The 68,122-nt window shown below is 39.9% G+C and overlaps 1 protein-coding gene across 1 annotated transcript; it reads right to left on the bottom strand.

The window, feature by feature from the left end:
- Positions 1-7,407: 7,407 nt before the first annotated feature.
- LOC124129479 (glutamate receptor ionotropic, delta-2-like) lies at positions 7,408-34,002 on the bottom strand. Its single transcript, XM_048388597.1, has 13 exons — positions 33,923-34,002; positions 29,739-29,858; positions 28,240-28,488; positions 26,962-27,158; positions 24,918-25,094; positions 24,311-24,391; positions 22,035-22,217; positions 20,916-21,016; positions 18,789-18,885; positions 16,809-17,136; positions 9,805-10,025; positions 9,064-9,329; positions 7,408-8,552 (listed from the first exon to the last, which is right to left on the bottom strand). Exons 1-13 carry the CDS (start codon positions 33,990-33,992, stop codon positions 8,342-8,344), a joined length of 2,301 nt encoding a protein of 766 aa, XP_048244554.1. The 5' UTR covers positions 33,993-34,002; the 3' UTR covers positions 7,408-8,341.
- Between the last annotated feature and the right edge of the window lie 34,120 nt (positions 34,003-68,122).

Below are 68,122 nucleotides of genomic sequence, written 5' to 3'. Positions count from 1 at the left end.
TGTCTAACCAGACACATCATAAATAATATATTTTTTTGTAAATTTAGAATTCCATGAAATACATGTGTGCCAATGTACACGTGTGTCGTAAATCTAAAAATATTGATGTTGTTAATAACGTATGTACCCATAGAGGTGCAATGGGAGTTGAATTCCATGTCTCATTTAAGTGTAACACATTCTCTTTGAAGCTCTGCATATCTTTCGTTCTTGACGAATGACCATAAATCTGAAATGTTAATGATACATCTTATCAACTCACAAAATAAACATGCTATCCTTTCAGTCGCTACTTATATGAAATATGATTTTGATATCGACTCAAGAAGATGTAAATGTATATTCACGTGAATCTTTGAAGATGGAGGTGTAACCATATCAATTGACACAGCGTTCAGTGACCTAAGGCATCGTTTTTCAATCCTCGTCAAACACAAGGTAAGATGTAGTTAAATAGGGTGCATTACAGCAATGTGCTGGGGCATTGTTCGGGAATAGATTGTGGCAGTTGTATAGACAGTGCCTTGAAAAGGGAGCTCGTGTTAGATTGAAACAATTGCGATCTCTGCACCGTGTTTTGTAGAGTTGTATGCCTCTGATTCGTGATTCGCACAACTTCGACGCATCTTTCGATGAATAACTTTCACAGAACAGGTGTTCTGTTTGTCCCTGTGGCCTTCCGATATTGATAATCAATTTATTCATACAAAATCCAAAATGTAAGCCAAACGTATGCATATTTGATGGAACAAAACTACAGGTAGGCAATACACCAATAGCGTAACTATGTTATATGCCACTATATGTGATATACTCGTGACAATGATAAAAGAACCTGATATGATATCAGATCGCAAAAGGTCCTCATTTCATGATATATCTGTGTATCTTTGGCCTTTCACAGACGATATTCCCGAGGGAATGTCATACTTGTCGGAAGCCGGTTAAATAAGGGATCGGGTGGTCAAGCTCTGATTTTGTGCCATCATGCCCAGTCAGCGTATAACATAATACTACCAAACACGGGTCTGTTTGGCCACACTTCTTATATTGACAGGCCGCCATGATATAAGTTAAATAGTGCTGACTGCAGCGTTTTTCACCCAAGTGAAAGATTTACTGTAGATCGATTACATACAGACTCGTCATGATGGATACACAATAGACATCCTCCATGTGAAGACAAGTTGAAATAGAAAATACACACTGTTCATTTAAAAAGTCAAGGCATTCTTCTGAACGTTTAATGCGGCCAGTACAGTGAATGTAGATACATTAAGACCCTAATATCATTCAGAGAGAAATATATTTACTTGTGTAGAAATGAATATATACCTTGCTCTCGCTAATCTCCATATCTTTCCAGGTAACCTCCCGAAGTGAGATATTGATGGGAGGCAAATATGGCAATTAGGGAATGAAAATATTTTCACCAATTAATTCAACTCTCACGTGTCTTAAAAAAGTATTTAAATCTTTTGGCTGTCTACATAACCACACGGTCTCACACACAAGTAATGTCACACGATATATAACTTACCCTGAAATGAATTCCAAAGATGAAAACATAGTTACCTTTTTGCTCTGATGAAGTTATTTTTTTGCAGCAACACAGTAAATATGCAGCAAACGAAATATGACATGGCCCGGTATGGGTCATGACGTCCAGCCAGTTATTCAAAATGACGTCTTATTGAATTAGAAAGAAACGCCTTGACGTCATCCACGGCGGCGAGATACGGGATACGGGATATCTGGAAAACTGAAAGATACGGATCGACCGATTCCTGTCATATCAGAGTGCCAAGTAAAATACGCATCGTTGCAGATGATTATGCTCATATTTTAAAGTAAGTGAGTATTTTTTATCGCCGTAGTTCAGTTATATCACAGTGTGTCTGATTCATGTTGGAGGTGATGTAGGACATTTACTATTTTAGTGAAAGACAAGAGCACGAGTATGGTTATTTCAAACCCAGAAACATAAGCAGGACGAATGTGGGATTCGAACACTACGATCACAGAATTCTAGCACACCTAACTGGCGCAACTATTCACAGCCCTCGTCAAAGGGCAATTTGATACATCGTATACCATATAATGACCTTAGTTGTGCAGGTAAATGACCTATTGGTTCCTATTTATGATAAAAACGATACTATACGCTTTTTTTACCCGTCAAATAATCTATCAATTAGAAAGGAAAAGAAGGAATTGGTTTTGCAAGAAATGCATTGGCCCTTTTTGTGATCTGGTATGGGTAGGGCGGTCGTGTAACCTAGTGGTTAAAGCGTTCTCTCGTCACGCCGAAGACCCGGGTTCGATTCCCGACATGGGTCCAATGTGTGAAGTCCATTTTTGGTGTCCTCCGCCGTGATATTGCTGGAATATTGCTAAAAGCGTCGTTACTCACTCACTCCGGTGTGGGTGAGGAATATTTTAGGGACTAGCTTTGATTCAAAGTCAGTTTAACCATTTTATTAAGATAAATTCTTAAACCCAAAGCAGCAGTTACGGGTAACGTTTTTTTATCTGTCCTGTTTTCGTTGTGTTATGTTTCCATAGCAAATGGTGCAGTGGCAGGAACATTCTGTTCACAATATTACGTTGTTGCCATGTGCATGAGTGCATATCATGTGCATGTCGTGTGTACGAATATTCTTCTTCTGAATCAGTTCTCGCATCATTCTGTATCCCTGCAGTGATAAATCGATAGCTGCTGCAACCTGTCAAATGTGGCAAATATTAGTAAATACTTCCATTGATTCCCAGAGACTAATTGTACGCAGATTCGTGTTTGATGCTTAATTCCTTTGACTTTTAAACGCAGTATTCTTTTAGTCGTCAAAGTTAATAATAATGAGACTGGGAACAAATATAGTTCTAAGGAGACCTCTGACGTGGCATCAAAATACCTAGTGATTAGTCGCCAAGGTGACCTCGAAGTATTGTTTTTGGACTCTTCTTGTTTGCTTTGAGCTTTCGCAAATGTTTGAGATTATTTTTTAGGAGGTTTCATTTCAGCTTTGAAAAACATCTTAATCTAGTCGCGACTGTTGTTACCTTGGTTAAAAAAAACAACGGGATTCGATGCTTCTCTTTTCACCTCTGGGATGTCTACATACAAACCGAGATAATGAGACACCATGTTTATTCTTCCATTGTGTCCACCAGTTGCTGGGAACTCTCACCTGTGGTTGCATAATTGCTCATATATGACGATAAATCAGTAGCAGATTATGTAGTGTCAGTAAATAAAAATTGAAAGTCCGTTTCCATAGTAATGAGAAATATCTGTTAAAAGCTGAGCCCATTGGAAATTCCGACTGTATCGTTGGCATATGTTCTATTGTAAGTGCCATATAAATGCCATAGCACAGAAGCTAAAAGAACAATTTCACAAAATGACATTTATTCAGCATAAGGTAATGTATTTATCCTGATCGTATTGCTTGTGGTGATGGAGAAAGGTTGAAGTTTGACCCTACTATTTTAAAGTAACTTGTCAGATAATCAGGAAATAACGTCCCCGGGACATGGGAATATATGTTATGTGCTGAAGCGGGGTGAGGTGGGGTGAAAGGGGGTTCGGCATCGCGTTAAAGTTTGGTGCACTGACATAGCTATTTGCATGCACATGTGTATGTGTCTGTGTGTGTGCTTGTACCAGTCCGGACTAAAGCTGGTTTTAAAGTGCTATCTCACTCAGATACCATATAGATATTTTGGGCGGTCGGGTAGCCTAGTGGTTAAAGCGTTCGCTCGTCACGCCGATGACCCGGGTTCGATTCCCGACATGGGTACAATGTGTGAAGGTCATTATCCGGTGTCCTCCGCCGTAATATTGCTGGAATGTTTCTAAAAGCGGCGTTAAACCATACTCACTCAGATACCATGTCGCAGTTGGAACACGAATACTCTACTCAGACACTCAATATACTGACTTCAAACTGACCAGTTGTTTTATTCCCCTAATGCCGAGCTACAGACATGGTAATAACTACAATCTTTTAACAGGATCGACCTTACACTCTCCAGACAGATGCCCTATCCACTAGATCAAGGAGGCGCGGGGATCGAACCCCCGACCTTCAGCTCTCCGGACAGACGCTCTATCCACTAGACGAAGGAAACGCAGAGATAGAACCACAGACCTTCCACTCTCCGGACAGACGCTCTATCCATTCGGCCACATGCTTCTATTCTGTTAACATTTCATGCAACAAGCACATATTGACAGATATGTATGAAGGTGAAACAAAACCGATAACACTGTCTAATATTGACAAATAATCTTGGACATGCTGACATTTATCAGGCCATGGATAAAAAGCGTTTTGGAGGACAAACCATAAGCCCTGAGATGAAAACAGAATACAGTAAACTACGTTTATAACGAACACGCTTATAACGAACTGACCTATATTACGAAATTAAATTTAGTCCCGGACATTTGCTGTACTTATGTTGTAAACATGCTTATAACGAATTACGGTTGTAACGAACTAAAATTAGTGGTCCCCTTGAGTTCGTTATAACCGTAGTTTACTGTATGACAAATATGAAGGATCATTTGTTGCTCAGTTATGTTACAGGCCTTCTAAAGTAATTGATTTATGCATGAACAAATTATCATCATGGTAACCTTGCAGAAAATCGCCCTTCTATGAACACGAAATCACAATGAAGACGGTTGGTATCGCTCTTAACAAATTAGACCCGTGAAGATCCGGGCTAGAATAGGTCTTCAGCAACCCATGCTTGCTTTAAAAGGCAACTATGCTTGTTATCGCTTGTTGAGGCGACTGACGGTATCGGGTGGTCAGGATCGCTGACTTGGTTGATGCATTTCATCGTATCCCAATTGCCCGGGTCGATGCTCATGATGTCAATCACTGGATTGTCTGACCCAGACTCGATTATTTACAGACAGCTGTCATATAGCTGGAATATTGCTGAGTGCGGCGTTATACAACAAACAAACAATCAATCAATCTTTACAAATGAAATAAAGTGGTGGTCGTTGTATTATCGATACATGTGAAATTCCTTGTGCCAAACTCCAGTTAATAAACATCGACACATCCCTTTCAATCATCAATGTCCATTGTACGATTCCGAAAATCATCATGTGTTTATGAATCATTATCAAATAGTGATACCAGGTGGAACACGTCACTCAAAGTTAAAATGGGGAATTGTATCGAAACTTATTTTTTCACTGATGCTTCAAATTTGGAAATGAAAGACACGCTTGAAACAGGTGCAGGTTACAATACATCGACATGCAAAACAAACATCACATGGATGCATTATTGCAATTCTCCATCAATTATACTAATGTAAGCGACAAAGCCCTTTCCTTCATCTTAAGAAATCTATGTTAAAAGCATTATTGCAAAAACAGAGTCTATTACACGATTCCGACTGCATCATTAGCGTGTGTTTAAGAATCATAATCAAACAGCGATTATATCAGGTGTTTGCAAAAAGTTGTACATCCGTCACAGACACATGTGAAGGAAAATCAAGTGTTCACCTGAACAAACACAGGACATGGTAAGTTGGTTTGGGAATCAGGAAATGCATATTTTAGTGACTTTAAGCATGTTGTGTGTAAGTGTTTATTCCGTGCAAAATGTGTTGTTTCGCAATAGAAGCTTAAAGAACAGCTACAGGCGATTTTCCGATGTCAGTACAGTTATATCCCGACATGTTCTGCAGACAATTCTTTGTGTTGCAGGTACATTTCATGTGAAGCGAGATATGAAGTAGTACATTCAGTGCGATAGAGAGACTGGTAGATACGTTAATACTCCTCGAGAGCAGAGATTGTGCAATAGTTGCAATCAAAGATATGTCGAGAATGAATATCATTTTTTATTAAGTTGTAACGCTTATGATGAACTTCGTCTTTTGTATTTACCACAGAATTATTGTGTACATCCTACTCTTGCTAAATTCAATATGCTTACAATGGAAATGTTATTAAAAATGTTGCAACTTTTATACACCATGCTATGAGTGAGTGAGTGAGTATAGTTTTACGCCGCTTTTAGCAATATTCCAGCAATATCACGGCGGGGGACACCAGAAATGGGCCTCACACACCACTAGGCTACCCGACCGCCCCCACCATGCTATGAATGTTAGACACCAAACACTAAGCCTATAAATGTTCATGATGGACCAAATATTGTACCATGGGCCGCTGGCCTACACATGTACATGAATAAAGAATTGAATTGCGATAGAGAGCGCTAAAGGTATCGCCGTCCAAACCAACGTCCACCGTCCTCCGTTTCATCTCGCATTGTTTAGGGACAGTAACTTTACATCCCGATAACGATGTGTGTACGGGCACTCGCCCGCCTTCTAGTCTATGGGAAATGTACCGCCTCCGTGGTCCAGAGGTGAGGGACCGCCCGGAGAGCGGAAGGTCCGGGTTCGATCCCCAAAATACCAAAAGACGTTTAAAGATGGTACTTGTTGTTACCCTGTCTGGTGATCGGCATTAAGGGACTAAGACAAGGACTGTCGGCTCGGAGTCAGTATACTGTGTCTGAGTGGGGTATTCATGTTAACTGCTGCATGGTATCTCAGTGGGCTAGCACTATAAATCGGCATCAGTCCGGACTAGTACAAGCAGCCACACACGCGCGCGTTCATTTACGTCGCCATATAACTGCAATAATCTTTGACGCGACGTTAAACCCAATTTCACCTCACCTCACCTATGGGAAATGTCCATGACATAATTAATATGTTTTCTGAATCTGGCAATGTTTTCACGTGATGAATAATAACGATTGTGTTCGAAAACAGCTCTCATGGTATTATTTACGAAGCGTTATAGATGTCCTGAATGCTCAAATATTTTCATTATCAACAATGTATATTTCTGAAAAAATATCTTCAACAACATAATAATGTAAGATGTTACACGCCTTTTCAGTAAAGTTATTGATGTTTGAAACTTAAAGCACTGCTTTTTCATTTTGAGGTCTCGTGGTGTACAGTTATATATAGTACCAGTCTCGCTTATCCGACCCAACAAATTCCATTGGTTGTAAAAGGCAAAATAGCAATGAAAACTGTATGAATGGATAACTGACAATCAGTGCTGACACCAGGTGTTCGCGAAAAGGGTAAGCATGTCATGCCTTACCGTTAACACCCGCCTCTCACATGATTTGCATTGCAAGTATGTATTAACAGTGCATAGCAGTACTCCTGCCATACGACGGCGGTATATAAACAAATCAGAAAATCAAGTGATTGTCCAGACATTCAGCTAATCCGACACAATATTAACATATATATTAAATGTCTCCTATACACTTTTATTCTTTAAAATTCACGAAGTTAGCACACCAAATGGTGCATTAATGTGAACTTTGTTGGGACTAGTACAAGGAGGTGCATACAGACAATAAAACAAGTGCAATAATCTTGAAAGCGGCATTGAACCCCATTTCACCTCACTTCTCCCCATTGCATCGCATGTCCATACAAACACGTGACTTACATGTTGATTGAAATAATCAATGAATACAGATTAATCGATGAATACGGATTAATTATCACGAAAATGAAAAACAAAGTATTACAACATATAATTCGATTGTTCAAATAAAACGCCAGTATGTAGTCAAATAAATGTTCAGATTCAAATGCTGTCCCTTCTGTACTTTAAATGTATACATAACACGTTCCGGGCACATTGCATTCTTTTGTTGTCCACGTGCACGATGTAATCATTAACATACAACTTTTTTAATTAATTCTTTATTAAATTAAGTATTTATATAGCGCTACTTATCCAGATATACTCGCTGCTCAAGAGCGCCCATTCGTATGCTCTTTTGTAGAGGATGGTCTTGAGTTTTGATTAAAGGTGCTGACATCTTCAGATCCCCTGATCCCCAGTGCATTTCATAGAGTTTGCAGATCTCAGTGTTCGTCCATGTTGGTAAAGGGCAGTGAGTTCATGGAGGTATACTGGGGATAACCCATGGATCGATTTGTAGACAAATATGATCAGCTTGAACACGATCCTGAGTCTCACAGGTAGCCAGAGCAGCTCTTTCAGGACGGGTGTAATGTGTTCACGCATTATATCGAACTCGTACTGACGTCGACATTAATCCCACTTAAGCATCACGCGTAACATATCACAGGCTCACAGATCCTTATCACAGGCAATATGATTCACATCAACCATTCATATTGATTACATCTTCTGGTATGGGTCAAAAAGCGATGAAACCGTAGAGAAGAGCTGAGTGCTTCTTGTGAGTAGGCGGTTGTCTGTCATTTCGTAAACTTTGTTTCACAGGAGTTATGTTGATGCTTTGACGACCAGCTCAATGAGAAGGCACATCCCCGAAAACAGTACCCCAACCAGGAGGGCGAGTAGCGCTGCCGCCAACTTCTCTAGGCCTATAGGCTTTGCCCCTTTCTCAGTGGAAGGGCATGCACTATCGTTCAGCTTGGGTTTCCATTTCCTAAGCCAGTACTCCATCAAGCCGATTTCCTGAACCGTGATGATTCTGATATCAGAAAGAATTCAATTATATAACGCCCCTTTTAGCATTATCCCAGCAATATCAAGGCGGAGGACACACACAAAAAAGTCACACATTGTACCTAAATTTCGGCGTGACGAGATAACGCTTTAACCATTTGGCTACCCAAACGCACTTTGATTAAATATAAGGCACACATATTGATTATGATTTGATCAGAATTCAAACAATTTATAGAATTTTATCCTAATCTGTCACGCCCATATGTTGTGTTGTCTTTCAATAAAAAAACGACCATGCAATCGGCAATTACACGGCCACACAGTTTCAGCACGAATTTGACTTTGCAGATACTATATATCCAATCCCTCCTCTTAATCCCTATTTTCGGCATGTTCGCTTGTTCCAACTGAGCTGGACATTGAATTTTTTACAATTGTTACTTTGGAACATGCCATGGTACGTGCAAAAGATATGTGCACAACCTTAGAGCTATATCCAGAGAAGACATTCCACATATAAACACTTTACTCACTCTTTAGAGAACATATCTGTAAGTGGAGAATCTTTTGGCAGTAGAAGACTGTATTGTTGGGGTACAAATTGTTCCTTCAATATATATACATCACATAAGGTTTTCATGAACACTTCTAATTCCAAGATGTCGTTCAGGAAGGCATAATTCTCTGTCATAACCTTCTTCAAATGTACAGAGGGGTTGTGATTAAGGATGTCATTGTCCAAGTCTTTGGAAGCCGCGATCTTTTCCCATAACCCCATCAGTTTACTGTCGTTAGAAGTCTGTAAATACACACATATGTCATTGACAAACGACGATTTGAGAAATGAAAACATTAGCAGTTTACCAGTTTGCGACCTGTGCTTTGTGAACAGGAACACGTGTCACCAGTCTTTACAGTAAACCATGACATCGAAAGTGAGAGTGTGACTGAATGATGTGTCCTTAGACCAGTTTATAATAATGTACATATACATTTGTACACAGCGGTTATTCCCCTATCGAAATATGCTTGTATAAAGAATAATTTATCAGTAATCTTCAGTTACAGTAAACTACGCTTATAACGAACACTCTTATAACGAACTGACGGATATAACGAACTTACTTTTTTTGGTCCCGACAATTTGCTGTAGTTATGCTGTATATGTGCTTATAACGAACTACGGTAATAACGAACTAAAATTAGTTGTCCCTTTGAGTTCGTTATAAACGTAGTTTACTGTACACTATAATACACCGCTGTGCTCGACTTACCTCAAGAGTTTCCTGAAGCACCGCTCCTCCTCCTACCAATCCGATCTTTAGGTTTGCATCTGCGAATATGTCATCCAAACTTGCAAATGGAGGTGTTTTTCTTATGACGGTGAGTGAAGCAATTAGATTCCCACTGTAGGCTGCCGTCATCACTATAATGAACAGCCACCAGAAGCTCAACAGGATTCGTCCTGAACAGGACACGGGTAGATGAACGCCTCCTGGAGTATAGATACATAGGTCAAATCCGTCTGTCACTCACATACATCTGTTAGTTTTACAGTTTTCAAAAAAGGATACAGCTTTTTACGACCCTCTCCAGATGACTCACTGCCGAAAATGCAAAGTATTTTGTTTGTTGTTTATCTTACTAAGCAGTCAGCTATATTCTAGCTATATCACGGCGTATTCTATAAGCCTGGGAAACCAGTGTCTGACATCAAGAGCAGCAACCCACAGCACATTGCCCCTGCCCCCCATAATGCTCTTTAATCTGGTTAAAACTATGTATATTAATATAAAATAATTCGTAAAATCAACTTATACATCACAGTTGGGCAGATATATATATACCTCCAACCACTTGATTGTAGTCATTATTGCTTGATAACAGTGTTTGATACTACGTTGAAACGTCCCTTAATGCAATAGACCAGAAGTTGTTTTCCTTAAAGTTGCATGTTTTCTCATTGCCAATAAGCAATTTTCTCAAATGAGACGCACCTGAATTGACAGGATATAACAACGTGGGAGATACAGCCAAGGATGATAGGCCTCCAGTCATCCGGATAGTTTACACATTGCACAGGACTTGAATGACACCAGATGAAGGATCGGGCTAGGTGCTTGAACCAAGTTGTAACCCATATTTAAAATTGTTTTTCGGTGAAAGGTGGTAAAAGGATAAACCCTCGGCTTCTCATCTCAAATCCTCAAATGTATATACATGGCAAACTGTTTGATCAAATGTTGTCAAAACTGCACAAGACTGAAAAACTGTCATTGTTACGAATCATGAACAATTCAGAGCAGTATGGATACAGTGTGATTGCCCCACATATTCCATTATTTAGTGCTTTGAATTCTGTAACAATAATTCTTGATCGAGGTCAGGCAGGACGACAGTCGTGGTATGGGAGACACATTGAAACCTTCCAGAAAAAAGCTCACATGAAAGCAGGAGTAAAATACCAAGAAGTCATTCACCTGCACCATCTGAATGTTTCATACGTGAGAAACTTGCACATACATCTGCATTGAGGAAAATAATAACTATGCAGCTCAATCATAGAATACATGAATGCACCAGGAATCTCAGTCATGGAAGACCTCTCGTAATACCCAGCGGTGGGGAAGTTGTGGTATCATCCCGTTTGGCTAGTATCACTGTCTAATAGAGAAAGAAATATATTGATCAACGAGATGAAAGCTCAAGCTGGTAATGAAACTTACCCACCTGCACTGTCCGAGCTGCTTGTCATCTACATCACAGAAACAAAGCTGTGTAGTTTCCTTCAACATTGAGACTTCCAGATTTAGTCAATTTGTACAACCAGCAACATGAACAACTGGGAGCAAACTCACTGGAGGACAATTCCGCCCGGCTAAAGAACATGCTTCTTGCACAACTGCACGAACTGCTCACAAAAAAGAACGGGATGTACGTGTTGCCTTCCAAAAAGTAGGCTCAGTCCTTTATGAGGCTTCAAATTACATCCAAACTATAACTCTTGCAAAAGCTGCAAAAATCTTGCACAATAACAAATTTGTTCCCCTGTCAAAATTTAAATTGATAGAATGTGGTGAAGAAACCATTCCACCAGCACTTCCGCAGTTTGTGTGCAGGATAGAACATGGCGCAGACATAAAACCACACTTAGAATTTAGTGATATAAAATCTGAACTAGCCATGGCACAATTGTTACAGAACAGTTGTTATAACAATTGATACAGAGCAATTGTTTTGCAAAGTCCAACCAAAGAAAGGTCAGTAAGTCACAGGCATTCAAAGGTCATGAGACGTCATTCCCAGTGTGCGTGGGTTTTTCTGTCTTCGTAAATACTAGAAAGAGACTGTTGGTAAAAATGGTAAGTGTACAAGCGGTATAAGCAATTCCTATGACAGAGTTCTTGAAAACTCTGCAAAGCTGTGAGATGCTCTGATCATCAAATACGTGGAAGATGACGTTGTATGTCCACCAACTATTAGGAAATGGCTGTTCACATCATCTTCAATGGGCTACTGTGACCATAATCCATCTACAACACCAGCCAGTACATCATTTCAACTATGACAGTGAAGGTGAAATGCAAGTATCTTGCGGAAAAGCAGCTGGTAAAATTAATGCAGTCCCACAACTTCAAGACTCTTTCCCTAGCGTACTTCACAAAGAGAAAATCCAATCCTCCACCTGCTCTACCAGCTCCAAGTCTGTCTTTGTCTTTGTCAGGTCCTGATTTGCTGACACCTAATCTAACATAATAGTGTGAATGTCTGAAATCAGCGACCTTCCTTCGAGACAGTGGACAAGTGGAACTGGCATAAGCTGGAACTGCAGACTCCTTTTTGACTACCTCAAGTGTTACTAGGACATGCCAAGCTCATCAAATGCAGCCTTTACAGTTCAGTGACATCATACATTGATCATTGTACTCAGCAATCTGACCAGTCGGAACCAGTAATGAATTTCAAAGGGTGGTGTACCAGACGTGAACTTCAGAATCCACAATTTTAGTTCTTGATCCTGGTCCTTGTTGTTCAGAGAATCCAATTCTGAGCTTCATTTTGAGGCAATAGATGAACTGTTACAATAATGTGAATAATGCTCGTTGGCTTCCCATTCACCTGAATGTCGTGGAAGATGTGGATGTTATCCACTGCACAGTTCTATACAGCTGAATAAGCCCACACAAACCTAATCCAATTACAAAAGAACACGATACATGCAAGTTCTTGTTGGTTGGATTTCCACATTATGATGTGTTTGATACCTCTGGTGTATTCTGGATAAAACAGTTTCAATGGCATGCCATGTTGTTGTTCATGAAAAATGAAATGGGGTTAAACGTCGTGTCCAAGCTTATTGCAATTATATAGTGACGTGCATGTACGTGTGTGTGTTTGTGTGGCTGCTTGTACTGGTCCGGACTGATGCCGATTTATAGTGCTAGCTCACTGAGATACCATGCCGCAGTTTAACATGAATATCCCACTCAGACACTGTACACTGACTCCGAGCCGACCAGTCCTTATTTTAGCCCCTTAATACCGAGCACCAGACAGGGTAACAACAAGTACCATCTTTTAACGTCTTTTCGTATGTCGATGCCGGGGATCGAACCCCGGACCTTCCGCTCTCCGGGCGGACGCTCTACCACTAGACCACGGAGGCGGTCTTTTCCTCAATAAGTTAACTAAGGAAACTGGTGTGCACAGCAATATCATTGATGCCATCTTGGATTTAAACGTGGGAACGCGTTCTCCTGAATAGATAACCCAAGGAACCTATTCGTACTAAAGTTTTGCTTGTATCACCATTTAATTTTTTTTTAAATCTTCCTAGCAATGCCTGTGTATTTGCCACGTGAATCAGGTGTACGACAAGGAGAAATACCCCACTGTACTTGTCAGTAAAGCTCCCCAAGGTTTACACGTAAATTTATCTTCCACCAAGATCTTAATGTTGGAAATGGATCAGCTAAATCATCCAAAAATATATTTGAAATGGGAGATACCTATTCATACCTAGGAATATACTTCCATGGAAACAGAAGACTTGTTAAGAGAATAAAAGCACTGACTGAATGTGCAACAAAAGTGATGTACTGTTTATTAAGAAGAGTTAAAAACGTAAACCTATCTCTCGATCGTCTTTTGATCGTTTGATACTATGGTTACTACACTCCTTCTATATTGTTCAGATGCATTAGAATTTGAAAGGCGTGAAGTAATAGAAAAATATACACATACAATTCTTGAAACTTGCAGGATTAAGAAATGTAACGCCAAATTATATGGTCCATGGGGAACTTGATAAGGAGTGAGTGAGTGTGTATTGTTTTACACTGCTTTTAGCAATATTCTAGCAATATTACGGCGGGAGACACCAGAAAATGGGCTTCAGACATTGTACCCATGTTGGGAATCGAACCAACGCTTTGACCATTAGGGTACCCCACAGCCCCCACTTGATAGGGAACCAATCTCTATTCACTAATTAGACGAATAATAACTTATTATCACAAACACTTTTTTTTGTACCGCTACATTATCTCGAAACCAACTGAATGCAAAACTAATTTCCTATGGATTGTATGTGTTGAAAAAAAAAAATGATGTCGGAGTAACTGAAATATTTGATGAACCAAATGCACAACACACTGGCTACGGTCCGAACGGTCGAACAGATATTTAAGGATGAGTAAATACTAAATTGTAGGGAAAGCATGGAGTCAAGCCCAAAGGGTTTATACTAATGACAATATATGCCAAAACAAATTTTGAAAATCCTCAGATACTCCCTTAAAGCAAGTGCACGCCATTATTTACATTTCGTATTTCAAAGCATAACTTGCCCAGTATGAGAAGAAAGACTTTGTCAAATCTTTCAGTGGGAAATGAATTTCACAATCATTTCAGAAAAAGGACCTCAGACTTTGTCACCCGTCATGTTGATATTTTTGTATTGCCTTATGTATATATACACTCTGCAAACGCAAAAACGCAAGAGTGATGTAAGATGTATATTTTATATATCATATTAATATTGAACAGATGGCAATCGATTGTCCAAAATTGGCACACACCATTGTCATTGATTGACCCAAGTTCCATATGGCACACAATAGACTTTCAAGATGAAGGTAATCTGTTCTCAATATATTGTATGGCCACAATTAGAGTCCAAAAATGACTGGCTTCGTCGTCCCATGGATGCAATCAGATCCCTAATTGTGTCAAGTGTCGAAGGTTCTGTGGTTGTTGCTGACGTGCAGGCAGTCTTTGATCCTATAAATGTTCGATAGGGTTTAAATCTGGAAAAGTGGAGGGTCAAGGCAGGACCTGGATGTTGTGAAAAAGGCTGTTGTCAGTCTTGCTGTGTGAGGTCGGGTGATGTCTTGTTAGAAAATGATGTTCGCTTGTTGCATATTTGGCAAGAATTTCACCCGTGTAACGTTGTGCCATAAAATTCCTCTGGTCTGTTCTACCAGTGTAGGAGATGGATGTCCACATCATCCCACTACCACCACCAAATGTGTCCACTCTCTGTGTGCAGTTTCGTGCACAACGTTCTCCGCAACGCCTGTAAATACGACCTCTACCATCCGCACGGCGACGCATAAAACGTGACTCGTCACTAAACCAAACGTGTCTACATCGCAGTTTTGGCCATACTGTTACCTTGACATCATAGACGTCCGTCAAAATAACGTCTAGAACTGGTTGTCAAGCGCGAATACCTTAGGCGCACAACGGTTCCTCACTGTCTGGGCTGATATCCTACGTAATCCTGATATTGCCGTCGTTATAGAGATGACCGTGGTGGTTCTTTCACGTAAATGATGTAGCCTGTAATGATATGTGCTCTGTTAGTGATACGTGTCCGACGGGATCTGGGAAGGTCACGTGTTGTCCTGTGTGTCTGATAACGGTTCCACAGTCTTGTAATGGTGCTTGGTGCTACGTGGAAAAGCCTGGCTACAGCTGAAGATGATTCCCCTTTTTGCAGTCGGCTAATGGCATTGTTGCGTTGGGCTTCCATCAGTCGTGGGATGTTTTCGCTCTCCATTGTGATGACATGCAAATGAAAACCCAACGTGCATGTCATGTTTTTGTATTTTGACGCCGGGCTCTCACAATGTTGTGTTTTTACGATTTTTCCATCTTTTCACCATTGTTTCAGCAGTACCTCATATTTTCCACACAAATTCTGTATGGATGTCGGCAACACTCTGTCAGATATTTACGATTTTACTACTCTCGCGTTTCGTATTTTGCAAAGTATATATCTGTAAATGCTTATGTACCACCGGTGGTGAAGGACCATTTCTGTCCAGATGGATCATGTCCAAGAAGAAGCGCTCATTTCGGAAGTTGAGAATTTCCTGAAGGGTACAATGCGTAGGTCAATAAACACGTCTGACTTGATACATAAATAATCTTGAAGTCATGAAAGTGTTAACTTCGTAAATAAATGATTCACTGAATTGAGACGGCAGGTGCAACAACCTCTTGCAAAGAGATATGGAGCAAGTAAATCAGATAGGACGTTTGGTGCAATTATGTTCAAAATATCCTGCTATATTTTGTCAAAAGAATTCAGTTACTACAATAACATTTGCAAAGCTTCTGCAATTGCATATTTAAGTGCGAAATTCTGATGGAGGTTTCCAAAGAAATTGACAGATACTTCTTTTAAAAATGTAGATGTGACTAAATGGCATGACCGTCACCAAAATGCTTAGCACATGCTCTTTTTCCTGGTCAATATTACGTTCACCACCATCGTCGCCAAATATCCCGATACCTTCATGTACTTTTCCTCTTTTGTATCCTTCTTTTGTCAAATTACTGCGGATACAGTACGCTAAATTGTGATGACCGATAATTCAAGGAATTCAATAAATCCGGAATTTCATTTAAGTTCACAGCTCGTTACCGATCCTACATGTGTATATGTATGGAAAATGTATGTGCCGTGAGTGAGTTAGTGAGTTAGATTTAACGCCGCTTTGAACAATACTGGGATTTATTACAGCATGTCAGCTGGGAGGAAAAGCATTAAATGTCGCAGGTAGTGGATGTTTACTACTTGAGTGAAACCCGAGGGTATGTTGCTAACAAAGCAAGAGACAGAATCAGCGTTAACAAAAGCGTTACAAGGGTACGACATGCCACTTTGGACTTTCTTCCAACAATAATGTGAGATGAAATCCCAGATCAAAGCGTTATTCCGTACTCATCCAATACAACCTCTAATACGACAAGGTGAACCCAAACCTACCCTGATTAATTGCGGAGCCAAACAGATACGTCACTGTGTCCAGAACACCTGCAGGCTTCAATCCTTTTGCTACAGATATTGTATCATGGTAGAATGGGTTACTCCATTCTATTGCAAGATACAGCAGAAGGACACCCAGTAGAGTCCCTCCTCCCACAGCATACACCTGCCAACGGAACGGATCGGTCAGGGCACTTGACAACTTGGAACTGCCCTGAGTGTCCCTCAATATCATCCCGTTGTACGACTCATGGACAAATGGTAGGAAGTCAGCGACGTGATCCCGTTCACCTGTGTAGCCCATTGGAGTTGCAATTAAGTCTACTTCCTGCAAAAAGGGAATAACGCATAACTAACATGGTGTACCTATATACACAAACACTGAAATAAGTAATACTTTAATCAAGAGTCAATTGACCTGATTAATAAACTTGGACAGGAAGAATGTTGATGACAATAATGAAAGCGTTCGTTTTTTACGTCAAAAGCCCTGGTTTGATTCCCTACATGGTTGCAATGTGTGCAATCTCATTATAATCAAATCTCAGTTCTCGCTACAGCTAAACAAAGATCTGAGGACATCCCATTCGGGGTCACGTCAGAACGACATTTCATTCCGACCAATCAAAGCGTCGCTTACCAGATCATGAAAGTGACAGTCGGAATGTGATTTCTGATCTTGCAACCTCGAAAACTTTAACACGGGATATTCTGAACGATAGTTACGGACTTGACGACTGAATCCATACAATCTAGACCATCTATTAGCCATTCCAGAATGGTTTTTTTGTTCAGGTTTCAATTTTTTATTGAGAATTTGTCAAAATATGTTTTGAAGCGTAGTCGCTAATTTGAAATTAGTGTCGTAAAGCACGAGAAAGCTGCCTTCTGATTGGCTTATGTGGACTTCTTGTCAGTCATTTCAGTTCGCGCAAGGTCGGTCTGACGTGACCCGTAATGGGATGTCCTCAGATCTCTTTGTTTAGCGGTAGCGAGAACTAAGATCTGATTTTAATGAGATTGCAATGTGTGAAGCTCATTTCTGTCGTGCCCCGCTGGATTTGCTGGAAGCGGCATAAAACCTTAGTCACTCGCTTAACTTTGTCTTACTTATCTTACAAGGCTTCCTAGTGTTCAACAATTTTCCCTTCTATGACAAATGCACGTTTGTGCTCAAATAATAATGTAGGGACACGGTTGACCCACTCATCTGAGGAGTTTAAAATATTTTAGGAGGGAGTTAGTATGGATTTACGCTGCTTTTAGCAATGTTCAAGCAATATCATGGCGGGGCACACTAGAAATGGGTTTCATACATTGAACCCATATGAGGAATGCAACCTTCGGCGTGACGAGCGAACGCTTTAACCACTAGGCTACCCCACTGCCCCTATATTTTAGGAGTGGGATGGAATGGCACATTCGTCCTGATTATGTTTCTGGGCGTGTTGACAGCATAATTGTGGGTGTCACGAAAGCGTGGATCACTTCAGACTCTCGTCCCACATGAAGCTGACATGACAGTACATGACAGTTCATAGCAGCGTTAAACCAAGCCCACTCGCTCAAAAAGGTGACGCCGGTTCCATCTTCGTTACATCTTTAATTCGGTGATAACGCAGTGAAATGTATCGCATGTTTACCAGTAATCAGTATATACGTGCACATTATACATAGGCATCGACTGCTCGTTTGATTTTTTTTATCAGAAATGACGCTACAAGACGCTTACGCCATACCTCCCGAGAAAGTATTTTGCCTGTCATGAAAATGTTTGGATTCGTGCCTTCACTTTGAGAATAATGGCTGCTTGTGTCACCTGGTTGTGTCGATCGTGCAACAACATGTGATGATAATCAACAAACTCGCCATGGTAATATGCAGGTGCCCGTCAACTTCAATAAACAGTCATGATGTCAGAATGCAACATAACATTTGTTGCGGAAACACCCTATTCGTTACAGCATACTAAGTGCATACCTCTCTCTGCAGCATGCCAAGAAGTCCTGTATAATTGCTGAGGTCTCCGGAAACCGGATGTCCCCATTCTCCGTCGGCCGGCTCAGTGAAGGAATACCTGAGAAGGGAACAAATCCTACTGGTACTTAACGCAGTCAGTGTTCGAGTTATAATTGAACATAATTGATCTGGGAAAGGCATACAATTAGTAGCATGCGATTATCGCACTACAAGGCAGGTCACACATATTGTGACATCCGGTCCGATCCGTGAAGATCCGGGGTAGAATAGGTCTTCAGCAACCCATGCTTGCCGTGAGTGGCGGCTATGCTTGTCGTAAAGGCGACTAACGGGATCGGGTGGTCAGTGAGTGAGTGAGTATGGTTTTACGCCGCTTTTAGCAATATTCCAGCAATATCACGGCGGGGGACACCAGAAATGGGCTTCACACATTGTACCCATGTCGGGATTCGAACCCGGGTCTTAGGCGTGACGAGCGAACGCTTTAACCACTAGGCTACCCGACCGCCCCTCGGGTGGTCAGGCTCGCTGACTTGGTTGATGCATGTCATCATATCTCAATGGCGTGGATCGATTCACCTGATGTCTTTGCCCTGGATTGTCTGGTCCAGACTCGATTATTTACAGACCGCCGTCATACAGCTGGAATATTGCTGAGTGCGACGTTAAACAAACAAACAAACAACCCGATCCTCACTTATGTCCATGCCACAGGAATGAGCTGCTTGTGGCCTGTTCTCTGACCAGGAATGTGAATAATATTTCCATTCATTTATTATAATAACCATAAGGATACCATCCTATCTTTGTGTACTGTTTACTTTTCTCCCTAGAGATCGAGTGAATATTCGGAAGAGAATTTGTTTGATATTCTGGAAAGTGACATCATATTTAACTTATTGAATCAAAGTGGCCCGACTGTGACATAGTTATCCATGGTGATTTGAACGCCAGGACTGACTATGGTTCGCACACCGATAACATCGACAACGATGACAACGACAACGATGAACGATGAATCTTCCCGTCGATGACGACATGAACTATGTCCAAGACGAGTGTTTATCGCGGCGATCACACGACAGTGTTATAAACAAGAGGGGACATTCTTGTCGTTTTGCAAGTCCCGTGGACTGCGTATATGTAACGGTAGATTGTGGAGTGACAATTGTGTTGGGGAAAATCACTTGTTTCGACAATGATGGCAAATGTACTAGATTATGTCTTGTGTTATCCTAGTGTAGATTTTTATAGTTCAATCAAGATCAATGCAAGGTTTGAACTTTATTTATCAGTCGTTATTTTTCCAGCGTGCAGATTAAGTATGACACGGTTTGGATGTTCAGGTAATGATCTCATGATATCACAAGGAAGATAGTTACGTATTCCAAGAAGTGACAGATCATGTCCACTTGTATAATCCCTGTTGTGGAATCCGAATCTAAGATTGGCTTTTTTACCATTTTATAATGACTTTAGGCAACATACTTTACCTTTATGGGGACACGGGTGGCCCATTCGTCTAAGACGCCGCGATTCGCTGTGCAGAGTTGCGTCCCTTGGGCACGCCAGAAACCTATGATTGTGGGTTCGAATCCCGGTTTGCCTCGATTATGTTTCTAGGTTTGTCAGCACCATACCCGTGCTCGTGGGTTTCAAGTGGTAAACGTCTGAGACCTTCATCACTTCGGGCTTTCCTCCCACATTAAGCTGACACGCCGTGATATGACTGGAATACTGTTAAAAGCGGCGTTAAACCCAACTCACTCACTTTACCTTTATATTATTGGCAGTATCCATCAGAAGGTAAATTTATACATCTGTTTAGTTATTGTCATGTTACAACTGTAAATACCTTGGCAAAAATATTTGCTTTCTTGTAGAGAAAGGAAACAGATTCCTTGCTACTGATAACTGAAAATCACTGATGTCCTCATCACTGTTCTGTTGTACTGTACGTGCGACGCAATGCCGTTTTGAAACTGTATAAGTCCATGACATGTCATCGTATATATTTTTATATAGTTTAATACGGCCGATCGCAACTGAGCCCTGAACATGGCATTGGAGGGGAAAGTCAGTATTTTCTCTGAAGCCAGAAATGAAGAAAAGTAATATGAAACATACGTAAAATTTAGGACACTTTTCAGGTGGTCGACCAGGTCGATGCTCGCGTGTGTAAAGGTGAGATTTCCATTTCTTTCATGTCTCTTTACAAATGGTTGAAACTGAAACAAGCAAAATAATTAACAAAGACAAGACATTAACTGAAATGAGGAATAATTGGAATATAACTTTATGCGCGAAAGATGCATACAACCATATACAGCAATCAGGGCGACTGAAGAGAAGTAAAATGTCCACTAGTTTGTCGTGACTCACTGTGACGTACTTTCTGCAGCTCAGACTGGTTATGGGGGACACAACATCGTAAGATAAACAATGAACAATGGTGTCTTGTTTTGCAGTTAGAAAATAACAACTTACAATTTGAATAAAATCATTCATCGTTAATTCTACAAGCGTGAAACTAAACAACGTTCCTTCGTATAGCATGGAGACATGCAGTCACTTTGCTCTGTAGTTGCTATTATTTCGCATTATTAGGGGCATTATTCTCGTGCAACATGTGCCCCTGTCTTCTTGTCCTGGTAAGATAGGATACGTTGAGTTGTGACCTGACAATTAACCCCGACAATTAACCCCGTATGACTATGTATGAGGTCCGCCCTGTGGAGCGTACCATTGCAGAGAAAGGGGTAACAGGTGGTCCGCGAAAAGGAGTACGATGGATGTGTGCGTGTTTGACTCGGCTAACAACGAGTTCGAGTTCGAGTTATAAGTTCAGTAGCATATAATAGAACGTGCTAATGTGAGGTACCCGATGACTGTGAAAACGGTGACAGCAAATTTGCATAGATAACAACAATTGAGAAGTATCTTGACAATAAAGGGAATTTATTTGCTGCAAAACTAGAATACTTTTGTTACTTCAGTGAGCAATAATAAATATTGTCATGTCATTCATCGAATTATTGTGAAAAGTTGACTCAATGACTTACTCCTTAATTAATCCCCTGTGATTGTTTATGAGTTTTCAGCATACTGAAAACGTAATATTGCTAGCTGGATTTATATTGAGGTAACTGGATAATCATAGCACCAGTCTTCACAATCCCGTTTAATAAAATTGGTATTATATGGGAGTTCGTTTAGTAGTCTATATATATGTGATGTACATCATACCTCAAGTGCAGCAATTCTCAGCTCTCGTTGGTTTAATCCTAGTTTCAGATTCGGGAACACATCATTGAGGGATGTGTCATACCGCGAGCGCTGGACTTGAGAAAACTTCCGGCCATGAGGTTTCCACAGCAACGTGTGTAGCATAGTGTTTATTGTTCCCTCGGCGTGCTCTTTTCTGACAATCTGGAGACAACGGAGATGTTATGTTAGTCTTTGTAATGTTTTAAGTGCTCATCATTTCATGTCCGCAAGAAATGATTCCGTTGAAACATGAAACATGAGTTTAATGTATCGTTGTTTATGTTTCTTCAAGACACAATAGTCCATTCTCAAATATGTGCTCGAAGCGCATTATTACCCCGGGCAATGGAACAATGTGAACTAGAATTTCATTCTCAGCTCCATGGGGAGTATGCAACTCAAACTGCCTGTGAGGTTAGCTGCAACATCTCATCCTACTAGGGTGCCCATTCACTGTTGAGTAAACAGGGGCTTATTTCGAACAAAGTCACTTGCCCAAGGAGACACCACATGTGTCGCATGAGCTTCAATTATTCTGTTTCTTATAAGTAGGATTTTTTCGATCAAAATCATATCACACATACTAACAGAAAAATAAGTAACTGTGCTTCATATAATTTTCAATAAATATATTCTAAAATTAAGCATTGCATCCTTCACTACATATTCATGAAGACATCTCCTCGATTTTATGGTCGTGATTTACAGTTTGCAGTGCATGTTGATGCAGGGCGTACAATTTGGATGTTCACGTATTTGTCGGAAGCATGGTACTCACACACGTGTATTGTTAACGTGACCAGCACACAGTGATTGTTTAGCGATCAGGTGCTCATAAAAAAACACGTAAGCGTAAATTATGCGCACGGAGTGCCAAGGCTTGCTGTAAATCAACGTCTGCGTACAACGAAGTTGCCAGACATGTTAATGTTCATGGACACACAATGTCATCTACAGCAGTGAAACATTTATGTCTTACGATAGACCGGTCGTCCATGTGCGACGATAAGTCATCAAGACAACCATATTCAAGTGGGTGCATCTATGGAATGGATATCAAACTGCCACATTAACAGATCGGACAATTTCTGATCTGAGACCAATTAGTAGCAGTACCGTACGCAACCCGTTGAGCGATCACAACATCCGGCCTCGACGTTCAACGATACACCAGAATTTGATTCCACGTCACCGTCAGGCACGTTTAGCCTGGTGCAGACAGTGTCTTGGGTTCATAAAACAAGAGGGGGAAGTGTGTTGTTCACAGATGAGTCAAGGTGTCATCTGGATAGCTCTGGCGGTCATACAATGGTCAACAAGTGTCCAGGAGAACGTTTTAGCGACGTTTGCGTTTTTCAACGTCGTCAGTTTGGGGTGGGGGGAGTGTGATGATATAGGGGTTATTACAACTCAGCGGAAAACGCAACTCATCATTATTAGTGGTAATTTTAATGGCGTGCGCTTCAGGGACGACATTGTTCAAGGTCTTGTTTTACACTCTGTGCAAATACAGGGACGTAACGTCACGTTGCAGCAGGATAATGCCGACCCACATGTTGCACGTGCTGTAACAGACTTTGTGACGCAGCTTACTATCATGGTCAGCTGTTTCTCCAGACCATTCCCCCATAGAACATGTCTGGGATGAGACTGACCGAGGCCTACAACCAGCCATTCTTTTGTTGACATTTGGAACAACATCCCCCAGGGTGTCGTCAATGTCTCACCTGTATCAACGCAAATGGTGGTCACCCCCGATATTGACATGATTAATTGAGTTACACCACCACCACCACCGTCACCACCACTCCACCCCCAGGCCCACGCCTACGCCCATTTCTCTCCCCCCCCCCCCCCCCCCCCACACACACACATACACACATACACCGGTTCTGTATTGACAATGAGAACCAATGCATCAGCAAAGATCTGTCAATCGTCGTTGAACATCATAGCGTAGCGAGGGATCATGGGGGACCATGCCGTCGTAACTCGTTCCAGGATCCGCTGATCCTGGGTTCGAATCCCCAGTTGCTCAGCCAGCATCATGCCCGTATTCGTGGTTTTCCTCCACGACATGTAGCATCTACGGCTTTCATCCCTTATTAATTATGTTCAGTACATGGGTGTGGTTATACTCAGGTTACAGCAGTATTCAAGCAATACTGTGAACGGGGCTTAATACAGAAGTGTGGAATTGAACCCGGGTCTTCAGCTTTACCACAAAACAAGCTCCATCGGGCATGACGACTTACTTGCAGAAAGGAGTCCGTGGCATCAGATCTGTTGCAGGTGTGCATTGACGACAGGACTTCCACCATTGTGTTCACCACCCACTAAGATGAAGATAAACATGTGCCATTACAACGTGGCTGCGAAAACGCAATATACGTTTAAGAATGGATAGATTAAATATATAAGTCTCTAATTTATTTTCATTTTTATAATGTGTATAAGGTTGCAACCGCTATATATATTTATCTTGTAAAACAGTGCTTATGTTGATAATGTAAACAGTAGGTATTCTGAAAATATCACATACACCATGAGTAGTTGTCAGTCAAATATTGTTAAAAATATATCCTTGCTATGAGGCATTAACACGGCGAAAAAATCAATCTGTATGTTTTTAAATTGAGAAACATACACAAATGCTGTGTACGTGATTATGCAATCTGGGTAATCTCTCCTGCCTATTTGAAACGTCCTGTGAACATGCACATGAAATGTTTCGCTTTGTATCTGTTGACTTGCTACAGGCTACCTTGACCTTCACACTAATCTTTGACATTTTTATGAGAAAACCTTCAAAATGCATTATGTTAATTATAAACAAACATGTATACACAAGGCGGTGCTAACCTGGGACAGTTGTCCGACGTCAAAGTCCCTGTCTGACCTGCTGATGACGGCGACATGATCAAGCTTCAGGTCCATGCCCTCTATCGCTCCCAGAGAAGATCGGGACAGAAGCAACAGCCACTGAGAGAAGTGTCGGAACAAGGAACCTTTCCCATAATACTTGTCCCAGTCTTCAGCCTAAAGAAGATACCATGGTCAATATGTTCCTTCTGACTTCCATCAGGAGATTTCAATGGTCTCACAGTGTATCGATGTCTGATTTACAGATACAGTTCAACATTTTAATGGTTGGGATCACAAATTCGTCATGTAGAGGTTTCATCCAAAGTGCATCCACGTAGCTGCTCAATTAAACGCAATAAACCCCAAGGTATTGATTTCGAATTACGTTTATGTTTTACGCCATGATATCGATGTTTATTTTATTTTATTTTTTTATTTTGTTGTTGTTTAACACCGCAATCAGCAATATTCCAGCTAAATGACGGCGGTCTGTAAATAATCGAGTCTGGACCAGACAATCCAGTGATTGATATCATGAGCATCGATCCACTCGATTGGGATACGATGACATGCATCAACCAAGTCAGCGAGCCTGGATAGCGATGTTTAATAAAGGTGAATCCCAAAGATAGCAGGAGACCCAAGTGCACACAACCTTTATAAAATACTCTCAGAAAATAGACACGAAAATGACCCCGCAGCTCCCGGGTCACAGAATATCTCCGTCTTTTAATATAAGAGTTGGTTAAGAATTAAGGGTGTAACAAGATCAACCAGTAAAACACATTGACTGCCCTACATTACCAAGAAAATTGTGTGGGTAATGACAAGAGGTTATGATGTACAAGTGTATAAATCGATTCTCTGTTTTATTCAATGTTGTTTATTTTCCATCCACAGATGTTGTCTGTGACATGTTGGAAGGTAATGAAATAATAAGCACATAATAATCATGCCCCGCAATTATTTCTATCGATTAATTTCAGTAGGCAGATGTGCATATGAATAGCTCTGTTGGATTTGGATTTGTGTCATGAAGCTAAACATCAAAATTGCTACTATTTATAGATACCTGAGAAAACCTCATGCAGTACGTTTTATGAAATCGTTTTTAAAAGATAAAATGACTGAAGATTGCTTTAATTGCCTTGAACGAATATGTTGGAATTACACAACCTACTGATTAACTGTAATATGTATTTCCTGAAAGGCAGTTAATATGCTGAACATGCCATTATTCCACTTCACACTAAAACAAATGGATAACGAAAACTGTACAATCCGTCAAGTGTTTACAAACTGCAAAACTTCAGCACCAGAGAATAATCGAAATACGTTAATACCATTGTGACATATTTTGGAAACGTGTTACTTTGGGTCTTCTTTCAAACTCTTTCTTCGACTCAAAGACTGTCAAAGAACAATTGATTGAGGAAATATGCCATACCGGTGTTTTCTTACACAAAGAAAACCGTTGCGAAATGACCTCACAATGGCTACCTTAAAAAAATGTAACCTTAAACACAACCTTAAATAGTTCAGAGGAACATACATGGTTCTTGTTCAGACCAAATAAGAAAGTATAAACTGGACTGACAATATAAATAATCGGTATTTTCTATAATTAACAAAGTCATTTGGTAAATAATTATTCGGTTGAAAGTAAGGATCGTCTTAATATTACATTGCTTTTACAAAACTGTATTCACGAGTATGTATCACAGCAAAATGGTAACATGTAGTGTTATTATAATTTTGTTTGATACTTGGTTCACGAAAGAAGCGAAACTGGAAGCACAGTGATCGACGAAAACAAAGACATCAAAGAAAACCCGGCTGAGTTAAGATTTAAGAAAATTAACTGAAAGGAATTCCAAAGATTTTACTCTTTTATATTTTATAAAACAATTTTGCAATCTCTGGTTAGAGGAACCGTAAAACGCTTTATTAGAAAGTGATGACATAAAGCATCATTTAGAACCGCTATTCTAGTTAAGGAACATTCATTTGAAAACTATAATGTCATTTGTGGTTTACTTACCTCTCTAAGTATTTGCTTGACAAGTGGTAAGGAACACATCAGAACGAACCTGAGCCTGTGTTTCATCTTATCCATCCCAATGGTGTCCATGATTTGTTCCAGAAATATCAGGTTACTTCCGTCTGTCTTCACGAGGACTAGTTGTGGTTTGACTCCATGCCTTGACAGTTCACTTGCCAGTCTCTTCGCATCGACACCTGAATAGTGGAATTTGTTATTAAACCTACCAGCTTCAAGATAAGAAGGCCAATAAACGCTGTTCCAGTGGCCAAAGGCCACTCACTTGCCAGTGTGTCCCGGGCCGTGGTCAGTAATCCGTACTTGTCTTCCGGGGCGATTGACATGTATATATTGGGTGGTCATGCTTTGTTGTATGCATGTCACCGTACCCGATGGCCAGGATTTTTGCTTATGGCCTCAACGCTGGTGTACCTTGTCCGGATTGGATTATCTGCGGGTCGCTGCGATAATGCGTTAAAAATATTCACTCGGTTACTCATTGGGACGTGTTGCGTCAACGACTAGATATTCTGTTCGAGGTGTGTCTGCGTGTGTGTGTTGGGGGGCTGGCTTTTCTTGCAGTCAAGTGTCAACTGACAGACTATGATCTAGTATGTTTTTAATAGTATATGTCAGTTCCTAAAAATTGAAAGGAAAAAGCTGAGCTCAAAACCCTACATCCCACATTTCACTCCCAACACCCTACACCCTACACCCTACACCCACACCCGCAAAAATATCAAATGGTTGCTCCATCGATCCTCGAATTTGATCAATGGTGTTTCAGGATCATAGCCACGAGCTTTAGTTTTAACATTAGCTTTCCTCCGACATTAAGCGGCCATATCGTCATATAACTTAAAAACTGTTTACAGTGAGTGAGTGAGTTGGGTTTAACGCCGCTTTTAACAGTATTCCAGTCACATCACGGCGTGTCAGCTTAATGTGGGAGGAAAGCCCGAAGTGATGCAGGTCTCAGACGTTTACCACTTCGGTGAAACCCACGAGCACGGGTATGGTGCTGACAAACCTAGAAACATAATCGGGGCGAACCGGGATTCGAACCCACAATCATAGGTTTCTGGCGTGCCCAAGGGACGCAACTCTGCACAGCGAATCGCGGCGCCTTAGACGACGGGGCCACCCGGGCCACCCGTGCCCCCCTCCGACAATAAGCTGCCATATCGTCATATAACTGAAATACTGTTAAAAGAGACATTAATCCAATTCATCGGAACAAAACACTCTTTCCATGTGAAATATATAGTTGAAACTCACGGTTCTCCCTGTCGCTGAATATCGTTGTCGATGTCCACAAAAGCGTGTGGATGACGTGGCTGGTGTGGTGGAGGTGGTCGGAAAAATAGGGCTCAGAGGGGTACGCCGGGCTAGATGAGGGATCATTTCTATAAAAATCAAGCCACGACTCCTCTTGAATCAGTCCTGGACTGATGACAGACACCGACTTTCCTCTCACAGGGTGTGGAGTTATGATGAGGTCCAAGTTGTAGTTCCGCATACTTGAAACTTTCAAAATGAACATTCAAAGATTAAACTGATAAATATTCAGCAAAGTCCCGAAACATATCGATTATCACCTTTCCACAAAACATATTGTAAGGCCAAACTTCTTGATATGTGTAAAGTTTTTCGATATAAACTGACGTCCAAAAGAAACTTTACCAACTGAAAATATAAATTTCAGACAAAGTATAATTTTTTTTCGATGAAGTCTATCTTAAACACATAACCTAAATACAACAATAGTGTATGCAGAAAATGTTAATCGTCTGTTACATGTTTGCGAGATACGCGCGAAAAAGTGAAAAACACGTGCTACACGGACAACTGCAAATGCACGTGCGGGTAAGGGTTAAAACGATTGCAACGACAGGTCTGACATCCACAGTGATAAAAGACACACAAAAGAAATGCCACGACTCACAGTCGAACAACGCGATTGTTTATGTACTCTGCCTATTGTTCATGATTCTGAAAGCTCGAGTTTTGTACCACACCCAACTTTGGGGGGCTCTGACGTCATTCTCGGTCGCGGTATGATTGTCATTTTCAGTGTTGATTATGTTGATATATTGATCTTCTCAATACACTTTACTTCATGCATGTATGTTTTGTTGGTGTTGAGCAAGAGTGGTTTCAAACTCTGGTAAAGTTTCTTTTGGACGTCAGTTTATTAACTTTAAATGTTTCTATGGCATTAAATTGATGAAACGCGGTGGAAACGTTATTGATTTCTGTGACGTATCAATTATGTAAATATATGCACCAGGCCCGTGTGCGTCTACAATAATAATCATTAAGTTGTCCAATAAACTATCGATTTGGTAAATACTCTCATAAGTTTACGTGGTTGCACTTTCGTTTTAAATTATGAAACCCGTCAGTCAGGACCTGACAATCGGCATACCTCGCCTTCAGGACGATTACTGTTTGGGACGTCTAACTACATACAAAGGAACACTATTCCTTAACAGTGATTCCTCAATCGTGGAATTGATTATTCTTGACGATTTCACTTGAAAATATAACATCTCATGATTATCCTAATACTGTCACTTGACTTAGATGCTAGTATCTTGTTTGAGATAATTGTGTTGTCGCAGATATTTGAGGTCGTCGTTTACGTCGATGACATACGTTACTTTCAGGGAGGGAGTTGGGTTTTCGCCATTTGCAGCATTAATGCCAGCAATGTTTCGGCTGGGGACACCAGAAATGAGCTTCACGTGTTGATTCCATGCGGAGAATCTACTCACTTTGAGCTGCTTTATAGAAAATAGACCCACGTCTTTCCTCGAACCAGTGTACGCGTCCCACATGACCTGTTACGTTATTGGTGATGACTTGTATGGCGTCAGCATTTCCCGACACTACTCCTGCAAAGAGAAAAAACACAACAGCTTCTTACCTCAAAACCTCCACACGAATGTTCCAACCAATTTTACTGGTGAACAAGGTTTACTTTTCTTCAAAAAGAAAATATATACACTTTTACCTCTAGTATCATCGACTGGACCTGTCTTTAGTTCATGTCAAGAAGGGGGAACGGGTGTCCCAGTCGTCTAAGGCGCCGCGATTCGCTGTGCAGAGTTGCGTCCCTTGGGCACGCCAGAAACCTATGATTGTGGGTTCGAATCCCGGTTCGCCCCGATTATGTTTCTAGGTTTGTCAGCACCATACCCGTGCTCGTGGGTTTCACCGAGGTGGTAAACGTCTGAGACCTGCATCACTTCGGGCTTTCCTCCCACATTAAGTTGACAATCCGCGATATAACTGGAATACTGTTAAAAGCGGCGTTAAACCCAACTCACTCACTCACTCATGTCAAGAATAATTGTATATCTGGCGTTACCGGAAGCCATAATGGAAAAACGAAGAAAGAGAATGGAATTTTCCAGAGAAATTTCGATGCTTAGTCGATGCTTTTGCCATACCATTGTCTCGTCACTATTTAGTTTAAATGATCCTTTATTTAAGAAATAGACGAGTTGTTTATCGTACAATAAATAACTGCTGGGAGAAAAAAACATGAGGGGCGCAGCCTCGAGTTATCTTTTTCTCCCTGTAGTGTTTCTCGTACAATGAACAACGGCCATGAGTCGTTTATTTCTTACATGAGATATCAACATTATGTACCTCTTTAAGGATGTTGATAAAATGTACAAGCTTTAAAAATGGTTACCTTAATTGTAACAAGAGGCCCATAGGGCCTGTATCGCTCACCTCGATATTGACGCAATCACGTCAACATTTACATTTGCATTGTATATGTATATTACACTGGTCTTAACCGTTTCCATGTTATGATCCAGAATAAATCATTTTTAAGTTATGATTCTCTTTATAACAAACAAATGTATACAATCTATCTGTTTATTATAGGGTAGGGATAATATCGGTTTGCATGTTATGGTCAAGGTTACTCCTTTGGGGGTGCCGGACAGATAAACAGAAAGGCCAGTCCTGGCAGCATATGTGCATTCCTCTCATTATACTCTCAGTTGTACCTATGGTTATACGGTGGGGATCTTAACTCTGTCCACTCTTTTTAGCCCCACCCCTTAGTCGCCGGGGTAGGGGGTAGGGTTCAGCCCCTCCATTTCTCATATTTCCCCAAAATGGTTGATAACTATCTCTTAGTTCCAGAGAAGAAGTCGTTTACAGCAATAACGCCGAAATTACCCCTATTTGGCCCCGCCCCTCAGCCCCACCATTTCTACATTTTTGTATTCCCACCAACTCGAGATGCTTCCAACCAAATATGGTTGATATCTATCTCTTTGTTCCAGACAAGAAGTCATTTAAAGCAATATATAGCCAAATTACCCGATTTGGCACCACCCCTCAAACACTTGGAGGTTCAGCCCCACCATTTGTACAGTTTTGAATCCTCGCCACAGGAGAATGCTTCCAACCAAATATGGTTGATATCTATCTCTTAGTTCCAGAGAAGAAGTCGGTTAAAGCAATATAGCCAAATTACCCCTATTTGGCCCCGCCCCTCGGGGTCAGCCCCACCATTTGTACAATTGTGAATCCCAACCACATAGGGATGCTTCCATTCAAATTTCGTAAATTTCCAATTATCGGTTCAGAAGAAGATGTCGTTTGAATAAATTGTCGGGGGACGGATTGACGCGACGGTATGGCATAAACTAACCTTGGTCCTGCGGACCCGGTGAGTTAACAATGATGAGTCCCTGAATAGAATCCGACCTCGTCAATGTCGGAGAAGTCCATTTTATGAACAAGTGGGTTAAGTTTGGTATTTCCCGCATATTCTCACAATCCTCGCCTCGATTATCTGTACCTTTTCTCCTTATTCCGATTGTCATATCTCTCCCACTTTTGGATGCGATCGGGTGATCACTGCGTTGACCTGCGTACCCCAGCTAAATCTATGGGGAACAACTCACTAGGCGCTTCCCTCTAAAAAATAACGTCGTCCAATATATGACGTCAGCAAGTTGACAGCGCACATTCGAATCTGCAGAAATGACGTGATGATAGAACAATGTCTTATCTGACATAAACCACGCTTTGTTCTTCATTGCTCTTTGTAATTTATCGCGTTGCTATCTTATATTCTTGAATCAACATTTCTATTAATGTACACTTGGAACTGACGGGACTATTTTAATGGAACGATCGACCCGTGAAAATCCGGGGTAGAATAGATTTTCAGGAACCCATGCTTGCCGTAAAAGGCGACTATGCTTGTCGTAAGAGGCGACTACGGGATCGGGTGGTTAGACTCGTTGACTTAGTTGATGCATGTCATCGTATCCCAATTGCGTGGATCGATGCTTATAATGGCAATCAATAGACTCTCTGGTCCAGACTCGATTATTGACAGACCGCCGTCATATAGCTAGGAATAGAGACGAAAATAAAGTATGACGAAACAATTAGTGTGTTCGAATGTGCGGAATTATTTGTGAATCAAATATGGCCTTCTCAAGCCATTTATTTATCCAGAAACCAAACGTCATTATGGCAACATCGCAGACATTTGGCATTATATGATATCAAAACAAAATCATTTTGAAGACTGGATGTATCACTACTGGCAGTAGGCGTTGTATTGAGATCCATGTCAAACACTATCTTCCAGATCCGGAGTAGAATAGGTCTTCAGCAACCGATGCTTCTCGTAAAAGGCGACTAACGGGCTCGGGTGGTCAGGCTCGCGGACTTTGTAGATGCATGTCATCGTATCCCAATTGCGTGGATCGATGCTCATAATGTCAATCACTGGATTGTCTGGTCTGGACTCGTTTATTGACAGACCGCCGTGATATAGCTGGGATATTGCTGAGTGCGGCGTTAGACAACAAACAAACAAACAATAATGTAACAATCATGTGAATAATTTCAAGAACTTTTCGGGTATCATGGAAGGCCGGCGTATCTCGAAACCCACGTTGTACATGTACATGTATGTTTGTGATGACATGGAGTAGTCAACGACACCGACGACAGAACTGTGTGAAATTAACGATTAAATGTTTTAAGATAGTTGTATAATCCTTAAAGGCTTAGGTTGACGTTAATGCTTATCTCTTTACGGGGGAAGGGCATAACGCTGATCTCTTCACTAACACCTATTTTATAGCAGTTCATTAATACATGATTATGATATAGTCGTAATTGTACATTGGACTTTGCTTTTAGCAGATATGTTGATTGCTAATTATTGGCATTTTCAAAAACAATTTTTTTTTTCATATTTCAGCGGACAACTTAACACATAAATTGAGGAACTATGCCAAAGTTTTAATACGGAAACCCCACTCAGACTGTATATTGACTCCAAACCAAGCAGTCCTTCTTTTATCCCTTTGATGCCGAGTGCCAGGAAGGGAAACAACAAGTACCATCTCTGAACGTCTTTTGGGCTATCCCCTAGAGGAGGCGGCCTTTCCCAAGTGTTCGTGCATTTCCAATTCTGAACCCATGTTTATGCCCTAAATCAAACTATTTATGCTTTACATTTTGAATAAATCATCGTAGATACAGGGAACTGATTTAAGCTTAATTTTGAATACATGTTGTCTTGTTCACTAATCCGGACAAATATCTAAACCGCACTAAACCATTAGTCCCCACACAAGTCCAGTTTTCACGGGTTCAGTTATAGTGAGTGAGTTGGGTTTAGCGCCGCTTTTAACAGTATTACAGTTATATCGCGGCGTGTCAGCTTAATATGGGAGGAAAGCTCGAAGTGGTACAGGTCTCAGACTTTTACCACTTCGGTGAAACCCACGAGCACGGGTGTGGTGCTGACAAAGGGACGCAACTCTGCACAGCGAATCGCGGCGCCTTAGACGACTTGGCCACCCGTGCCCCCGGGTTCTGTTATAACAGTACAAAGATTAAATAAGAAACAGCGTCGTCACATCACACACATATAACCTGCAGGATAACTTAATTCACCTACCTATTTCAATCAGTGACCCCTCGGCATACTGTAGGAGAAAGACGACCACAGCGATGCGGACACCTTCCATAACGCCACAATCGTCGCCACTATCTCTGTTAAATTACAGCGTGCACAAGCACAACTACAAGGCTGACGTTTGAGAAGCAAAGTAAACACCTAGCCATTAGACAAGGTTATCAGGGCAGTGCAAAAATCAATACAAACGCGAAGATCGATGCATTATGGCATGGGATGCTCTAGAACAGAACAGAACAGAATTTATTTGGTATAGTCTGGCCATGAGGCCAATGGTACAGATGGTTGGATATATTGTGACAGCGCTTCAGTTAATATTGGCTTTGGAATTTCTAAGTTTAAACATTTTATCTAAATAAAGAGCTAGCTGAATAAAATGTCGTCATTTGTTGTGAGTAACAATACAAACTTGTGCAGGGTAGGATATTGATAATAATACGAGGGCAAATACCTTATCCTTAAGTTAGTATAAGCTGGACATATAAATAGTGCATGGTATTTATCATCTAAGTCGTCTTTACAGAAAGTGCATAGACTGTCAGCAAAGTCATGGTCACTAGACATTCTATATTTATGTATTTTAAAATCATCTAAATTTTGTTAAAGAAATTCTTAAATTTACAGTCTTAATCGATGATAGATATACCGTATCTCTGTTATGACATCGTTTCTACAAATAAACGAAGTCAACTAAACTCCATGTGTCACGTCAATTTGTTTGGTGTTACTGACCTGGTTGTCATATCAACTCAGTATGTCCTACATTTCAAACGTCAGAGGTCTTAAAGGTAGAGTCTACACAGTTTTAAACAAAATATCCTTGATCCAGTGCATCTGATGTGAACTTCAGTAGAAGCACGTGCATCACATCCGTCGATAACTGATCGACCGAAACTCGAGTGTCTTAAAGGGTGGTCTTAAAATCAACAATGGCAGGTCCTGACAGGTACAAAGTACAATATTTTCAGGGCAGTTATTTTACACTTACTTTATGAATGCACATTCAAAGAGATGTGAGTGAGTGAGTATGGTTTTACGCCGCTTTTAGCAATATTCCAGCAATATCACGGCGGGGGACACCAGAAATGGGCTTCACGCATTGTACCAATGTTGGGAATCGAACCCGGGGCTTCGGCGTGACGAGCGAACGCTTTAACCACTAGGCTACCCGACCGCCCCACAAAGAGATGTTGTTGCGTATTCGACCTGCAATTATGATATATATTTTTTGTTTCTTTTCATCCTTACATTATTATGAAGTTCAACGATATTCTTGAAAAATATTGCATTTATTATATAAATTCCCGATAATGAATATAAAGAATATCAGAGTTTTCAGGACATCTATTCCGCTCCGAAAGTATTACCATGATGAATTGGTTGTCGCTCTTGTATGAACACAATCGTTGCTTTTAACCACGTGAAAACATGGGTGTATCAGAAAACACAATTGTGTCATGGGTATTTGCCCCAAAATAGAAAAAAGGCGAGTGAGCGGACAAATACGTTAACGGATATAAAACTACTGCCTCAAACAAATGGGAGATGAAACGGAGAAAGCTGGACGTTTGTACGATACCTTTGGTGCTCTCTATCGTACTTAAAGTACAGCTCCACATCTCGCTTTGCTTGAAATGCACATGCAACACACAGAATTGTTTCAGAACATGTTCTCGGCTATTCGTGACCAACTCGTGTTATTCCGGGACAAGCCGAATAGCGACTCGTGCCCCTCTCATGGCCATTTTTGCGACTGGTGTCCGTCTTAGCGCAAACGGGCATACCTAAAACAATTGTCAACTCGTTGCGTAATGGTTCACAAATATTTCCCCATAAATGATATATATTTCAGATGCAATTTAAAGCTCATCGGGACATGCGGAATTATACAGTATGATTGAAAACATTTAACTGTGTCTTTGGTATATTTTTAGATGCAAGACATATATAAAATCAAAAATTGTTTCTGAGGGATTCTTTGACGTTTGTTTGTCTTTGGTTTGTCGTATTTTCGCACATAACATTCATCGATAGGGGGACGAGTCTTCTTGCAGGTTACGGAAAGGGTCGAGTAGTGACGAATGGCTCTCGGCGTATAACTCAACGTAATTTACCGCCATGTCAGCATAATGAATTCAGGGGTAGAATAGATCTTCAGCAACCCATCCTAGCCGTAAAAGGCGACTATGCTTGTCGTAAGAGGCGACTAACGGGATCGGGTGGTCAGGCTCGCTGACTTGGTTGATACATGTCATCGATCGATGCTCATGATGTCAATCACTGGATTGTCTGGTCCAGACTCGATTATTTTACAGACCGCCGTCATATAGCTGGAATATTGCCGAGTGCGGCGTAAAACAACAAACAAACAAACAGAATGATGAGGTGTGATTGATTCACGAGATGTTGATAAAATACTATGTATCCCGGCTTGGGAGGGAATAAACTTTTCAGCGGGCGAATAAATCCTTTATACCTCGCCAAGGCCGATTGCACGTGGGTTTCTGAGAGCCAGACAAAATCCCTTGGTTTAAACATATTTATTGTCACAAAAGTGTGAAAATGGATTGGTAAACAAGCAAAGTGCTTATGTTAATACCGGACGCTTTTCCCGAGTCAGTGAAAGTGTTGTGACACAGCACAAGCTAACCGCCGCTCAATCGAACAGCTGTTTCTATCAATTTTGAATTTGTTTTGATTCTCTTTGTTAGGGGACGCAGTGAGTGAGTGAGTGGAGTTTAACGCCGCTTTTAACAGTATTCAAGTTATATCACGGCGTGTCAGCTGAATGTGGGAGGAAAGCCCGAAGTGATGCAGGTCTCAGACGTTTACCACTTCGATGAAACCCACGAGCACCTCTATGGTGCTGACAAACCTAAAAACATCATCGGTGCGAACCGGGATTCGAACCCACAATCATAGGTTTCTGGTGTGCCCAAGGGACGCATACTTTTAACATAAATACTATATTTATCGAGCTTGTAAGTTATCATAAATTTTAAATTTTGGATTTACCATCGGGCTTTTGTATACCGATAAAAAATATTGATCTTAAACTTAGTTAAACTTAAGATAGTTTCTGACTCATAAAAAATCATTCTATTTTAATCATTCAATGTATTTTTTGCATATGTATGTTGCCAGATTAGTCCACTTCGGTATAAAGGAAACGGGGTGGGGAGAGCGGTAGGGGAAGGGGAGGGGGAGGGGGGGGGGGGGGGGGGGGGGGGGGGTGTCAATGATTAGCTGCCCACTGGGCCATTAACTGTGTTGTCTTAGACTGTTGTGTTTTTGGCATGTAATTTTTAGAGAGTTATTTACCTCATGATGGATGCTCAGCTTTTCGCAAACACCAAATCATCATTATTTGATAATGATCCATAATCACCCACAGTCGGAATCATACATTGGACTCTGCATTAAGCAGATATTTCTTATGATAATGAAAAGGGTTTTGTCGCTTGTGTGAGTTTAATGAATCGAGATTACAATCGAAACTCCATGCGTTGATTGTTTTGCATCTTCGTGCACTATTAACTTATCTTACATTTCCAAATTTGACGTATCAGTGACGCATCAGATGTCCGAAGCTATTCCCTATCTTGACTTGTATCATATATTCCCTCGTTTGAGTCAAGTGGAAATTGACTTGCCTTTGCATGTGTTTGTGGCGCCTGCCCTGATTGGGCAGGGTACACTCAACCTTTTCGCGAACATCTGGTATCATCACTATTTGATAATGATTCACAAACACATGCTCATGTTCAGAATTGTACCACGGCATTTTATTATGATGGAAAGGGCTTTGTCGATTTTTATAAAATGGAGTAGGGCAGAAGGTGTGTTTGTTTGTTGTTTAACGCCGCACTCAGCAATACTCCAGCTATATGACGGCGGTCTGTAAATGATCGAGTCTGGACAAGACAATCCAGTGATTGATATTATGAGCATCCATCCACGCCATTGGGATACGATGACATGCATCAACCAAGTCAGCGAGCCTGTTAGTCGCCTCTTACGACAAGCATCGGTTGCTGAAGACCTTTTCTACTCCGGATCTGGAAGATAGTGTTTGACATGGATCTCAATACAACGCCTACTACCTGTGGTGATACAACCAGTCTTCAATATTATTTTGTTTTGATATCAAATAATGCCGATTGTCTGCGATGTTGACATAATGATGTTTGGTTTCTGGATAAATCAATTGCTTGAGAAGATCATATTTGATTCACAAATAATTCCGCACATTCGAACACACTAATTGTCTCGTCATACTTTATTTTCGTCTCTATTCCCATGTTTGTCCTCAGGCACACTTTATTCACATGCCCTGATCAATGTCAGCATTTGTGAAATTAATTGTCAATATTTGACAGTGTTAATTTTTTTTTGTAACCTGAATACACATCTATTTACATGTCCTGAATAATCACTTAACCCCATCACGAGTAAGGGAATAGACGCATGTGTTGTTTGTGTTTCATCTTCACGTCTTGTGATATATACCTGTTTCAATAATACCACACCCGTGGTCTAGGATAGAGCGTCTGCATGGAGATCGGTTGGTCGGTGGTTCGATTCATGCGCCTTATTGGACAAGTGGATAGAGCGTCTGCCTGGATAGGTCGGTGGTTCGATCCCCGGCCGCGTCATACCAAAAGACGTTAAATGACTTGCACCATGCCTGGAGCTCGGCATCAGATGAATAAAACAAAGATTGCTCGGGTCGGAGTTGGTATACTGTGTCTGAGGAGAGTATTCGTGTAAAAACTGCGTCATGGTATCTGCGTCATGGTATCTCAGTGAGATAGCTCTATGAAACCAGCAGAAACCCAGACAAGCAAAAGCAGACACACAGACACATACACACGTGTGTGCACGTCGCCACATGTATGTCATTGCAATAATATGGAACGCGACGTTAAACCTCACCTTACCTCACCTCACCTCACCACACCTCACCTCTTTCACCACATAACATACATTCTCATGTCCCCAGAACGTCAACCATCTGACAGGTTGCTATAAAACAGAACTGCCACATTAAAACCTTTCTCCATCACCAAAGGCAATACCTACGAAATCTGCATATTCGGGATAAAATTGTCATTTGGTGAAATTATTCTTTTAGCTACGATGCTATAGCATCTATTTGGCATTCCTCAAAATCCATTTGACACGCTGCAATAGAACGGAACTATATATTTTATACGCCAACGATGAAGTCGGAATCGTACAATGGACACTCATAATAATGGAAACGATTTTGTCATTTTTATTTACTGATACTGCTCAATATGATGAAACCGGGACTGCTTCTTGACATGAAGGACAGACGCAGGTGTTGTTCGAAGTTATAGCCAAGTTTATTACTGATAAATGTTTTTGAACACTGAAACAATTGTAAAACATTCATTACACAAAATATAAACATATGCTGACATCAAATATTTCATTACATTTGATGATATATACAAAATGCTATATCTCCTAATTGATAAACTTACATCTCATCAAGACTTAATTAACCCTAGATTATGAAGCTACTTAACCCGCATATATACTTATATATGCGTATCATATAAATAGAGTGACATAAACGTGACATGATACATTAACTATCATGTGCACATACAATATACAATATATGAGAAATATATATAAAACCTAGTAAACCCACCAAGTGTGTGGACCTGGGTTCATCAGTCCAGGCACAGACCTCTGCACAAGTAATACAGCTACATCTGCACGACAAATAAATGAATATATATACACACTGTGCAGACCAATCTGATAGCAGCAATATTACTACAAACCGAAACATAGTGTTATTGCAGAGTAACTTAAAACATTTTCTAAAATATAATAGTAAAACCCTGATCCATTCATACATCATACATCATACATTCATACATTACACATTCATATATACCAATATGTTACCTAGCAACACATATGTTTCACATTCTTACTTTCATACTTCATACTTTCATACATCAGCTTCACAGTGATTGAAGATTTAGTTAAATAGTATTTTAGGCCTAAACTTAGCACTTACTGAATTATTTACCTTACGTAAATAATAACACTTGTAATGCATACAGAAATACAACTAATTACTATGATCTGGCTAATATTTACAACATGACCAAAACAGCCAAATTATCAAGAGCATAAACACAATATACCTACAAATCCTAGGAATACGCACAAACAATAAAATATCATCAAAAGACCAACCTTTAGAAGTGAATTCCAAAGTCCAAAACAAAACAATTAGTCCAATTAGTCCAAATTGTGAATTCCAATGATATACGTGTGTTTGACAGTAACATCAAATGTGACCTAAACTGTAGTAAAACTAAACCCTTTAAAACTGGAGACAGTAAGCTAGAACCTGAAACAGAAAGGGGCTTTGAGGGGCGCGCTTGGGCAGGCTATTGCGTGATAGTGCACTAGGTGATTGAGGCTGTGGCAAAGTACTCATGCAGTAAGCTGAAACAGAGAATTAGGAGAGCTGAAGTGTGAAGTATATAATGTTTAAAACATATTTGACTGAATATTTAATTCAGTAAAAATCTAAACTAATAAAACTCTGAAAATATATACAATTATCTGATCCTGTCACAATGACATTAGAAATAATCTACCGCACCTTCATATTTACAAGTTGCCTCATCATCTCGGTTTGAAGACTAGACAAGCAAGAGGAAACATTGATTCAAGTTGTTGCCAAAGGCAACAACAACAGCAGTCACGTTAATGATGAAACGTGCAAAACATCCGAAAAAATAAATCCCAAGTATTTGCGACACGCCAAAGCAAACAAGAAGTTTCCAAACCAGAATACATGTACTTCGAGGTCACCTCAGCGCCAACGTATTCTGATCCAACATCAGCGTTCTCCTTGCAACGATATTTGTACCCTGCCTTGTTAATATAATTTTAACAATACCGTGTGTAAAAGTCAGGAATCTGTGTACAACTTGTTTCTTGTAATCAATTGAAATAATTTAGTCACATTACGCTATCGATTTATCCCTGCAAGCACACAGAATGCTAGAAATGATTCAGAAGCTGCAGCTCTATACACACTGTATACACACATAGACAGATATATGTGTACAATCATATATGTGTATATGTACATGTGCATGGGAGCACCGGTTTGGTTATGTACCGATATATGTATGTGTGTATTTGTGTTTTACTTGTATATTCACATCATAATGTTTGGAACAGTACGTACAATTAATCTAAATTTATTATTTTATGTACAGTTTACTCTTATTAATTGTTTAATGTCATTTGTAGCTAGAGGTGTTTAAAGATCTTGCCAGTTAACCAATCCAATTCCTTTTTTTTGGAAATAAATAATTTAATATTGTTTTACTCATACACAGGGCAACAACATAATATTGTGAACAGAATGTCCTTGTTACTACTGCGTCAACCTCATTCTTTGATAACAGAACATAAACAGGAAAGATAAAGAAATACCTCTAACTGCCTTTGTGTTTAAGAATACATACTCTTGGAAAACAGAAACGCAAAGCCAGATTTGTGTGAGGTAGGGAGATACATTTATACGAGGAACCGTACAAGGTATTGCGCCAAAATGTTTTGGAGAGAACACTTGGTGATTGTAGTCATCTCAGTTATGAGTACATAGGAAAAGTCCAAGGTGAAGGTCAGCTATCATCAATAACGCGTATGTCCCCCGTTGGAATCGATAGCTGAACCAGGCATCTCTCTATCGTAGTTGAGGCCATACCCTGTGTTGACGACACCAATGCAGCCGTTGTTTACGATGTTGTCGACTCAATATGACGCGTCGAACAGGACGTCTTGCTCGTTGACCTGCTGCTCTTAAACGGTTTCGTACGGTCTGGTCGGAGATTCTGGGGATGCGGTTAAGGTGGCTGTGGTCGTCCTATCACGTAGGTGGCGCAGTCGGATGTAGCGATCTTGGGTAGGGGTGGTTACTCTTGGCCTTCCCGACCTTGGCCGATCACTTGTTGACCCATGCTGTTGAAACCGACCCAATAGTCTTTTGATGGTGCTGGGCGCAACATTGAACAACCCTGGCTACAGCTGATCGGGGTTCCCCTGTCTGCAAGCGGTCTATGACGTTGTTTCTTTGCACTTCTGTTAATCTTGGCATGTTGTTGAACTGTCACTGTTCGATTGACGCAGATGGCAGGCAACCCAAAACCCTGCACTTATACCGTTCATGGTGCTGCTGCACGTGCAGTACGTGCAGCTCCATGATGTTGTCTGAGCAGCTCTCCTACACCGGATAGAAATGTCCTGATAGTTGTGTGAGTTCATATTGCCGCCCACGAGAATACAATGACTTGAAGTGGCACAAGTCCGTAATGTACCAGATGTCACTTCACATTCCGTTCCTCATCAGAATTTAACGAGATAATATTGACTGCCATATGCTTTAACAGTCGTTTGACCTACACAACATAATTTCATAAGCAACTGACCTGTCTGATACACTCAAGAATGAAATACTTAAATCCCTATATAAAATACTCTATAGAGAAATCACTGGGAACTGTGTTCATGAGATACACAGGGGTTTCGGTGAAATGATTTTTAAATAAATTAAAATTAAAATTAATCGTGTGGAAATACAAACGGTACAAGAGCAGTGGAAATGAACCCTTCATTGAGTTTTAACTTACCTGCAATTTTGTTGTCATGGATACCGGAAAGAACTATGTTTTCGTACGAATTCATTACCTTTGACTTTAATCCTGATTGGATGTTGACACGTTATCTTACAACTGAAACATTGATGAAAGCAGTCTGAAACAAATCACTTTAAAACTAATGGTTTCTACTTTGCACAGGCATGCAGATCTAGACAATGTCGCTAATTGCAAGATAAACATTATTAAGTATTAAACAATCTTCAAACAGGAATAATCTCAAACAAAATAGTGACGTCAATGTTATTATAGTGCTCATTGGGAAGAGAATCGTTTCCCAGTTGGAGATCTTATTTAGTTGTCATTTCCAAATTATCCAGGATCAAGCGTAGTATCCTCTACACCAAGTTCGAGACTGATACTAAAGGTAAGTACGTTTTTATTTCACAAAAAAACATGGATTTCTTTTGTCACACCATTTGTACTGAAACTTGTAAAACAATCCATGAAAAACACTTATGTCAACGAATGTGCCAATATAATGTATATTGTTTTACTTTCTGCAGTCTACTTTCCATGTTCGTGTTTCCAACGAAGATTTTCGAATACAATCAAATAGTAGTATCTTGTTCTTTAGTACATGGCCCAGTGGCCTGTCACGACCAACACATGGGTTCCATTCCCCTTATGAATACATTATGCTCCTTCTCTGATGATGTTTAAAGATTTTCCTATTCTGCAAATGGCTTGCAGAAACAGTTAACTATACTGAACAACAAACGTTCCTGTGACATTGAATAAGATTTGATGCCAAGTTATGTTTTTTACCACATCTGAAACAATTTCGGTTTGCAACAGATAAAAGACTCCTGTAAGTGATCAAATGGTTTAATTTGCCATACTGACTTCAGAAAAAGCGTTATTTCATAAAATAAAAAAAACACGAACATGCCCATCTGTCAATATACGAATCAATAGCGTGTGTGTCCACCTCTGGTTGCGATGCAAGCAACACATCTTCGTCTCATGAAATGGACCAGGCGTCGCACAAAGTCCTGTGGGATATCTGTCCATATCTGCTGGAGCATGTTTCGAAGTTCCTGGAGTGTCTGTGGAACACGTGGTTGACGTCGAAGGCGCCGATCCATCTCATCCCACATGTGCTCGATTGGTGAGAGATCAGGGGATGACGAGCCGGCCAGGGGATGACATGCACGTTGTTTTGTTGAAGAGAATCCTGAACAAGTCGAGCAATATGAGGCCGGGCGTTGTCATGTTGAAAGGTAATGCCTGGGCCATGACGACGCAAAAACGGTAGAACAACAGGGCCGATGATCTCGTCGCGGTAGCGCTGTCCATTGAGATTTCCCTCTACCACTATCAAACGGGTCCTCTGTCTTGCTGTAATCCCACCCCATACCAGAACGCTGCCGCCCCCGACCCGATCTTCTTCCATGACACAATGATTGACGTAACGTTCACCTCGACGTCGGTCGGTCGGTCGACGGTTGTTTCCTGTCAAAATGGGACGTCTGGCGGGTCTTCTGGCGACAATCCCTGCACATCAGAGGCGACGACGTACGGTTTGTGAAGATATTCGTCGAATGCCAGGGATGCTTCTTGCAGTCACTGTTGCTGGCTGGAATCGATTTTGTAGGTGTGTTGTTCGAATCCAGTTGTTTTGTCGATTATTGGTTACGCGTGGCCTGCCACTCCGAGGATGGTCTCTGACAGCATTCGTCTGTTGCCAACATTGCCATAAACATCAAATGGGGTTTCTGTGGACGTTAAATTGTCTTGCAACATCACGTTGACTCGATCCTGCTTCAAGCATACCAGTGGCTCGCAGACGCTCATTTCGGACAGGCGTGGCATTTCGTAACAGTATTTTGGGGAAAGTATTTTCGAGTATATTAAACAACAGACTAACGTTATGGGCCAATATGAGGGATAGAATTCCAGAATATCAGGCCGGGTTTAGAAAACACTATTCGACTACAGATCATATTTTTACATTAAATGCAATTATAGAAAAATATTCGATGAAACGTGGGAGAAAACTGTATGTAGCTTTTGTTGATTTCCGGAAGGCTTTTGATTCTGTGAATCGTCATAAACTGTGGGTGTGCCTTAGCAGAGCTGGATTACGGGGCAAAATGTACCTGATTCTTAAAAGTATGTACTCTAATGTCAGGGCGTGTGTGCGTTGTAAAGGTGATTTCACTGACTTTTTTTATTGTCCGCTTGGCTTGAAACAAGGATGCGTATTAAGTCCCATTCTATTTTCCTTCTTTATTAACGAATTGTGTATAGAAATATTGAATAGTGGCAAACACGGGGTCCAATTATGTCCGGATATTTTAGAATTGTTCTTATTATTGTTTGCTGATGATGTGTTTCTTATATCACACTCAGTCTCGGGTCTTCAGAACCAATTAAACATTTTGACTGATTACACTGATGATTGGAAGTTAACTGTAAACTTAGAAAAGACAAACATAGTCGTTTTTAGAAGAGGTGGCCCATTAGCTTCAGTCGAAAAATGGTTATATAAGGGTTCGAGAGTTAAAGTTGTTAGCAAGTATAAATACCTAGGTGTTCTGTTTACCAACACTTTAAGTATGGGTAATCTTGTTAAGGATTTATCTGTAAGGGGTAAAAAAGCCATGGTCATGTTATTGTCAACTTTATCTAAACTCCAGCCTTTATCCCCAAGTATATTCTTTAAATTGTTTGACACACAGATACAACAAATACTTTTGTATGGCTCTGAATTATGGGGTTTTAAACATTTTAATACAATCGAAAAAGTGCATCTTCTTGCTTGTAAAATTTATTTTTTTTAAATTAATGACTGGAGTCAACTCCCCTAATAATATTGTTTACGGAGAGTGCGGTAGATATCCTCTGTACGTTAATTCATATATTCGTTGTATCAGATATTGGCTAAAAATACTTACTATGCACAAACAGCGACTGCCAAGGAAAGCTTACAATATGTTATACAACTATGATAATCTGGGTTACACAACTTGGGCATCAAATATTCGGGTACTTTTGTTCTCAAATGGCTTTGGCTATGCTTGGATTTATCAAGGAGTTGGTAACACCTGTATGTTTGTAAATATGTTCAAAGAAAGAATTGTAAATACCTTTTATCAAACATGGATGTCTAATTTAAATGCAAGTAGCAGATATGATGTGTATAGATCATTCAAATCCTTACTGGAGCCTGAAAAATATTTAAGTGTTCTTTGTAATTTAAATCTTCGTTCAACATTCACGCGTTTTCGTATGGGACTGAGTGATATTAGAGTAAATACCGGAAGAAGACAAATTACGTTAAAATCTATGCGTTTGTGTCTATTATGTGAAATGGGTGTTGAGGACGAATTTCATGTACTTTTTATCTGTGAGTTTTACCAAGATATCCGAAAACGTTTTGTACCCGCTAAATACCTTAAACAGCAATGTACCACATCCCTTATATCACTTATGTCTAATCAAGCTTCTGGTGTAATCTACAGTCTAGCTCAATTTCTCCATCAAGCACTCAATATTCGGCAAGAACTTGTAAATACTAATGTCTCCTAGAACGCACATATATGTTGAAAGTATGTATACATTGTGTGTATTTGTATATAGGCCGGAGGCCTTTCATACAATAAACTTCTTGTCTTGTCTAATGTTGAACCATTCTTGGGTAGTGAAATGCATGGGGCTTGCATAAAAGTCAACTTTTGCATTGAATGGATGCTTTTCTGTAGTAGTTGCGTTTTTGTGACTTGATTCCATACATGTACTTCAATATTGAAAAACAAACTTTACTTGTTTGAAAAAAAGACTGAAATGTGGTGTCACAGGAACTTTTGTTGTTGAGTATATATGTTACAGAGCTATTGTTCAAAATGGAGTCTTGAAGTTAATCTAAATAAAATCAAACTTGTAGTTTTTAGAAAAGGTTGTTTGTTGGTTTGTCAGCCTCGAGTGTAGTCACTTACTATAAATATTAAGGTCTTACGTTTTCCTCTAGATTGTCATGGTCTATGGCATATAGGCCATTAGCTTTTTATGCGAAATCCATTATGCCTCTTTATACTTTATTCAGGAAAATTAGTTGTCTCTCCTTCTCAAACCATTTTTGAAGCATTATGCCCATACTTTTGTATGATTCTGTAATATGGGGTGCTAGGTATTACGCTGTATTTGAAAAAGTTCACACTTCATATTTCTAATTTTTTCTAGGTGTTGGTAAGTTTGCCTCAAACAAGGCAATCCTTGGTGAAACAGGCCATGGTAATATTTTTGTAGCCAGCCAATAATGGGTAAATAAATATTGGATTAAGTTACTTAGAATGATGCCTGATAGATACCCATATCAGTGTTACAAAATGTTAAAGGTAAACTTCATGATAATGGTAAAAAATAATTGGTTTTCAGATGTGAGTTGGAATTTCTTTGCACAATTTTAATGTAAATGTATGTCCCAGGTCCAAAGACGGTGATATTGTGAGCTCTATTTGTACAAACTGTTAATCCGGAGAAGTAGAGGATGAATACCATGTCTCACTTGTATGTGAAACGTATTCCCATTTAAGGTATAAAAGTCTCCCAATGTTGCAAGGTATTTTTAAAGACCATCATTTACAAACAAATCTGTTAAAGTCTGAAAATCCTGATATGATCCATACTGTTTCTGTATTCTTAAAACATGTCTTTATAATGAGGAATGTGTAACTTGATTTCAAAATCTAATCATTTACATCACGTGACAAATAGTAATATGCAATCTACATTGTCCTCTGGGCATTGGTGCCTAAATTACTGAATAAACTGTCTGTTTGTCATTGAATACAATGCGTGAACACATGGACCACCGCTTTGATATGGCTGGAATATTGCTGAAAGCATTGTGTCACCCACTTTTGTATTTTAATAGATAAAAGAAAGGTAGTAGTATTTGAAATGATAGATATGATTTCATTCTTCGTCAATATGCTTTGACTGAACTAATATATGTTCAATAGGCAATGAAATGTGTTTGGTTATAAGTGAAGGCTGGTGGCCTCGATATGGTAAGATTATAGTTGAAAGCAGCGTGTCACTCACTATTGTATTTTAATAGATAGAAGTAACGTAGTAGCATTTGACATGGTAACATTCATTTTTTTTTATTATTATTTATTTCCTGTTGCATATTACAAATGAACATATCATGATACTTTAACTAAACACAAAGACGGTGGTATGTATACAAGATAAGATAAGACTTTGTTATCCCAAGGGAAATTCATATTGCACAGTTGATTAATACTAAAATGTGAAACAATGAAAATATATCATATTAAAATATGTACATAAGAAAATAAGAGACTTACTATTAAATATAACCACGAGTAGACAATTAACACTATCACAGTCACGCAAAGTATATGTATTTATGTCACCAGTTGTCTTTATTCAAGTGTCTTGTAGGCCATAGGCCCATAATACAAACGGTTAATGTACAGCGTAAGTTCGAGGTTCACATTTATGTATTTAACAATGATTGTCTAAGATACATGGCTTTACCAATTTGTTTATGTCACAGCAATATTAAAGTTTAATAAAAGGGATAATGACAGGATAAGATGTGTGTACAGTGAACTTCTAAAAAGTATAAAACAGATGAACATTTAAAAGACTAATACTGGCTGGTATGAATGATCCTGGGCCCTGTTTGTTTCCAGCATCGACATGCGCAGTCGGCGGCCAGAAGATAGAGACTGATATTCGGAATGAAAAATATGACTGCTGCCATTTAGTATCATTCGCGTGTTTTTGACAGTTTGCTGCTCATAAATTTCGCCGATGTATTGAAATTGCGTACCTAAGACTTTGTTAGCTGTATTTACATTTTTATGTATTTTAGATTGTTATTGAACAGACAGGCTCCCATACCAGCAGTTTACATTGAAAAAATAAAAAATAATACATGTTCTGTAAAACAGAGAGATTATTGTATTATCAAGTTTAAAATACCTAAGATGCCATAAGAAATACGATCGCTTTGGGTCTTTTTTTATTGATATGCTCCGTGTTAGCATTCAAAGTGAGTTTGGAAACTGCACAAAACTAAATAGTTGCCAACTAAATAATGAGTGGCAATTGACCACAAATTGTTAAAGAAGTTCTTGCTATCATATATTGATGCATTGTATTTTGTCGTGTAGTAATGTTATGTGAGCTCCTCTTTAAGTTAGTTAATTGTAGGCGGTATGTTGAAAGATTTATATCGATAATTCATGTACTCTGATACAGTGATGACTGCATTTATTGGATTGTAGTTCTGTGCTGGATAACGTATTAAGACAGCGTCTTTAGTAATTTTAATTTTAATCTATGTTTTATTTAATATCCAGGTCTCTTAATCAATCCAAAGAGAGTTCAATCTTCTACACAACCAAAATATGTGTTCAATAGTTTCTTTGAAATCTGAACAGAAGCTTCATAAGTTGTCTACGTAACCCATCTTGTGCAATTTATTGTTTGTTGGTCAAATAAGATGCATTATTTGGCATTAAAGCCACTGGAATTTCGTGTTGGTTACACATCTAAAAGGTATTAGGTTGTGGTTAATCTCATCTTTATGCGTCTTCTTAATGTCTTTGTTTGATAGGCATTACTTAGAAGTTGACGGATGACAAATTTAGACACAATTTTTATTGATAACAACTTCTTTAATACTGGGAAAAGCGACGTCGCAGTATTAAAGAAATTGTTATCCATAAAAATTGTGTCCGTCTTCTTAATTTCTAGTCGACTTTCCAATTTATCAAAGTGTTGATTTTTGGCACAATTGTTTTGTATTTAGGTTGAGTAGTAATGTTGACTTCTCTTGGATGTTTAAAGTAGGTGAAACAAGTTAAAAGGTAGATTAGGGTATTCCTTTTTCTTTTGGAAATTGTTTATCCCCATTATACGACAGTATTATTTTACAGAGTTCAGTATACTTATGCATTTTAGAAAGTGTGTTTTTGTTTGGAAGATTTCTTTGATTTTTTTTTAAAATTGCAATTTTCATTCACCTTTATGTTTTTTCAGAAAAAAAAAAAAACACATTGAGAACATCCTCATAGTATGCTCTTCAAAAACAGAAACGCAAAGCCAGGTTTGTGTGAGGTAGGAAAATACATTTATACGTGAAAGCGTACACGATATTGAGCCAAAATGTTTTGGAGAGAACACTTGGTGATTGTAGTCATCTCAGTTATTGGTACATAGGAAAGGTCTAAGGTGAGGTCATCTACCATCAATAACGCATATGTCCCCCGTTGGAATCGATTGCAGCCTGACATCTCCTGCCCATGGAAGAGACGAGTATGCGAATCACATCCTGGGGAATGGTAGCCCACTCGGCTTCCAACGCAAATGCCAACTGCTGCAACGTCTAGGGTTGTGGTTGACGTCGGCGTAGCAGTCTATCCAATTCATGTGCTCTATCGGGTTTAAATCAGGGGATCTGGAGGGCCAGGGGAGAACATGAACGTTGCTGTTGTGTAGACAGGCTCTTGTGATCCGTGCTGTATGCAGTCGAGCGTTGTCCTGCTGGAATACACCGTTGCCGTTGGCTGCAATTGGGAGGACGTGTGGTAGGAGAATTTCGTTGATGTATCGTTGAGCCGTAAGACTGCCCTGGATATGGACCAAACCTGTCCTGCCATGATGAGAGAAAGCCGCCTGCATCATAACGCTACCCCCACCAAACGTGTCCACCCCCTGTACGCAGTTTCAGGCGTAACGTTCTCCCCTACGTCTGTAGACTCGTGCTCTTCCATCCCCTTGACGGAGGAGAAATCTTGATTTGTCGCTGAACCAGACATCTCTCCATCGTAGTTGAGGCCATACCCTGTGTTGACGACACCAATGCAGTCGTTGTTGATGATGTTGTCTACTCAATATGACGCGTCCAACAGGACGTCTTGCTCCTAGGCCTGCTGCTCTTAAACGTTTCGTACGTTTAGTATGGTGGGAGATTCTGCGCAGTCCGGGTATTTTGGATGCGGTTGAAGTGGCTGTGGTCACGTATGTGGCGCAGTCGGATGTAGCAATCACAGGCGGGGATGATTACTATTGGTCGTCCCGACCTTGGCCGATCATGTGTTGACTCATGCTGTTGAAACCGATCCAATAGCCTTTTATGATGGTGCTGGGCGCTACATTGAAAACCCTGGCTACAGCTGACCGGGATTCCCCTGCCTGCAAGCGACCAATGACGTTATTTCTTTGCACTTCTGTTAAGCTTGGCATGTTGTTGAATTGTCACTGTTCGATTGACGCAGATGCCAGGCAATCAAAAACCCTGCACTTTAATACTCTTCATAGTGCTGGCCCTTCGTGTTTTATACGTGTTTCCCGACTAATAGTTTGAATGTCCTTGTTGTGATCATTGTGATCCGGGAAATTTGTCACTGACACTATAACACATTAAACCTCTTCATTTTACACCTCTTGGTCAGCTAATTTTGCTTTTATGTCCAAAAATATCCGTATTGCGTTTCTTTTTTTAAGAGCATATTTACTACTGGTCTACGCCAGTAACATTGTTTTTTTAAAGCACAACTATTCATTTCGAAGGGACCCGTGAAGATCCGGGGTAGAAAAGGTCTTCAGCAACCATAACTTGCCGTAAAAGGCGACTATGCTTGTCGTAAAAGGCAACTTACAGGATCGGGTCGTCAGGCTCGCTGACTTGGTTGATGCATGTCATCGATCCCAATTGCATGGATCGATGCTCATGATATCAATCACTGGATTGTCTGGTCCAGACTTGATTATTTACAGACTGTATATAGCTGGAATATTGCTGAGTGCGGCGTAAAACAACAAACAACATTTCGAAGGCATTGACATTATTGATTCTGGGAATATTTATATTAAACGAGTGCGACCATTTTGAAAAAATGTCAAACGCCCTCCGTATTATCGACATCTTTAGAGATTGCATTATTTCTTTTATTTGTTGGCATGTTATGCCTCCATCTTTATTTTCACGTACAATTAAACTTCTTTTTCTGGTTTATTTCCTCGAACTTGAAGCATCCTTTTTCGGTTTTTTTGTGTTATAATTTCAGGATGTCGTCCAGACTTAAGGCCTTTTTTGTCCTCACTTATATGTGTATTATTCACTGTTTTAATTCTGTCAGGATTGCCATTGATCTAATATTATACAATATTGAAAGCACTGATATGGAACGCCAAATTTCAAGGAACGTTTGTACTTTTTTAAGTTTTGGATGTTTAAATTTTCAAGAAACCTTTTTTACCTTTTTAAGTTAAAGATGTTGAGAGTTGACCTGTCTTTTAGCATAGTTTAATGAGTGAATAAGGTACTTTCCAACATCGTATCAAAAGAATTAAATGAATTCAGATTTTAATCAGTCTGAACCTGGACGTTTATCATTCTTTAGATTTTTAACCGTCGTCAAAACTCACTTTGAAACTCTTGCGAAGTTCCAAAATGAAGTGTTGGAATGTCGTATTTACCTAACAAGACAATGTTTATCCAAGTTTAGTATGCTAGTTTTATACTTAGTATACAACGATTTATAGTACTTTTGGAACTTCTTGTAACATGTTCTCCTGTTTTGTTGAAATGTCGCGCTTTTACAAAACGAAGCAAGGTTTCGTATGTGCTCTTAAGTATTGAATGCATGATTGAATTTGATTGGCTGAATGTGAACTGGTTCTTAATCCTATGAATACAAACTGAACTCGACCAAATTTGACCTTTGTTATATTTAATATGTAAATGTATTCCGTAGTATTTGCATAAGGATACGTAGTAATTAGGTCAACTGTCATTTGATTGGTTGTATTTGAAATGGTTTTAAACCCTGAAATAGGCTATGTTAAATGACCTTTAAAGTGTTATGTCTGTATGTGCACCGGATTTTCATATGAGCAGTGATACTGTATCACTGTGAACATCATTGCTGAACTTCTGAAAACAACTGTACCAACAGCTAGTATACCAACATGCTGGAAAATACCTAACAAAACTATTGAGTGAGTGAGTGAGTATGGTTTTACGCCGCTTTTAGCAATATTCCAGCAATATCACGGCGGGGCACACCCGAAATGGGCTTCACACATTGTACCCATGTCGGGAATCGAACCAAGGTCTTCGGCGTGACGAACGAACGCTTTAACCACTAGGCTACCCGACCGCCCCACAAAACTATTGAAATGCATGATGGGCTTGTGGCCTAATATAACTGAAACGTAAAAATATATATATATCTATTTCTTGCCGCTATGTATGATATCACACATAAGGAAAGTGTTGTCAGATCACTAACTTCAGTTGTGTATTTTATCATTATCTTAAGCAGTTGTTTATTACAAGTATAAAAACCAACCTCTTTGACAAGTAATTTACTTTCGTTTGTAATTGTACATACGATGACATGTAACTTTAGCATTATGACGTCACCATTAGTAATCACCATTAAATATGTTCAAGAACTGTTATTTACAGAGACAGTTCGTTATATCCGGAAGTTCGTTATAAGCGTGTTCGTTATAAACGTAGTTTACTGTAGTCGGTTCATTAATCATTTTAAAGAATGTAAGTAATATTTAATGCCTAGTGTCGAATCATGAAAAACCTACATGTATCTGAAACAGGCATTATGTGTATTTTCAGCATCATATCCCCAAACAACCATGTTTAGACATTTTGGCGTTGTCGTTTTGTCTGGAATCGCCGCAGCACTTAATTATAACATGAAGCCATATGGGTACGAAATGTGCAAGAGTCTGTGTAGCCGAGTATATGGATGTCAATCATTTTCGTTCTGCCCGACGGAGCTTTCTTGCTGTATCACGAATGACAGAGGCCAACATGAATGTCAATACAAAAAGAACTTCTTCCTTAGTCGTTTTGAGCAGGTAAGATTAGAAACATGCATATATGTACATATTCGCAATTCACATTTCTAGACAGTTTCACGTATTTTCTTTTGATCAGTCATTATTTTGGTTCTCAGTTAAGTGATTCAAGACGGTGTTCTCTCTGTATTATGTATTTTCTCACTGATCTCACATGTCTCAAATCATATGATGTTGGTATCATTGGGAACACAATGGCCGATGCTGCTGCAAAAGCAGCACTCAACAAATCGGTGACATCACTTCTTATACCATACAGTAAACCTGTAATGAGATGTTGCATCCGAGATCTCATGCAAACGAAGTGGGACATCCAAGTAGGTGTTAATAAATTATATGAAATTAAACCAAATATCGGTTACACCTACTTGGGTTGTCAGTTCAGGTTTGAAGAGGTCATTATAAGACGATGTCGTATCCACGATATACTCATGAATATTTATTGAAAGGTGAGGATCTCCACACTGTATCCCTTGTGCTGAAAGAATCACAGTCAAGCATGTCCTGCTTGACTGTGCTGATTTTTCCCTCACAAGGGTAAACCTTTTCAAAGTTTCATACCTGAGGGATCTTTTTTATTGATATGAGCTCTCATTTTTTCTTTTTAAGAAATATAATTGTTAAATAAATCTTGTTTTTAGTTTTGTAATTAATAAATTATCTTTTTAGACTTCGTAGAAAGAAAATTGTAAACAGAGATTGTTGGTGGCTGTTCCCTTGATGGGGTTTGAAGTAGTGCAAAATGATTATCCCCGAGAGAGGATATGTAAGACCACGTCATTCGAAGAAGTTTAATCCTGCCACATGTTTAATCGTAGAATATGTGTTCTTTGAACGTTTGGCGAAATTTGTCAATAATCGCCAACACCTGAAGAGATAATGTAAATCCAGCTGGGGTCCATGCAGGTAGCCAATTTTAGTCCCCATGGTCTCTGGTGTGGTGATCTTTCTTCAGTTGCTGGCGATCTATCGCCCGTTTTTCTATTGTCTTGTTTACTGATATTCTAGTTATTTTAAAAAAATCTATCCATTGATGACAGATTTTATTGAGTCTAAAACATATGTATTATTAATTTTTAACTTCTCGTCACGATATGGCTAAAATACTGCCGATGCTACGTTCAATTTTAACTCAATCACAATTTAATACAAATTGTAGCCATATCTATGTGTTTACAGTTACTTCTTGATTATGTTTATCGTAGCACGGATTCTCTCATGCGTCAACAAACCTGTCCTGTCCAACGTTCTCCAAGATGATTCACAGCAGGAGAAATTCTATACAGTGTGTTGCACGTAAGATTCGTACTTCAAACAGTTTGTCTCAGTTTAGCTGGAGGAAGGAAATCACATCGAAGAAAAAATTTGATGACTCATATTTTTTACTGTTGTAGGTTTGTTAAAACGTTTTTATATTTCGTCAAAAGAAGGAAACCAAATTACATGAGATTTTTTTGTTTACTGGTGTGTCACATCTAATAATCATAAGGCTTTTGAACGCACACACACGAGCTCACACACACACACACACACGTGCACACTTATTGTACCTATGTGGTAAGTTTCAATCAATCGAAGGCTCCTACAGATGCAGCGTTAAAGAAGTAGGTGATTAACCAGAGTATCAGCAAATTGCATCAACTAAAAATGTACCTAAAATGTTTGATTGTTGTTTAACGCCGCACTCAGCAATTTTCCAGCTATATGACGGCGGTCTGTAAATGATCGAGTCTGGACCAGACAATCCAGACTCCAGTGATTGATATCATGAGCATCGAACTACGGAATTGGGATACGATGACATGCATCAACAAGATCAGCAAGCCCGAACACCCGACCCCGTTGGTCGCCTCTTACGGCACGCATGGGTTGCTGAAGACCTATTCTAACCCAGATCTTCCCGGGTCATGGAAAAGCGACACAAACTCTTTCCATAATAGCAGAGTCCATTGTACGACTCCGAACATGTGTTGCTACTAGTTGTCTGCGAAAAGCGTATCCCATCCCAATGTTGGAATATCGTCAGAAACACATGCAAAGGCAAGTCAATTGTTCCCCTGAAAATACACGAGAGTATAATGCTAAAGTCAAGTAGCTAAGGACTTGATTGAAAGCTGTTCTGAGGTCTTGAATGTTTTAATGACTTTTGAGCAAGAGTCCTGTGAATATCTTTGAAATCTTTGGAGAACGAGCGTGCTGGATTGTATCACAAAGACTATGGCTGCTGGAATATTGCTCTATATAAAGGGAAAGCCGAATGACAACAATTACATAAAGGCCATGGGTGCTCGCTTACAATGACCATGTGTAACACATGAAGTAAAGCCAAACAATTGTGTTATGTACAAATTCGAATATTAATATGTTCTGAGGACGTGTGATAAAACGAGCACAACATCTGATAGGACTTAAGAATGGTAAAATAGTCTTCATTCAAGATTTTAGATTTGAGGCCATAAACGATCTTCATGTTCATTTCATGTAAGAAATTTCATAAGCTTATACATTACATATTTAATATTTACATATTTTGAAGGAATGTTAATTTTATTTATCATTTGTGCACAGACATTACTGACGGTACTACTCATAAGTGATGAAAGAAGAGAAGATGTGTGAAGTAAAAATACTTCATAAATGTTCGCGCACAAACACCAATTTTCTAAATGATATTAACCTGTGAAGATCCGGGGTAGGATAGGTTTTCAACAACCCATGCTTGTCATAAAAGGCGACTGTGCTTGTCGAAAGAGGCGACTAACGGGATCCGGTGGTCAGTCTCGCTGACTTGGTTGTTGCATGTCATCGTATCCCAAATTGTGTGGATCGATGCTCATGATATCAATCACTGGATTGTCTGGTCACGACTCTATTATTGTCAGACCGCCGTCATATAGCTGGAATTTTGCTTGAGTGCGGCGTTATACAACAAACAAACAAATTTAAATCACATTAAATTAGCAAAAACATCACAATGTGTCTTATGTATTAATCAAACGTAATATCAGCAATTCTGTGCATACACGAACATAACTGGAACCGTATGGGAGTGACGAGTGTATTTTCATCGAATGAAAATCATAATTAGAAAACGGAACTCGGTGCGTTTCGAGTACACTATGTTACTTGTAAGCCACATATCAACGTTAGTGAGTGAGTGAGTATGGTTTTACGCCGCTTTTAGCAATATTCCAGCAATATCACGGCGGGGGACACCAGAAATGGGCTTCACACATTGTACCCATGTGGAGAATCGAACCCGGGTCTTCGGCGTGACGAGCGAACGCCTTAACCACTGACTACCCCACCGCGGAGCAGACAGGGAGGAATGGATTTACCTCGTTCGTTACTTCGTTCAGATGACTTTATACTTTTACAATAAACATATCAGGTACGACAATTTTTGACGAGATCATAGCGGACTGTAAACAATCGACTCCGAGGCAGACAGATAGTGGTAGGCTTCATGAAAGTTCCACGCCGCCAGGGTACCATGAAATATTAAGCCACACATTCTGACCATTTAATCTCAATTTTAAGCGACTCTTAGGACAAATTTGAGGTATTGTCTGTTTAATTGTTCCTGGCCCGAACATGTCTTGTTACTAATCGTCGATTTTTCATCTTTACAGAATCCCCACGAGCAACTGCAAAGAAGGTTACTCGTTTCCTGGTGGCACAAAAAGATATGCCATACGGAACATTTCGTATTGTCAATCGTGAAGAGTCCAAAGAGACACGTATAAGTGTTCAAGTCGCTTACGTAACATCGTTTGCATATGCTGCCTCAAGACAAAGTATTATAACGAGTTCTCGAAAACCAGCTGACGTAATGTCATATCCTTTAAACGGCGCTCAAGGGGTGCTCTTGAAGAAGAGTGTGGGCGTTTATAACATGGCTGTTGATGATCACAAAGGGTTTGTTTTCCTCCTCGTCAATGGTAAAAGAAATCGTATTGCTAGAATAAGACTTGTTAATCATGCCGAGATCCGTTTCGGAGGCAATCCGTTATATCATGACATTTCACTTGACACAAAACACACCAAAATATATCTGTGCAATATGCGTCGCATAGTGAAGATGTCTTATGATGGACGTACGATATACATTCCCCCTTTAAAAAAACACGTTGATGCCTTGACATTAGATCCGACAAGAGGAATTCTCTTTTACATCAAAGACAATTCAGTTTTCGAAAAGAATCTTACAAGGCGCTCAACAGCCCCTGGCAATTGTATTGCCAAACTCAATCAAAGATTCCAGAGCCTCATATATAAAGATGGTTTGCTATATATGACAAACGATGAACCAAGCAATGACATTGGTGCAATTGACATTCGCACCCGGAGCTATAATGTGCTGAGATTACATTATAAGAGGAAAGGCGTTCTGAAAATCTGCCTCTTCCCCTAATCGAGTGGCCCATATTTCACTGAGTGAGTATGGTTTTTCTCCGCTTTTTGCAATACTCCAGCAATATCACGGCGGGATACACCACAAATTGGCTTCATACATTGTACCCATGTCGAAAATCGAACCCGGGTCTTCGGCGTGACGAGCGAACGCTTTCACCACTAGGCTATCCGCCCGCCCGCATATTTCACTAAACTGGAGGCGCTGCCTCATTGGAGTGGTATCGTAGGATGCATGTAAGTTAGAGATCAGGTGGTCAGACTCGGTTTGACTTTTTTATTGTTTTTTCATAAAACCCCTATTTCTAATGCATATAGCTTGTCTGGTCAAGACTCGGGGCATTAAGCGTATTCACGCCCATACACAAAACCACAAACAGCTAGCTGGACTCTTGTCGTCCATGCAAATAATTATATAAACTCTGTGGCAGAGACAAAATCTAAAATGATGTGAATCTGGGAAAGCAGACATTTCCTCCCCAGACTATTTTAGTTTCGAAGCTCATGAAATTTTTCGATTTTCGATTTTCGATGTGCTCTTGGTATACACTGACAGAAATAGTGAATTTTACCAACTTAGTTAGTGAATTTCACTGTCCACTCAGACACTTGTTTGGGTATGTTACTGACCAGTTAGTAAATAGTTGCTAATTAGACCAATAGGTGGCTTACTTATTATAATTTACTAACTGAAATAGTATAATTTACTAAGCTTGTAGTAAGTGTTACTACAATTAAATAAGGGCTCGTTTCTTGGTCATTTGGAGATACCTGTTGACAGCTCCTGAATTAAAAAATATAATCAAAGCAGGTAAAGATAACATATAATAATTCTAAGTTACATTTTAAGTTTATTTACACAATACGCCGAAAAAGTAAATGACAGGTAAATAAAATAATCAAATATTGATTTACACTGGCAAACTTAACAAACACACCCTCTTCTTTGAGTACATGCCACAAAGTTATGCATTTCGTCAGTCCATCCGCGAAGATCCGGTCTTTAGCTCTTCAGCAACCCATGCTTGCCGTAAAAGGTGACTAACGGGATTGGGTGGTCAGGCTCGCTGACTTGGTTGATGCATGATTGGTTGTACGTTATGTTTTCGTGTTTTTTTCAGGTGAACAATTGACTTGCCTCAGCAATATTCCCGCTTTATGACTTCTACCCAAGCTTTTGGGTAGACGTATTTGAGTGATGTTTGTTTGTTTGTTTGTTATTTAACGCCGCACTCAGCAATATTACAGCTATATGACGGAGGTTTGTAACTTATCGAGTCTGGACCAGACAATCCAGTGATTGACATCATGAGCATCAATCCACGCAATTAGGATACGATGACATGCATCATGTATCGATACTTACTTACTCATTTTTAATAGCGTGACTTCGTAAATACAATCAGTGGCAAGTGTTTTCGACAGCAGTAATTTGGAGAGTCATAAGTGTGATGTGAGTGAATGATTAGTCAAACCAGACTGGGACAGTTTACGTTAAGCATCAGCTGTATCATTTTGGAATCACCGCACAACCCGAACTGTTGTGTATGGGAGTGTTCTTACGACATTGACCTTTAATTGACCTTCAGAAGGGATGAAGCCGAGATTCATCAACTGAAAGTCAAGCTGTCAAAGTTGCGGCGTTATATATGGAGCAAAAGGGTAATTCATTCCCATTTTACGACAGCGTGTGTATTGTAGTGCAGTGCCTCAACGTTTTCTTGAACGTCACTTTAACGTTACCTTGTTGCATGACGCCATCACTATAATGCCACTGTACGTTAGAAATTGGTAAATGCGAACGGGTTTTATTTTCACTCATGAATATTATAGAACACTAATTAAGTAAATATTATGATGTTTCCTTGATAATAAACATTTTATCCATATGCAGTTAGTAAAGTGTGAGTTAACAACTCCAGTGTAATAAAATGCACACTAGCCACTTTCTGTTTTTCATTCTTACAAAAAATAACGCAGATTTGAGAAAAATCAATCTTTGACTAAGTTAAATACTAAAAGAAATATACTGCAAGCTGCTTACAAGTGACATCAAGTAAACAAGGTTTATTCTACTTTGCTATGAAGGACGTTGTGTTGCTGTATAATGAGATATGTTGCATATAATTAATATGTCGATCAGCAAATATGGTTTCTAACTATAGCTGTATTTTAGTACCCAAACTATACACCTTGCAATACGTGAAGCCCCCTGTCAGAATGTTAACAACTATGGCGTAATTGCGAATGTAATTGGTAAAATCATTTTGGAACTAACATGAACATAGAGAGGTTAGCACAGGCTTTTAAACTACATTGCCAAAATACAAAGCAGGGGCTGGGACTTAACTGTGTATACAGACACCTATATTTTATGTGTTGGGTTCGTGTTAAAATCGTTATGTTATGTTAAAAAATAAATGTAAGTACTTTAAATGAATGATCACACATGTAAGTCTTGCAGAAAGGAGATCTTAATGCACCAAGCAAAATGGAATTATATGTATTATGTATAATATGGTGGTATTCTTTAGCTTTTCCCTGCAAAATACAAATCATTTAGTGACATGTGTATCTCCGTTTGTATATCACTATGAAGCTGAGAGAGACTTTACTTCTGTTTAGTCATGTGTCCAAATAAGTTTAGATACAAACGTTGTCTGAAAATGCTTTTGTGGTTATCTATCAAGTGTAATGTGTTTGTGAACAATAAATCATACCATGTTGTAAACATTAGTTGTTTATTATGCGAACTGTACACAGGGCCCGACGCTTCCGTAATCTAGTGGTAGAGCATCCGCCGGACAACGGAGGGCCGGGGTTCGATCCCCGGCCGCGTCATACCAAAAGACGTCAAAAGATGAAACTTGTTGTTACCCTGTCTGGCGCTCGGCATTAAGGGGCTAAATCAATCACAGTTCGGCTCGGAGTCAGTATACTGTGTCTGTGTGGGGTATTCATGATAAAGTGGTATCTCAGTGGGCTAGCACTATAAATCGGTATCAATCCGGATTAGTAAACACACGGGCATGCAAGTCGCTATGTAAGTGCAATAATCTTGGACGCTACGTTAAACCCCATTTCACCTCACCTCACCTCACCTCACCTCACCTCACCTCACCTCACCTCACCCACACAAGGCCAACTGCGTATGACGACTACCATTGAAGCAGAGGTTTGAAAGAAATCGTTTCAAATTCTGATCAAATCTAATCACGTCAGATCACAGGACAGCATAAATCATGTTAATGTTTTTGTTTTCATCGTTTAAAAAGAAATGATATGACAAATATTTCAGATTGTTTTGACCAATACGTTGTGTTAATGTCATGTTCATTCATATGAAAGCAGTCCTTGATCACATGCCATTATCATGCATCAAGGTACCCCCTGTTTACCCCCTCCAGTTGAAACTTCAAATACAGTTTTATCTATAGCGGACGTGAAGTCAAACTGAATAATTCAATTTCGTAAAAAGTAGAAGCTGTAGTATACAAATCATGATTCTTCGTATTTTCGGAATGTGGGCTCTTATGACGTAATCAAATAGTGAGTGAGTGAGTTGGGTTTAACGCCGCTTCCAGTTATATCGCGGCGTGTCAGCTTAATGTGGGAGGAAAGCCCGTAGTGATGCAGGTCTTAGACGTTTACCACTTCGGTCAAAACCCACGAGCACAGGTATGGTGCTGACAAACCTAGAAACATAATCGGGGCGAATCGGGATTCGAACCCACAATCATAGGTTTCTGGCGTGCCCAAGGGACGCAACTCTGCACAGCGAATCGCGGCGCCTTAGACGACTGGGCCACCCGTGCCCCCCAGGCTATCTGACTTGGTTGATGCATGTCATCGTATCCCATTTAGGCAGATTATGCTTATGATGTAAATCACTGGATTGTCTCTTCCAAACTCGAATGTTTACAGACCGCCGTCATATACCTGTAATATTGCCGGGTGCAGCCTTAAACAAACAAACAAACAAAATCGTATGGACTCTTGAACTGTCATGTTTATACCATCGTTTGTTAAATCTCAGGCTTCTCTACCACCGTTGGTGGTTTATGGATCCTAATCTGTTAGTACAATGATCTTGACCGCGACATTAAACCCAATCTCACCCAATTGCTCATGATGTCAATCAAGGATTGCCTGGAATATTGCGCAGCGTTAAAAAGCAAACAATGACACGATACAATTGGGATACAATAACACGCAATCAACCAACTCATCGGGCCCGAACCCCCGATCCATTTAGTCGGCTCTGGAGACAATTGCCTCCCGCAAAAAATAGGATGGGGGGGGGGGGGGGGGGATATTATTCAATGGTCAACGGAGAACGGTCAAGACGGGTGCCTGTTTCATGCCCAACAGAAAGCATATCCCGACTTTGTAAAGTGTAGGCCAATTTGCAGTTATTTTATTTAACGAGTGAGTGAGTATGGTTTTACGCCGCTTTTACCAATATTCCAGCAATATCACGGCGGGGGACACCCGAAAGGGGCTTCACACATTGTACCCATGTCGGGAATCGAACCCGGGTCTTCGGCATGACGAGCGAACGCTTTAACCACTAGGCTACCCGACCGCCCCTTTATTTAACGAAGTAGGGGCGGTGGTTTGACTAGTAGTTAAAGCGATGGCTCGTCACGCCGAAGACCCGGGTTCGATTCCGCACATGGGTACAATTTGTGAATCCCATTATCCGGTGTCTCTCGCCGCGGTTTTGCTGGTATATTGCTAAAAGCGGGTAAAACCATACTCACTCACTATTTAACAAAGTGAATTTGGTCAGATTAGTTCAGATTATTTTCATTGGCAAGGATCTTTCATATATGTCTACATTTATGGAAAAAGGAAATAAAAATACAAACTATTTCAATATATGAGGAAGAATTGTGCTCGACCTTTATGACGCCTGGTCAGGAAATATGGAAACAAGGGAGATAACTTTTGCAAACATGAACCAACAATAATGTGGTTTCGACGGATTAAAATATTTACTGTTTAAATGTTTAAATGTGTTGTTTGTTTTTTTGTAGCATACAACCATCTGCTTGGCATAAATGCCAAGTAAGTGATTCAAAAAGTGACATGGGTTTGTCTTTACTCTAAATATCCATTAATTGGTAAAGCCATTAACATATGTAATATATATTTGATTGTGGATCAGTAGAAATCCACTACTGTTGCACTACTTAAGAACAAAATTCATTATGTTCTGTTGCAATAATGTGTCAAGAAAGTCCAAAGTAAGTTCATGGATGTTTGCAACACAAGAGCATGGGTATTTGTGTGCTTGTTTGTTGTTTAACGCCGCACTCAGCAATATTCCAGCTGTATGACGGCGGTCTGTAAATAATCGAGTCTGAACCAGACAATTATGTGATTGACATCATGAGCATCGATCTACGCGATTGGGATACAATGGCATGCATCAACCAAGTTAGCGAGCCTGACCACCCGATCCCGTTAGTCGCCTTTTACGACAAGCATACTCACCTTTTACGATAAGTATGGGTTGCTGAAGACATATTCTACCCCGGAATCTTCACGGGTCTGGGGTGCTAGGTATTACGCTGTATTTGAAAAAAGTTCACACTTCATGGTTCTAATTTTTTCAAGGTGTTAGTAAGTTTGCCTCAAACAAAGCAGCGACCCTACTTATAAGTCACCGTCGTCACATAGCTGGAATATTGCTGAGTAAACAACAAACAAACAAACTTACAAGTCATCTTAGTACACACAGTCATTCTGTCTTAAACTAATCTTATGCTTCTGTCTTAAACTAATCTTGCAATCAGTCCATCGATCACCCGTTACTAGAATGACGACGCCATGCCCCTCCCCTGGCTCAGTCTGTCGTAGATCTCCCAAAGCCAAGTCGGGCGGTCAGGCTCGCTGATTTGGTTGATACATGTCATCGATCCAAATTGCGTGGATCATTGCTGATGATATTAATCACTGGAGTGTCCGGTCAAGACTGGATTATTTACAGACCGACGTCTATAGCTGGAATATTGCTGAGTGTGGCGTTAAACAACAAACCAACCAAGCCAAAGCCAAAGCCAAGAGACTTGATTTCCTAAAGAAGGTCAGGTGCTCGTACGTTTCTGAAAACAACAGTCAAAAAAATCCTATCAGTTTCTGAGAACAAAACTTGTATCACTACGACAAATAAAGCTCAGCAATACGAAACTAAAACTTAGCAATACTAAAATCCCTGTAGATATAATTATATCCCCCCACTCACACACTTGAGACGCAAAGAAGGGCAGGCCAAAAGAGATTGCCGAGGCTCTGGTACTCAGCGTCAAGCTGACATCCAAAGGGCGGTAACTCTTGATGGCTTATAGGCGTTACAGAAAACTCCTTTATGCCTTTTATAGTTGGCTTCTTTAGATCCAAAAACTGAAATTGAGGTGCATAGGTTTGCCTAAACTTATTTGTTCCAAATTGAGGAGTGATCCTCAAACCCCAGCTTGACTTCCTACTCTTTTACAAGTGTCCAATGTTATTCATACACCAGGTAGGGTGTATAACATTCGTATCACCCATGTCTCCTGGGCATTCTTCAATTATATAAACTTGCTGTTTTCATAATTTCCCACATTGTCGGCTGTTTAAACAGCGTTTTACTTTTTACGGTATCTATTTCTTCAAGCCGGGAAGCACGGGTGTTTTTGTTTTGTTTTGTTTTTTGTTTTGTTTTCAATTTATGGATTGAGAAAAAAAAACTTTTCAGGAAAACGGAGTGAAAAGGACGAAAGATATCTAATATAATTCCCGTATAACAGCTCTTTTCAATCAGACTGCACCACACACTTCCATATGCTTTACAAGCCTACACATATGACGACCCGTGAAGAGCGGGGAGAGTAAAGGGCTTCAGCAATCCATGCTTGCCGTAAGAAGCGACTAACGGGATCGGGTGGTCAGGCTCGCTGACGTAGTTGATGCATGTCATCTTATCCCATTGGCGTAGATCGATGATCATGATGTCAATCACTGGATTGTCTGGTCCAGACTCGAATATTTAAAGACCGCGGTCATAGAGCTTGAATATTGCCGAGCGCGGCGTTAAACAACAAACAAACATTACAATTAACGTTGGAGTAATATCGTTAGGTGTCTTCCAAGTGTGACTACTGTTTCAAAACACACACTTCACGGCTCAGTGACAGCTAATCACCACCTATGACCCCTGTTTCTTGGTGAGGTCAGATACGCAGTTGGAGTAGTCAAAATGGGAAAAAAGACAAATAATATATTCCTGACATTTTTTTATTCATTTGTTCATTAAAAAAGGTATTCTCTGTATTTGTTTATATTTGCAAACAGATACTGTTTGGGCATTAAAACAGATATTCTATTATGTCCTGAATATTATATATTTTAAGGCAACAAAACTCAAATGTAGAAGTGGGAGGCTCCCCACCTCGTTTGGGTTTTTGGGCATTTCCGATATTAAATGTATACAAAACTATCCATCCGAGGCGCACTTAAAATATCTCATGTTCCACACGTTTTCCAAGAAGACATCCTGCGATTCTTTCAGTAAATGACAGACCCAACGGGCTGAACACGCGGGTGGCCAAATTGTCTAGGGCGCCACAATTCGCTGTGCAGATTTACACCCCCGATGAAATGATCGCAGGTTCGAATCCCAAACTCGGCCTTTTCTGTGTCAGCATCATACACTTGTTCAGTGGTAACGGATTACAAACTGAATCACGTCGGGTTTTGCTCACAGATTATGCTGACGTAACGGACATACTGTTTTACAGGTTTGTTGTTTGAGGGAAAACACTTTTCCGACCTATTTTCGACAATACTATTTCTATTCAATTGTTTCAGAGTGACTGAAGCATTCATAAAATACACCCGCGTGGCGCTCATGTGCCAACGAACGCCGTGTTCACACGTAACCACAAAAGAAATTCGTGATACAGAGCATCAAAAACTAGTCGCATAGAGGCATCAGTTTTATGTTGAAATATATGTTGAAACTATGTTTATAACGAACACGCTTATAACGAACTGACGGATATATCGAACTTTTTTAGGTCCCGGCTATGCGTTGTATATATGCTTATAACGAACTACGGTTATAACGAATTATAATTAGTGGTCCCTAAGAGTTCGTTATAACCGTAGTTTACTGTATTTGGAACAGTAAAAGAGAAAAACCACGTAATCTAAAAAAAACACTAAAATTCAATTAATTATAATTATATTATTATATAATTTAATAAAGTCATTTAATATTTCTGTTCAATTTAGAAAACAATATAATTTCAAACAGAGCTTTGAGTCCACGAACACGGATATCGTGATGACAATCCTGGTAACACCACTATTCGAACCCACCGGTCATCGCTTCCACGCTCGTTTAAGGGACGCAACTCTGCACAACGAAATAGGCCGCCTTCGACAACTGGACCGCCCGTGTCCCCGGTTTGAATTCAACTGTAGCATATGCCGCACAATGACGCTTAGTCTCTAACAATATATAATTTTGATCGAAACAAATACTTAAATTATTTTTTTAAATTGGTCCCAGTGAGGTGGGAGATTCAGATCTGTGGATTATCTAGACTTTAAATCATTAAAATTAGGGCCGGTCTGAAGAGAATATAATATGGTTCAGGGACTGTGCGACATATGCCTGTGCATATCTGAGTAGTTGAATTTGTTTCCTTGTTGTTTAACGCCATATTCCAGCTGTGTGGCAGTGCTCTGGGTAATAAAATTACAATCCAACACACCGAGAAAACTCGTGACATCAATGTGTAGGTCCCTCAATAGTCGACTTATCCATTGGTCGAGACAAGCAAATGCCGATACTAGAATTTAGAGTGGATACGATTCTTCAGGGACAATCTATTTGCAGGCCAAAAGCAACACATGTGTTTCTATTTTAGCCTTTCTATTAATTAAAATGTAGTTTTTTTATGTTTTTTTCTCTTATATATTTTTACTTCACTTTCAAAATGATGAGGATAATTGCTTTGGTGAAGCTCAACAATTGTAGGCTATTTGCATTAAATACGGAATAGGCATGTTGCAACCCCAGTAGCTGTGGTGGTCGTGCCTCTGTGCTCCCCTCTAGGTGATGTGTACAGTGCGTTAAGTCATAATCACAGTCGGTAACACGGAGCACCACAGGGTGCGGTTACCTCAGCTATAACTCGAGTATGATAATCGAGAAAGTTTGGGTCGGTCGAAAAACGACATATTCCTTCTCAATATTGAGTAGAAGGGATTTCAGAGTTTACATGTATACACCGCACTGTATCCTTAATATTGAGGTTCTTGACAATATTACGTCCAACAGCTGGGGACCAACCATTTGATATTGGTGAGGGATTTTGTATGGCGACCAGATACGTGTTTCCTGGAAAAAACAGATATGACTTATTTGAAACTAAACTATGAGCTGCCCCCACCCACCCTCCCCGGTATGGCCAATTTCTCATGCATGTACCCGCGTTACCCCGTTATTGAGCACTAGGCCTCACTATAAGGCAGCTGTGTCCGAGTCTACATATGCTATCGCCAAATAAACAATCACTACAGGTGGTGTGATAGTATTTACATATACATCCTAAACCTTACAAAACCATCGATTTCGGCCAATACTACAACGTTATTAGTGATTCCTGATGTCGGGTGTGGTTGACTGGTTCCTTCAACATAACTACTACGTACATAAGTTATATATGCAACCCAGAGTCTAGACACCACCGCAAAACCTGTAGCATATCGAGGTTGGTCAACCTGCTAAGCGGCCTATCCCTCTTGAAAATAGATTCTGACCTTTTTGTCATTCTATTTCTAATTTTTTGTTGATTGTTCTGTCTACTCAGGCTTAACTTATGCATAAATTTATGAATAAATGTTAAGTGGAAACACATGTCGTTTTTGTGCAAAACCACGGTCAAATAATGTTAGCATTTGCAATGTCTTAAAGGAGAATCATGTTATTATAATAAGCATTTGTATTTCTAGTCTATATTCATCTCTATTATATATGTTCGTTTATAAGTACAATTTGCTATTTACGTATGTATATGTATGTATAGATGCAAGCAAGTGTTTTTTACGATCTGTTGAATATATAAAGTTAACCTTTCTGTAGGTATGCATGATTGTATGTATCTGAATATGTGGT

The sequence above is a fragment of the Haliotis rufescens genome, unplaced genomic scaffold, assembly GCF_023055435.1.
Source record: "Haliotis rufescens isolate VD_foot unplaced genomic scaffold, xgHalRufe1.0.p SCAF_74, whole genome shotgun sequence".
NCBI classification, from domain to species: Eukaryota; Metazoa; Mollusca; class Gastropoda; order Lepetellida; family Haliotidae; genus Haliotis; species Haliotis rufescens.
This window is presented reverse-complemented; position numbering and strand designations above follow the sequence as displayed.

Excerpts from the sequence above, each read along its gene's own strand:
- LOC124129479 (XM_048388597.1), bottom strand. The coding sequence starts at position 33,992 with ATGGAAGGTGTCCGCATCGCTGTGGTCGTCTTTCTCCTACAGTATGCC. Across the intron at positions 17,137-18,788 it reads TTGGCATGCTGCAGAGAGAG|GAAGTAGACTTAATTGCAAC; the intron begins GTATGCACTTAG and ends CCCTTTTTGCAG. Across the intron at positions 10,026-16,808 it reads TGGCTCCGCAATTAATCAGG|GAGGCGTTCATCTACCCGTG; the intron begins GTAGGTTTGGGT and ends TCTATACTCCAG.